Below are 72089 nucleotides of genomic sequence, written 5' to 3'. Positions count from 1 at the left end.
CCCTCAACTTCTTTAGCAAGGCAGGGTTCGTCTTGGAGGTGTGTTTGGGGTCATTATCATGTTGGAATATTGCCCTGCGGCCCAGTCTCCAAAGGGAGGGGCTCATGCTCTGCTTCGGTATGCCACAGTACATGTTGCCATTCATGGTTCCCTCAAGGAACTGTAGCTCCCCAGTGCTGGCAGCACTCATGCACCCCCCGGATCATAACACTCCCATTACCATGCATGAATGTAGGCAAAACACTTTTGTCTTTGTACTCCTCACCTGGTTGCCACCACACACGCTTGACACCATCTGAACCAAATAAGTTTATCTTGGTCTCATCAGACCACAGGACATGGTTCCAGTAATCCATATCCTTAGTCTGCTTGTCTTTAGCAAACTGCGAGCTTTCTTGTGCATCATCTTTAGAAGAGGCTTCCTTCTGGGATGACAGCTGTGCAGGCCAATTTGATGCAGTGTGCGGCGTATGGTCTGAGCACTGACAGGCTGACCCCCCACCCCTTCAACCTCTGCAGCAATGCTGGCAGCACTCATACGTCTATTTCCCAAAGACAACCTCTGGATATGACGCTGAGCACATGCACTCAACTTCTTTGGTCGACCATGGCGAGGCCTGTTCTGAGTGGAACCTGTCCTGTTAAACCGCTGTATGGTCTTGGCCACTGTGCTGCAGCTCATTTTCAGGGTTGTGGCAATCTTCTTATAGCCTAGGCCATCTTTATGTAGAGCAACAATTCTTTTTTTCAGATCCTCAGAGAGTTCTTTGCCATGAGGTGCCATGTTGAACTTCCAGTGACCAGTATGAGAAAGTGAGAACGATAGCACCAAATTTAACACACCTGCACCCCATTCACACCTGAGACCTTGTAACACTAATGAGTCACATGACACCGTGGAGGGAAAATGGCTAATTGGGCCCAATTTGGACATTTTCACTTAGGGGTGTACTCACTTTTGTTGCCAGCAGTTTAGACATTAAAGGCTGTGTGTTGAGTTATTTTGAGGGGACAGCAAAGTTACACTGTTATACAAGCTGTACACTCACTACTTTACATTGTGGCAAAGTGTAATTTCTTCAGTGTTGTCACATGAAAAGATTTAATAAAATATTTACAAAAATGTGAGGGGTGTACTCACTTTTTCAGATACTGTATATGTATATACAGTGCCTTGCAAAAGTATTCACCCCCCTTGGCATTTTTCGTGTTTTGTTGCCTCACAACCTGGAATTAACACAGATTGTTTGAGGATTTGCATCATTTAAGTTACAGAACATGCCCACAACTTTAAAGATTTTTTTTTTTATTGTAAGCAAACAACAAATAGGACAAAATAACAGAAAAAGTCAATGTGCATAACTATTCACCCCCCTAACGTCAATACTTTGTAGAGCCACCTTTTTCAGCTATCACAGCTCCAAGTCACTTTGGATAAGTCTCTATGAGCTTGCCACATCTTACCACTGGGAGTTTTACCCATTCCTCCTTGCAAAACTGCTCCAGCTCCTTCAAGTTGGATGGTTTGTGCTTGAGAACAGTTTTAAGTCTGATCACAGATTTTCTATTGGATTGAGGTCTGGGTTTTTACTAGGCCATTCCAACACATTTACATGTTTCCCCTTAAACCACTCAAGTGTTGCTTTAGCAGTGTGTTTGGGGTCATTGTCCTGCTGCAAGGTGAACCTCCGTCCTAACCTCAAATCACCCACAGAGTGGTACAGGTACAGGTTTTGCTCAAAAATATCCCTGTATTTAGCACCATCCATCTTTCCCTGAACTCAGACCAGTTTCCCAGTCCCAACTGCTGAAAAACATCCCCACAGCATGATGCTGCCACCGCCATGTTTCACTGTGGGGATGGTGTTCTTTGGGTAATGTGATGTGTTGGGTTTATGCCAGACATAGCATTTTCTTTGATGGCTAAAAAGTTACATTTTAGTCTCATCAGAATAGAGCACCTTCCTCCATACATTTTGGGAGTCTCCCACATGCCTTTTTGCAAACTTTAAAACATGCCATTTTGTTTTTTGCTGAAAGTAATGGCTTTCTTCTGCCCACTCTGCCATAAAGCCCAACTCTATAGAGCATACAGCTTATTGTCGTCCTATGTACAGATGCTCCAGTCTCTGCTGTGGAACTCTGCAGCTCCTCCAGGGTTACCTTAGGTCTCTGTGCCGCCTCTCTGATTAATGCCCCCCTAGCCTGATCCGTGAGTTTTGGTGTGCGGCTGTCTCTTGGCAGGTATGCTATTGTGCCATGTTCTTTCCATTTGGTTATGATAGATTTGATGGTGCTCCTAGGGATCATCAAAGATTTGGATATTTTTTTATAACCTGACCCTGACTTGTACTTCTCAACAACATTGTCCCTTACTTGTTTGGAGAGTTCCTTGGTCTTCATGGCAGTGTTTGGTTAGTGGTGCATCTTGCTTAGGTGTTACAGCCTCTGGGGCCTTTCAAAAAGGTGTGTACAGTATATGTAATGACAGATCATGTGATACTTATATTGCACACAAGTGGACATCATTTCACTAATTATGTGACTTCTGAAGGTAATTGGTTGCACCAGAGCTTTTTTATGGGCTTCATAACAAAGGGGGTGAATACATACGCGCATGCCAATTATCAGTTTTTTATTTCTAAAAAAATAGTTTTATGTATATATTTTTCTAATTTTACTTCACCAACTTAGACTATTATGTTTTGATCCATCACATATAATTCAGTTGAAAAAAACATTGAACTAAAGGCTGTAATGTAGCAAAATAGGTAAAAAGCCAAGAGGCGTGAATACTTTTGCAAGACACTGTATATAATCTTTTTACTCTTTGTATATGCACATTGGATATTAATTCTGTTTTTATATTACTACACTTCATTTTTAACCTCTCTCCTCAGTGCCACACCACTCAACCATGAAGCCCAGTTTTCCATCACCCACTCAGCCTTGCACACCTTTCTCAGATAAATTGAATTACCATGTTACCAATGCTCCTATGACCATGTACAATTTCATTTTTCTGCTCTTTTCAGTGTGTTCCTCCTCAGTTTTTCTGTCACACAGATGTGCACTACATTTGATAGCATCTCTTCTTTGTCTCACTCTGCACATCTCTTGCAGTCCTTTTCCTTAGTTTGATTTAACCCACGTGATTCTGCACATCTCTATATCTCTGTATCTCTCCTCAGTATCTTAATCTCTCCTCAGTTCTATTACCATCAAACAGTCACATACATTCTCTGTAGCCCCCTACCACCTCACTCACACACACCACCCATCCATCTCTTAACCCCCCACACACACCTTCCCACTCATCAGTCCCCATCCCCATCATGTCTCCTAGTCTTCATTTTTAACATCTTAATCCCCATGACTAAGCAATGGGGGGGGGTGAAATGTGTTGGAGGCCTGACCTGGTCAGAGTCCACGCTGAGGTTGTCACTCCATTCATTGCAGTAGGACACCATAGATGTGCGACTTGCAGGGGTCACCCTTCCTTTCTTGAACCTTCATTTTTAACACTCAATTTTTATGTTCCATCTACCTACTCCAGCCTTACTATATGCTTTTTAGGGTATTCCTTCCAGATTCTTTTACAAACTGTTCAAAGTCAATTTTCTCCCATTTTGTCAAATTTTCTAATATATTTTTTATTTGATTTGATTATATGGACTATATTTTATATGTATCTTATTGTTTGATGTTGAGTAGACAAATATGTGTAAGATGATTTTTATTACACTAGATGATAACACGTATGGCATCAATTATGTAGTATAAGATTACATACAAACTTATGTACCATGATTTATTTATATTTTCAGACTAGATTTTATATAATGTTAATAATCTTAAAAGAGAAGTCCAGCCTGAGCTGGTTTTGGCTGGGCTTCTCCTTTGGGTCACAGGAGTGCAATTCGTTTTGCACTCCTGTGACCCATTTTCAGCAGAGAGCGGACTGAAGCAGACTATAGTCTGCTCGGGGAGCTCTGAGAACCGAGCCATCGGCGGTGTTCGATCGTTCGGTTCTCAGTGCAGAAGCAGCAGGGGACAGATGCAGCATCTGACCGATGCTGCATCCACCTAGGTAAGTATGAATCTAGGAAAAAAACAAACATACTTCTCTTTTAATTAGTATTTTGTATCCGTACAATCCGTACAAATTAGAAATGTTACTGCTTATGGCAGAGTCCCAACCTTTACATGTCATTTCTGAAGAAGGGCCAGTCCTTCCCCCAGAAACGCAGAGCCCTGTATATGATACTCATTAACAATACATGTTTTAAAAGAGTGTCCAAAAGAAATGGATGTTTGTACTAGACATTTATTACCACACATCCAGGAGTTGGTTTCTGCTGAGAAATTTGGCTACCTTGTTCAGATAGATAGTGCCCTAGGATCAGAACCAGGTCCACCTTATTTTCATCATTGTGGATTTACCTCCTTTTAGGCTAACACACCTTACACTATACTCATTAAACCAATTCCCAGTCCAGTTTGGACTGAACTTTTCTTGTTCAAGCATTTATCCAAATGCTGGACTTTCAGCCTGTTTGGCATGAGTCAAACATCATATACAGTACCTTGAAAAAGTATTCCCACCCTTTGACATTTTCCACATTTTATCATGTTACAACCAAAAATGTGAATGTATTTTATTGGGATTTTTTGTGATTGACCAACACAAAGCGGCACACAACTGTGAAGTGGAAGGAAAATGATTAATGTTTTTTAAATGTATTTACAAATAAATATCTGAAAAGTGTGGCGTGCATTTGTTTTCAGCCCCCTTTACTGTGATACCCCTAAAGTCTAATGGAGCCAATTGCCTTCAGAAGTCACCTGATTAGTAAATAGAGTCCACCTGTCTGTAATTTAATCTTAGTATAAATACAGCTGTTCTGTGAAGCCCTCGGAGGTTTCTTAAAGAACCTTAGTCAACAAGCAGCATCATGAAGGCCAATGAACACACCACACAGGTCTGGGATAAATTGTGGCGAATGAATAAAAATATGGTGCTGCACTAATCCATTCGGAAAATGATAAATACATATGTGAGAATGTAGAAACAGGTGTTCCAGAGTGAGAGTGAGGTGTTCCAGTCACCTCACTCTTTCAGAGAGGATCACTATATATGCACCTTTATCTTTGGACATTTTTTAGTCAGTTGTCACTTATATCTTGCCCATTTGCACCAGTCACTTTATTTTTCTGTCTGTTTGCTGTGTGCTTGGTTTGCACATTATTTATATGAATTTTACTATACTTTAAATTGGGGTCATTTATTGCTATTATATTCATTTTCACTACTCTGCACATGGCATTGGTCACATGTGGATTTATCACGTGTTTTATGCTGTATATAAGCACGTTAGCATAACACAGTCACTCTATAGTCATTTAGGATATCTTGACTAATAGATATTAGCACTGTCACTTTTGTTTCTACATTTTCACATATTTATTTATCATTTTCTGAATGGATTAGCGCAGCACCATATTTTTATTCATTTACTTAACCAATAGGGGCAGGGTGTACCCTATCCGGTGTAGGCAGCTTTTCCCAGTTTTATATTTATATCCTTTTTCTCCCTCTGCACATGGTAGCGCAGGAATTATTTTATTTGTTTAAAGTTGTGGCCAAGTTTTATGTTATAAAAAAATATCCCACGCTTTGAACATCTCATGGAGCACTGTTCAATCCATCATCCGAAAATGGAAAGGGTATGGCACTACTGCAAACCTAACAAGAAAGGGCCCTCCACCTAAACTGACAGGTGGGGCAAGGAGAGCATTAATCAGAGAAGCAGCCAAGAAGCCCATGGTAACTCGGGAGGAGCTGCAGAGATCCACAGCTCAGGTAGGAGTATCTGTCCACAGGACAACTATAAGTCGTGCATTCCATAAATATTTTCTTCATGGAAGAATGGTAAGAAGAAAGCCATTGTAGAAAGAAAGTCATAAGAAGTCCCATTTGCAGTTTGGGAGAAGCCATAAGGGGGACACAGCGAACATGTTGAAGAAGGTGCTCTGGTCAGATGAGACAGAAATTGAACTTTTTGGCCTGAAAGCAAAACACTACGTGTGGCGGAAAACTAACACTGCACATTATCCTGAGCACATCATCCCCTCCGTGAAATGTAGTGGTGGCAGCATCATGTTGTGAGGATGTTTTTTTTTCATCAGGGACAGGGACGCTGGTCAGAGTTGATGGGAAGATGGATGGAGCCAGATACAGGGCAATCTTAGAAGAAAACCTGTTAGAGTCTGCAAAAGACTTGAGACTGGGGCGGGGGTTCATCTTCTAGCAGAACAACGACCCTAAACATACCTCCAGAGCTACAATTAAATGATTTAGATTAAAGCATATTTATGTTTTTGAATGGACCAGTCAAAGTCCAGACCTAAATCCAATTGAGAATCTGTGGCAAGACTTGAAAATTGCTGTTCGGAGACGCTCTTCATCCAATCTGACAGAGCTTAAGCTATTTTGCAAAGAAGAATGAGCAAAAATGTCACTCTCTAGATGTGCAAAGTTGGTAGAGACATACCCAAAAAGACTCACAGCTGCAATTGCAGTGAAAGGTGGTTCTACAAAGTGTTGACTCAGGGGGGCTGAATACAAATGCACACCACACTTTTCACATATTTATTTATAAAATAAAAATTTTTTGAACATCATTTATCATTTTCTTTCCACTTCACACTTATATGCCACTTTGTTGTTCCATCACATAAAATCTCAGTAAAGTACATTTATGATTTTGGTTGTAACATGACAAAATGTGGAACATATCAAGGGGTATGAATACTTTTTCAAGGTACTGTATAGTAGCAGGCTTTTCAATGCAATCATTACTGGAAAACAAATTCAAACTTTCTTTTTTGCGGGTATTACATGAAACCAAATCAGCAAAATGTGAAGTTTTATGTACTGTCTAGTAATGGATCACCTGGAATGTGTATACAATTCAGGTGCACATTATCTTGTATAGCTTGCATGCATACATATTCCAAAAGAAAAAAAAAAAGGATTACCAAGAATGTATCCAATAAGGACAATTCCTAAAGAAGCAAGTGATTTTGCAGGTGATGGTTTTAGACTTTGGCCAAGAACTGTCTAAATAGGCAATCATGGTGCTGCCATCCCTACCCTGAATGCCATTGTAGTAAATGTAATCTTGCTTATAGTCTTAAATATGTCAGAGAAGTTGAATTGGGCTTTAAAGTTTCTCTAGCCAGGTACATAGGATAATTCAGCATTCTGTCATTAGAATAACTTTTTATTGGTTATTAATTATACTTGCACAGTCACCATAAAAGTTAATGTATTGCCTTCTTTGTGTTACATTCAGCCACTAGATTGAACATTACAAGTAGCTGAGAATTCATTATAATTGGAAACAAAAGAGGATTGTATTACTTAAGGCAAAGCTATGAAACATGGCATTGTCAAATTATCAGAAAAGTGGGAAAACAGAAAGAACAATCAATCCGGTTTCCAATGAAGATCCTGAGTGATCAAGGGAACCATGCCTCAGGGGATACATTATACCAGCATGTTTTCAAACCTGAAATGTCATTTATTATCTGTGATGAAAGAAAATAATGATTATTATGTGGGAGGTACCGGAGGGCAATTGCTGCTGGTCTTGTTAAAAAGCTTGAGAATGCAATGCACATATTGCAGGCATACTATAATATACATGGATGCAGCAACAATTTCATAGAAATATTTGCATTGATGCTTTAAATTCTTTTAAAGTCAAATCAGTCTGTGGCAAGCTTTAGTATTGTACATGTATACAGAAGTGTTTGACAGCATAACCGTTAACTATTTCAAGAACATACATGGAGAAAAGGGCTCTAGTTTTGACTTAGAAAAAAAGCTTTCCTGCTTTCAAAACTATATATAAAATATCCTAAACCATAGTAAGCTCTTTTAATTGTGCATTTTGTGTTACATTAAAATGTAGTATGGAATGCAATTTGGTCCTTCATAAAAGTGTGGAGCACAGCATGGATGGTAAGCTCTACTGGATTTCCACCAGACATATTGTTTGGTGTTGAGGCCAAATAATTACATTTTAGTCTCATCTAACCATAACACCTTTTTCCATTTAGTATATAAGTGATAACAGCACTGACGGAATAAAGTGCTAGCATAACACAATATAACACACTGTGAAATATAAAAAAAAATATATAAAGTGCTAGGTGCTACCAACTTATACATATACATATAAACGCTGTCAGGGTACAGTGATAAAATATCACACAATAAACCATATAAAGAAAATGTACTAGAAATGTGCTTCCAATGGTAATCAATGTTACTGGATGGGTGCTTCTGATTAGATGATCTCCCCTCTTGTGACCCTACTCACCAAAGTTTGTAGACCCTCAGATTTGCAGTCCAGGAGTCAAACAGGCTTAGAGGTACAGGGAGGCATAGCATAAATATTCAAAGGTGTTCTTAGAGGAATCCAGGGTATTCATATATATTGAGGCAAAAAGAAAAAAACATACATGTGAAGTACTGCCGTTATAAAAACACACTGTGCTGTTACAAGTGTCACTCATGAGAAAATAAGCAAAAACAGGCATCAGCGTGTTTCCGGGTTCGCACTGGCGGTGTGCGTTCCACGGTGAGTAGGGTCACAAGAGGGGAGATCATCTAATCAGAAGCACCCATCCAGTAACATTGATTAGCATTGGAAGCACTTAGCACATTTCTAGAACATTTTCTTTATATGGTTTATTGTGTGATTTTTTAGCATTGTACTCTGACAGCATTTATGTGTATATGTTGGTAGCACCTAGCACTTTATATATTTTTTATATTTCACAGTGTGTTATATTGTGTAATGCTAGCACTTTATTCCGTCAGCACTGTTATCACTTATATGCTTCATCACTAAGGTTCTAGTACCTTTGCAACAGCAGCTACGGTTTTTATATTTATATATTCTTATATATTTTTCTACCTCATTTTTCTACCAAGCGAGTTATAATTTGCTTTTGACCTTTTTCCATGTGGCCTCAGAATCTTCAAGGTGCGTCAAATGAGACAAAAATGTAATTATTTGGCCTCAACACCAAAGAATATGTCTGGAGGAAATCCAATACAGCTCACTATCCAAATAACACAATTCCTACAGTAAAGCATGAAGGTGGTAATATTCTGTTATGGGGTGTTTCTCTGCTGCAGGGACTGGAGCACTTGTTAGGATAGAAGAAAAATGGATGGGGCAAAATACCATCAAATTCTTGAGGAAAATCTGATACCCTCTGCCAGAAAGTTATCAATGGGAAGAAGGTTTACCTTCCAACATGACAATGAGGTTATTTACTAAAGGCAAATCCACTTTTCACTACAAGTGCACTGCAAGTGCACTTGGAAGTGCAGTTGCTGCAGATCTGAGGGGGACATGCAAGCAAAATAAAAAACAACATTTTAACTTACACATGAATGGATGATAAAATCAGCAGAGCTTCTCCTCATTTCAGATCTTCCGCTCAGATCTACAGTGACTGCACTTTCCGTGCACTTTCAAGTGCACTTGTAGTGCAAAGTGGAGTTGCCTTTAGTAAATCAACCCCATAGACCCAAAGCACACAGCAAAAATGACCACACAGTGGATGAAGGAAAAAATAGTGACTGTCCTTACATGGCTTAGTCAGAGCCCAGACTTAAACCCCATTGAAAATCTGTGGAATGACTTGAAGACTGCCGTCCACAAACAGTCTCCATCACATTTAACTGACCTTGAGCAGTTCTGCAAAAAAGAGTGGACACATATTGCAAAGTCTAGGTGTGCAAAGTTAATAGAGACATATCCCAACAGACTAAGGACTGTAATTAAAGCAAAATGTGGTTCAACAAAATACTGACATAAGGGAGGGGGGTGATCCTTTTTCCAGATCAGTGATTATGTTTTTGAATTTTTTTTTTTTTTCTGACATGTTGCTGTTATATATTTCACTTGGATGTTATAAGTTGCACTAGTAAATAAAGCCTGTATGTGTTCATTTTAAAGGGGGTGGTTCTTTTTTATACCCGCTGTAGAAGGTGTTATAAGAATGCTGAATTCTAGTACATCCTTATTCATGTTTTACTGCATTTTCTTGTCCAAAACACCCTAAAATACAGAAACGGGTCACCAAGGCACACTGTAGCACAGTCCTTTAAGAGCTTTAATCTACTCCAGCACATCAAAACACACTTTTAAAAAGTGTGACTCCAGTCTTACAGTGCCACAAACTCTAAGCTTGTAGCACCCTAAACTTCTGACTCAACAACAATACCTTCCAGGGCTACTGGATACAAAACAAGCAAAGGGTATGGCCTGGGAGTGGAGATTCAGGGCTGATATGGAAACTAAAGTCTCTGTACCCCACCAGCTAACTGTGTCCTACAGAAATAGTTGTAGGAGAGATATAGTTGGCAACTTCATATTCCTCAAGTATTTAATTTTGCCATACCAGTGAGTACAAAGACAGTGGCAGGCACGTTTCGGCGATAAGCCTTGTTCACATGAACAAGGCTTATCGCCGAAATGCATCTACCACTGTCTGTGTACTCACTGGTATGGCAACATTAAATACTTGAGGACTATGGAGTTGCCAGCTGTCTTTTCTCGATGACTCTCTTGTCTTTTGGTGGATGGGAGGACACCACAGCTTAGGCACCCAGATTGTGACTTCCAGTTTTTACCTAAACTCCACTGCTCTGAGCGATGCATCATTTTGTTTGAATCATAGGAGAGATATAGTATTTTACCTATAGTATTAGCATTGCGTGACAGCTCATTGCGTGAAACCTGCTATTCCACCTAGATGTTCCCATCCCATAGTTGACAGTTGTTCCTTTTTTTCCAAGGACAGTGCTCTGTTTTAGTCCCTGGAAATTTCATCCCCAGACACTGATTATTGTCACACTAAAATTTCTGTTTAAAGGATAATGTGTCATCTATTACACACCACTCCACACTGTATAATAACTTGCATGTTCAACACTCCACACACCTCTATTCTGTACGCTGTGCTAAATGTTCAGTACTGCACATGGCTGCACTCCACACTGTGCTGTGCATTATATGCACCACATCACTCTACTCTGTACACTGTGCTGTATGTTCTGTACTCGACATCCCTCTCCTCTTCACACCGTATGTAAACCATTATAGTCTTTTCACAATTCTTTACATTCTATACTGCAAACTGTTCCACTGCATAAATCGTGTTGTATATTCATACACATCTTCTCTTTGCATGCTGTGTTGTACATTATATAAGCCACACCCCTCAGCTCTGTACACTGTGCTGTGCATTTCATACGGCACATGGCTCCACATTATACACTTTTTTGTATCTTAAATTGTCCAAAATTCTTTACCTGTATAGTACAGAACCTTGCACTACTTGTTGTTTCTCCTCAGACACACCAAATTGCATTAATGATCATGGACCCTTCAATGCCCCAAATTACATTTCTGTTAGTAAATATAGTATATACCAATCTGAAACATGCACAAAAAACTTCATTTCATATAGAAGGTTTCATGCAATCATACTAAAAACATTCACTTTATCTGTAGAGCTGTAATAACTGTTTACAATATCCTTTATTATTATTAGCAGAAATTCATAGTAATTCAAACAAATCCATTTTGCGTTCATAAAAAGAGGGAAATTTGGCAGTAAAATCTCATTTCTTTTCTAGACAGCTTATGCAATGCGTCTGCCATGTTAATGACTTCCACCTATTTGTTTGCAGAAGAAAAAATTGTACTGTTTGTTTTGTGTTAGTTTACATTGCAGCTTCAGTTAGCCTGGTACATACATGAATATCAATGAGATGCAGCTAGGTTTGCAAATTTTGTCTGCCATTGTTTAGTGAAATGTCATTAATTGTGTCTGTTTAGTCATCTTTATTCCCAAGGAATCACTTCTACAAACCAAATTATGTTTTCAATGCATAGACAATCATGCTAATGCTGAAAAAAGAGGAACTAATCTATTTATAATCCATTCCTACTAGACTTATAGTCATGGTATTTATTTGAAACTCTCAGTGAGAGCTTATGTATGAATAAGCTGTGTGTATTAGTAGTAAAGTAGAAGTTTGCCCTAAAACTAAAATCTGCTAATCTACAGGCATCCACAATCTAACACTAACCTAGCTAGCCCTGTCAAGAAAAAATCGCTATACATACCTTTATTTGAAGCCACTCCGGTCTGTCCCCCAGTGGTGGAAGCTCTGCAGAGGACACAGCTGACAATGGTTGTGAAATGCCAGGGAAGTGACATCACCCATAGAGTTACTATGGGGCTTCTGTTGTTGCTGCCTCTCCTGTACCCGCCTCCACAGAGAAGCTGCAGCTGACAGATCAGCGTGGGACAGGACCGGAGCAGTTTAGAAAAGGTATGTATAGCAATTTTTTCTTTACAGGGCTAGATAAGGTAGTCTTAGATTGTGGATGCCTGTAGATTTACAGATTTTAGTGTTATGGTGAACTTCTACTTTAAGGTCTAGCATCCAATGTACAGAGAGTTCTTTAAGGTTAGGTTTGTGTAAGAGAACTGTTAGAATGCGCCCAGCGTGCACATGTGCACATGCATGCATTCATGGCATGCAACGGCAATGCGCGCACGCGCAGGAGCGCACCCCTAGCCACAATTGGCACCAGACGGCCTATTTAAAGGATGCCCTGGCTTCTGGAAAGTGCTGACTGGTCTTCAGCTGTGTCCTGATATTCTGAACCTGTTAAACCTGGCTTGATTCCTGTTGCTGAACCTTGGCTTTCCTCAACCCTGCTTTTGGACTCTGATTACTTTGATTACCGGTTCCTGATCCTGGCTTCTCATCTGACCTTGCTTCTGCTTATGCCTTGTTACCTCACTTGCCCGCCTGTTGCTGAACCCGGCTATCCACATGACCTTGCTCCTTTCTCCTGCTTGGCTCAACGCTGTTTCCGAGTGCCAGTGCTGGCTGTCTGTCCTCTCAGCCTCCCTGGGACCAGTTCTGTACCGGATGCTCTGCCTGCACCTCCATGCCTGCAACTCCACTTACAAGTTCTGCACGCAACACCTACAGGCACTCGTGTTCCTCCTGACCCTAGCCACCATCTGTTCCACCTCCAGTGGGGCTTGGGTTGGAGATACAAGAGAGGCCGACCTCATCATTTCAGACTCCTACCAGGTAAGTAACAGCTTGTTATTTAAAAAAAAACATTAATGATTAGAAGCCTTTATTCTTTGCAATAAATCTCTCCAGTAGGTTATCACACTTGTAAAAAGACCCACTCTGGCAGATGGGTTATGGAGCTCTTGATGTTTTGGTGTATGGACAGTGGGGATGAAATGCAAGCTTAGGGTGATGCAGGGTTCAGTCAAAACTCTCACTGTTGTGGCCACGGCAAACTAAACTGCCAGATTTGCCCATGTTTACCTACCCAAACCCACTGCTGCACTACCACCACTAAATAACAATTTCCCATGTGCAAGCATCATTGGTTACTAAGATGTCAGTGGCTGTACAGTATTATTAGTTTCTAAGCACAGACAGCTGCTAGGGTCCTAGCAATCTAGGATTCCACTGCCTGCTGGTTTGTTTCTAGCTGTAAACCAGCCAATGGGCATCCTGTATGACAGGATCTACTAAATATAGTCAATACGATATTTTTTGTTTTGTTTTGTTTTTTGTCACCTATTTGTTGTAATTTTTCATGTGGCTCTTATGAGCATCCTGCTATAAATGCCTTACTAAAGCAATGTTAATACTAAGGTACATTACTTTAGTACATTATTCTTCCATGCTTCAAGATTAAACATAGTAATATCTCCGAGATCGGATAATATTTTGGTACCCAAACCTTTTGAAATGTTTAAAAGGAACATATATTGGTGCTTGTGCCATCAGGTTGCTTATTATAGCTTCTTCTTTGTAATTTTATTATATTTCGTTCTATTTTCTGTTTGCTTATATTACTTTGTTATTGCTAGGAAAATAATAAAAATTACAATATAAAAAAATACAATATTTTGTTAATGAGGCAGCTTCACCTGCCAGATTGTTTACATTCAGCGTTCAGTTGTCGAGCTATTAGTTGTGGTGAGAGCCTTTTGAGAAAGGAGCATCATTTGGATCAAAGTTTATTCACTTTTGTTGCCGAAAAGTCCGCTCGTGTGTACGCTGCCTTACACCCAACAGGCCAGGGTTGTAGGGAAGAGGCTCTTGTCTCCAATAACATGGAGGCATGCTGCCTTGCCAAGGGGTGCCCCTAGCAGTGTATCTTCCCTATGTTTAACTCCTTCATGATGAGGGTAAAAAAATCCTAATGTCTCAACATTTTTTTCGCAACTTTGACATGTGTTAGTAAAACTGTACATATTATCGCTACATCGCTATATTATCTACTTAGTGTATTTAGGTGAATTATACCTTGATTTTTTTTGGACACATTGGCCTTTCATTTGGTGGTAAATGGTAATAGATCCTGATTTTTATTTAATTTTTTTTTTTGTTTGTTTTTAGCATCAAAGGAAAACTGGCCCAAAATAGTGAAAAGTATTTTGTAACTTAGCTGTATATGTATTGCTATTACCATAACCTACCATAAAAGAACATCCTAAAATAAATTCTTCTGCGATACCACATATATGTATATTATTTGATGTTTGTACCTGTAATATGGGCCAAAAACACTAATAGTCATTTTTTTTTTTTTATCTTACCCAAAACACTGACACAGACACTAATTGACAATGCTAATGTAAAATATGCTTTTTTTTTCAAACTCTACCTAAAATAATCTGACCCTGACCTTTGACTCCAACCTTGAACCTTGACCCTGACCCTAACCATGACACTGACCCTGATCTCTGATCCTAGGACAAACCTGTTCTCTGTGCTGGGAGCACGCTTTGCAGTGCACTTCCAGCACAAACACATATACCTATATATGTGGCCTTACGGAAGAAGATCCACTTCAGTGAGGCTGCAAATATTTGTACAGGCGGCGGGAAGGGGTTAAGGCATGTTGGCTGTTATAATTCAAAAGGGGGGTACATGCTCGGATAAGGAATTGATATAATTTTGGGGGGACCCCACACCGTTTTTCAGTGTAAAGAAATTGGCTATGGAAAAGTCCTGGTATTCCTGGAGCCATTAGCTGAAAACCAGTGTACGATCGATCTGACCCATTTGTGGATTATTATTAAAAGTGCCAATAGACCCAAGGGGGTCTTTTATTGAGGTGAGCAGGCATTGCACACGGAAGTGTTGGTGATTACTTGTCAGCACGTATTCTTTGCAGTGACTAACACAGAGCATGGATTGAATATATTCACATTTCCTCAGCAATCAAGAGTTTTTTTTATATTATTGTGCATGTGGACTTTCATATATTTTTTAAGATCAGTTAGTCACATATTCACTGGAGTTTAATATGAACTTTATAATTGAATTTTAGCGCACTATTAATTTTTGTTATTCTATTTTTATATGTGGTACCAGAACACATTTTAAATGGTTGCAGCTGTTTTTCATTAACATAATTAGTCACATTATTTTAGTTTTAGGTTGTTTGTTACTCATATTAGCGCTTTAGTAATATATTTCACAATTTTATTCACATCTGTTTAGCACTTGAGCAGCAGATATGGAGATATTTAAATTTATTGAAAATCATATGATTGATTTAAAAGATGTTTTCTCCACGGGTGTTAATGTGGACACAGGGGATCTAGACATGAATTTTAGAAAACTTGGTCATTTAATGGAGAAAAAGGTTAGCTTATGGTGGGATTTAACCATTCATGAACAATATATTAAGGAAAATATTGTACCAAGGAGACTTAGGTGGGATGTTCCCATCAATGATGGTTTATTAGATCAAGAATCAGTGGATGAATGGTTCAAATTTTTTTATGAAAAAGGCACAGAAGTATTATTATTTTTAATCAAAAGGAAGCAAAGAAAGATCGTGATTATATTAACAAACAGATTGCCGTTTGTAAAATTATATTGGAAGGCTACAAAGATTCTGCATCATTTGTCATGCTAGCGAATCAGTTAAACAAAGTATTGGAACAAAAGTATATTGAAATTAAACAAAGAAAAAAGTACTTAAGAGATGATTACAAATTGGATCAAGCCTTCAAATGGCAATTGAATCTGAACAAAGGTAATTTAGGCTCAACAACTACAACCCCTGAGAGAAGAGAAGTTTGGATCATGACCCCAATCAGGGATCAAAGATACCTTTTCACTGTTTTTTTTAAACTTGGATAAAGATCCAAGGTTTTTTTTTCCATGTAAAAGGTGTTATGTGTGTAGAAACACCAATTTAAATGGTCAAAAATGCAATAAATTTACCTCTAATACCACAAATAAAGAATACCAAATACGAGAGTTCATATTGTGCAGAACAGAAGGGGTAGTGTACATATTGCAATGTCCCTGTTCATTGCAACAGGAAGAACTAAGCGACCAATGTGGAAGAGAATACAAGAACATATACAGAATTATGGAACGGTTTTCCGAAACACAGTGTCTCCAAACATTTTGCACAGTGTCATAATAAAAATCCTATGGGCCTCAAGTTTTGGGCAATTGACAAATACAAACCCCACTGGAGGCGAAGTAATAAAGTCAGAGAGTTGAGTAAAAGCGAATCAAGATGGATTTTTGAGCTCAATACTTTCCCGCCACTGGGGTTAAATATTGATTTTGTTCTGAACTGCTTCATTTCTGATTTTTGATAGGTGTTTTTGATATATACCACTAGATGTAGCCAAATAATCCTTTTAGATATAAGTGGGTTTTTTTTTTTAAAAAAGGGGGTCATAATAAAAAGGGTCATAATTATTTTAATTATCCTAAAACACATATATACGTTTTAAGTTAGTTAGTTTTATGGAGTGTGTAATACAGTATTAAGTTCATGGATTGTGCAATACTATGTATAAATGCTCAAACAATGAAGAGGACTATGAGTGTGAGTGACGGCAAGATGATCCAATGACTCATGAGTCACCATGGTAAATGACACATAGATCGTAGCTCTTATACCATAAAGTTCGTTACATGGCTTAATTTCCCTTAAGAAAGTCACGTGACCTGTGATGCAACGCGTCGGGAGGAGCTAGTGATAACACTTCCGGTGTCTCGTTACCCTGGATGTGTAGTGAGGAGGAGAGCTGTCCCAGTACTAAACTGATCGTTCAATGCGATTTTATTTCTGCCTAAATGTGAGTGTATACGATGTTATGTATTAAAAGCAAGTACTTTTTAAGCAATCTTGCAGGATGATTATGTTTTATTTGCTTTGAGAAATTGTAATCTGGAGAAAGAAATTGTCTACGGAAAAGTCCTTGTATTTCTGGATCCATTAGCTGAAAACCAGTGTACGATCGATCAAACCTGTTTGTGGATTATTGTTAAAAGTGCCAATAGACCCAAGGGGGTCTTTAATTGAAGGGAGCAGGCATTGCACACGGAGGTGTTGGTGATTACTTGTCAGCACATATTCTTTGCAGAGACTAACACAGAGCATGGATTGTGTTTATTCACGTTTCTTCCACAATCAAGAGTTTTTATTATATTATTGTGCTTGTTACTCATATCAGCTCTTTAGTAATATATTTCACAATTTTATTCACATCTGTTTAGCACTTGAGCAGCAGATATGGAGATATTTAAATTTATTGAAAATCGTATGATTGATTTAAAAGATGTTTTCTCCACGGATTTCACAATTTTCCTCATTAGTGCCCTGCAGGTGAAACAGTTGGTTGATAATTAAGAAACCACTCCCATACAGATTCCCTTACCACATGGACACAGACAAACACACAGAGATTTCTTCAGAATAACAAAAGGTAGGAACCTGCAACAAAGTTTGTTAAAATCCTTGTAATGTACATAGATCACCCAAAGGGGAATGTTTTTTTCCTAACAAAAGTGGTGTTACTCTTTAGGCCTTATAAAAAAAAACTTGGTCCCCACTGAACTGTATTTTTTTTCATTGGTACATGCCTTCTTACCCCGGCAGTGTCCAGCTCCCCACACCTTTTTTTTTTTTATAAATCCTTGCCTATTAGTTACCCTATTCACCTTTTCTGCGATGTAATGTCTACAAACTCCCTATCTCTTGACATCTTGACCTGTCTTTTTCCTGCTCAGCATCTTTGGTCATCTTGAACATTCTAAAGAATATAGTAAGCAGGTAGGTAAGAACTTTTTTATCACAGAAGAGATATAGTATGTTTATACTACAAAATACTACTGGCATTTTTTTAATAGGTCAAGTTGCACTTAAAAGTAGTAGGCTAGGCTTATGTCTTGGTCCAGAATACCCAAAATAGGTATGATCTTTGTTTTGAATAGGGATGAGCCAATGTTCAAGTCGAATGTAAGTTCGACTCGAACATCGGGTGTTCACCTGTTCACTGAATAGCTAACAATTTGGGGTGTTTGCGGAAATTCGAAATCCGAGGAACACCCTTTAAAAGTCTATGGAAGAAATCAAAAGTGCTAATTCTAAAGGCTTATACGCATGGTATTGTCATAAAAAGTGTTTGAGGACCTGGGTCCTGCCCCAGGGAACATGTATCAATGCAAAAAAAAGTTTTAAAAATGGACATTTTTTTCGGGAGCAGTGATTTTAATAATGCTTAAAGTGAAACAATAAAAGTGAAATATTCCTTTAAATTTCGTACCTGGGGGGTGTCTATAGCATGCCTGTAAAGTGGCACATGTTTCCCGTGTTTATAACAGTCCGAGAGGAAAATGATATTTCTAAAGGAAAAAAAGTCATTTAAAAGTACTCACGGCTATAATGAATTGTCGTTCCCGGCAATGCACATAAAAGTTATTGCAAAAAACGGAAATTAAAGGGATATTTCACTTTTATTGTTTCACTTTAAGCATTATTAAAATCACTGCTCCCAAAAAAACGGCCGTTTTCAAAACTTTTTTTTGCATTGATACATGTTCCCTGGGGCAGGACCCAGGTCCCCAAACACTTTTTATGACAATAATAAGCCTTTAAAATTAGCACTTTTCATTTCTTCCATAGACTTTTAAAGGGTGTTCCGCGGATTTGCAATTTGCCACGAACACCCCAAATTGTTCGCTATTCAGCGAACAGGTGAACACCCGATGTTCGAGTCGAACTTACATTCGACTTGAACATCGGGCTCCCCTGGGGCAGGACCTAGTTCCCCAAACACTTTTTAAGACAATAACTTGCATATAAGCCTTTAAAATTAGCACTTTTGATTTTTCATGTTCGTGTCCCATAGACTTTAATGGTGTTCGCGTGTTCGAACAAATTTTTTGCCTGTTCGCATGCTCTGCTGCGAACCAAAACAGGGGGTGTTCGGCTCATTCCCAGTTTTGAATATAAGTGCATACAAGTTTAAGGACTATCACAGGCAGTGTTTGAGGGTTGCTGGACAACAAGCCCTTTTAAAGCAGTTAAATAGTGACTGATGAAAAAACTGATGAAAACGACAAACGTCCTTCGAGTTTAAACTCTCATAAACTCCAGTATTTTTTTGTCTAGAGGAAAGGAAAGCAATATATTCTGAGCAACCACAGCCATTTATATCTAAAACATAAATCCTTCCAGACCATTCAAGGTAGTTGAATCATTTCCCTCAATTTATCATTGTAGTATCCATAGTATAACGGGAAGAAATCATCTATTGCTCTTTTCAAATCCCATTATTGATGTTGCAATTACTACCTCATATGGTTGGGGCATTCCCCAGCTTAACAACTCTCACTGTGGAAAAAAAAAATGCATCCCTGACTAAAACTACTTCTTTGACAATGCCTGCACACTGCAATTGATAACCTCTTAGAGCGTAAGCTGCTCCTCCAATTCCTCCTGTATTGAATGGTATGGTAACTGTACTGTTACATGTTGTAAAGCATTGTGCAAACTGTTCTATATATATATAAATCCTGTATAATAATAATAATAACAAGTAATTTGTCCCCAGGTACCCAAATACTTATGTCAATTAGCATGTAATAGCAATAAACTATAATCTGGGAACTGTAAACAATTCTGTTTGGTGTTCTGCAAATTATTGAACCTGATATTTGTTTTCATGTCACATGCATTTATTACTGGGATAATCAGATACATTCATTATAACAGCTAAATGATACCAAGAAACAACAATATTCTGTAATGTATATAATACATACATACAGTACATAATTTTATCAAAAAAGATTATGGCATCAAATTTAGATGGTAAGGGTTAGGAAACCTTTGTTCTCTACTAGGGATGAGCCGAACACTACCCCCCCCCCGGTTCGGTTCGCATGCGACCAGGCAAAAAAATTGTGCGAACATGTGAACACAGTTAAAGTCTATGGAACACAAACATGAAAAATCAGAAGTGCTAATTTTAAAGGCTTATATGCAAGTTATTGCCATAAAAAGTGTATAGGGACCCCTGTACTGCCCCAGAGTATATGTTTCAATGCAAATAAACGTTTTAAAAACAACCATTTCTTCAGGAGCAGTGATTTTAAGAATGCTTAAAGTGAAACAATAAAAATGAAATATTCCTTTAAATATCGTGCCTGGGGGGTCTCCTTAGTCTGCCTGTAAAGTAGCGCATCTGTGTAATGTGATTTACAGTCCCACAGCAAAATTACATTTCTAAAGGAAAAAAATTTTATTCAAACCTGCTTGCGGCTGTAATGCATTGCTGGCTCCCGGTAATATAGATAAAAATCAAAAGGAAAAAAACGATATTAAGGGAAGCTACACACCAAAATTAAAAAAAAACAGTGTGGGGTCCCCCCCAAAGTCCATACCAGGCCCTTCAGGTCTGGTATGGATTTTAAGGGGAACTCCATGGCAAGATAAAAAAAATTGGTGTAGGTGCCGGTCAAAACCTCCTGCTATTGCGAATTGAACCCACATCCAATTCACAATAGTGTGAACACAGCGTGAATGTTTATAGACTGGACCCAGTATGATATACATCTTAAATTAAAGTATATTATGAACCCTTACGTTGTAAAACAACCCATTCAGTATAAAATAGAAATGAAAGGAAAAACATTTATGTGTGTATATATATATATATATATATATATATATATATATATATATATATATACCGTATATACTCGAGTATAAGTCGATCCGAGTATAAGTCGAGGCCCTAATTTACCACAAAAAAATGGGAAAAACTTATTGACCCGAGTATAAGACGAGGGTGAGAAATGCACAGCTACTGTAAGTGGAAAAGAGGGTCAACAATGCCCATTTGCAGCCTCACTGTGCCCATTTGCATGCCTCACTGTGCCCATTTGCAGCCATAGGTCCCCCGAACTTCAAATTCGGTAGTTAAGGGTTCCTAGATGCCCCCTCTCTGAACCCAAAGGGTCACGAAATGACATTGCTGCAGATGGACACAGTTGACCAAATGTGGGGCCCCGTATCTCTGGGCCACTTAGTACTAAGAACCCAAAATTTAGTGTGCAAACCCAGTGGAAATAGCACCATAAAATATCCAAAGCTGGGGTTTCTAGCACCAAGTGGCCCCAAGATACAGGGCCCCAAAAATCGGTTCAGAAAATGTCATGCACTTTTCTGCAGCAGAGAATTTTCTGAACCGGATTTGGGGCCCCATATCTCGGGTCCACTTGGAGCTAGGAACTCCAGCTTTGGATATGTTATGGTAGCAGTTCCACTGGGTTTGTACACCAAATTTGGGGTTCCTAGCACCAAGTGGCCCTGAGATACAGGGCCCCAAATTCGGTTTGAAAAATGAAATTTTTTGTTGCAGAAAAGTGCTTGACTCGAGCATAAGTCGAGGGGGGCACTTTCAGCACAAAAAAATGTGCTGAAAAACTCGACTTATACTTGAGTATATACGGTATATCTCATTAGAAATACCTTTTTTTCCTTTTGTAATCATATATCTCTGTTCTCAAATGCATATGGAGTTTAAAGAGCTAGGGGTGGAGAAACAACATTACACTGGGGTAACCAGTAAATGGCTGAGTGGGGGCAGTGTCAGCAGAAGTCTTGGCCATTGGAGGACAGGCAGGCTGTTCTCCCATGCTGGGAAGGATGTACTTCTATGCACAAAGGAAGCATACAAAGAGAACAGGCTGCTTTTTACCACAAGTACATGGCATATACTGTACAACAGGCACATATCAGAAATATGAAATGTTGGGATAACATATTTTTTACCTCTCTGCACACATGTATGTCCCTAAATACATGTCTAGAATATAGAATCTACTTACTACAAAGTAAGTTCTATTGTTCTCCAGCTATAAAATCCATTAACTGTGTTTTGTTCATTGACCAAGACAAATCTGTCTAAAACTGCTTTTTAACTACTTCAATACAAGGCACATTTACACTCTTGCTGCCCAGGCCAATTTTCAGCTTCCAGCTCTGTCGCACTTTAAATGACATGTGCGTGGTCATGCAACACTGTACCCATATGAAGTTTTTATCATTTTTTTCACACAACTGGAGCTTTCTTTTGTCTTTTGGTGGTTTTCATCACCACTTGTTTTTTTTTTTTTTTGCTAAATAAACGAAAATGGGGCAAAAAAAATAATGTGTTTTTCTTCGTTTATATTATCAAATGTATTCTGCTACATTTCTTTGGTGAAAATAACTCAAATCAGTGTATATTATTAAGTCTGTAGGAATGTTATAGAGTCCACAAACTATGGTATACACGTATACTGTATATCTTAAAATTGATCGATTGAGTCTATCTCGTTTCTTGAGACCCAAAAACGACAGTACAAATACCCCCCAGATTACCTTTTTGGAAAGTAAACAGTCTGAGGTTTTTAGTAAATGGCATGGCACACTTTTTTAAGTTGTAATGTTATGTCACAATTTTTTGGAAATTAACAAATTTTTTTTTTTTTTCGTTTTTTACAAATATTTGCTATAAGCAAATATTTGTACTGAATGACATTATGTAGACACAGTCTATTGTTGTGATTAGCTGTGATTGGCCACAGCTAATCACATGGTACAATTGAGCTGTAATTGGTCCTGTCTGTGCCATGTTATCACTGTGACCAATCACAGCTAGCAACCCAATTGTATACAATGAATAGCATGAAAGTAAGCAATCCATTGTTTACAACTGTCATGTGATCTGCTATAAATGGTCACAGCGATTACATGTTACCAGCAGTGGACCGGTACACTGATCAGTCATCTGGTGTGTCTGGTGGACACAGCAGGTGACAGAGCGTGTTCTCCAGTGGATGTCCTCACAGAACAATAGGGTTCCCATCCGAACATTATTTTAAACTGGCATGGAAAACAGTTAAATAGGCTGATGAGAAGGCCCAGCAGCATGTCAGTCAGCATGGATAAGGCATCAATTGGCTTTCTGATTGACTGAAATGGGGGATGACCAGGGATCAAAGAGGCTAAGAAAGAGCAAAAGGGGTAAGGTCAAGCAGGTAGAGTCAAAATGGTGAGATATGAAATGTGAGATAGAAACTCACTTATTCAGGGAAGCCTATCCCACACCTACCTAACAACCCCATCAAATCATTCTTCGCATCTATTACCTTTTGTACCACCACCCCTCCCTTTAGAATGTAAGCTCTATGAGCAGGGCCCTCCTTTCCCTTCTGTATTGTACTGTAATTGTGCTGTCCCCCCTCTACATTGTAAAGAGCTACGTAAACTGTTGGCGCTATATAAATCGTGAACAATAATAATAATAATAATGAGGATTAGGATAGAGGAGACTTGGCTTTGTGGAGGAAGCAGTAGGAAGCATCACCATACTCTATGTAAAAGTAAAAAGAAAAAACATTTGCTGGAGTTTAGCTCTAAAACAGAGGTTCCAAAATGTATTATGCAACAGGCCAGTTCACTGCCGGTCAGACAGTTTCGGGCCAGATTGCCACAGCACTGGAGGTCAGGAAGATTAAAAATTCCCTTACTTATGTGGTCAGTGAGAAAAAAAAATGCCTCTGTATTGGTAGTCAGTGGGATAAATAAATGCACTTGCATCGGTAGTCACTGATTAATGGGAGTCAAAAATGTCCCTTTGTCACTAGTCAGTGAGATTAAAAAATGCCAATGCATTTGGGGTCAGTGGGAGAAAAAAATGCACTTGGATCACTAGTTAGTGGGAGTAAAAAAATTCCCCTGGTTGATGGAAATAAAAATGTACCTGTGTCTGTGGTCAGTGGGAGTAAAAAATGTCCCTGCCTCATTGGTTAATGGGAGTAAAAAATGCCTCTGTGTTAGTGGCTATCGGGATTAAAAGATGTTCATGTGTTGGTGGTCACTGGGAGTAAAAAATGTCCCAATTTTACTGGTTAGTGGGAGTAAAAATTACCCTGCGTCACTGGTTATTGGGTCTAAAGAAATGCCCCTACCTAACTTGTTATTGGAAATAAAAAATGTGTCTGCGGTCAGTGGGAGTAAAAAATGCCCCTGTGTCACTGATATAGTGGCAGTAATATACACTTACATTAGTGCTCGGTAGGAATTAAAAAATTCCCATGTGCCCGTGGTCAATGGGAGTAAAAAATGCTTCTGCATCTGTAGTCACTGTAAGTAAACAAAATGCCTCTGTATTGGTGATCAGCAGCAGGAGTAAAAACAATGCCTCTGCATCACTGGTTAGTCGGAGCAAAAAATACCATTTGGTCAGTAATAAAATCAATCTTACCTGCGCTGGCCTTCTCATTGCAAGGACCAGTTTACAACATCCAGCAGGCTGTAAAATAGCAGGTGATTCTACTAGGGTCGTAGTGTTAGGGTAACCTCTCATATAACCTCACTTTAAAAAAAAATGCCCTGGAATGGGGTATCCCAATATCTGCAGAGCACAGACAAGTAAGAAACTGCAGTGAAGTTGCCTAAAATGCTTGGAATTTTTTTTTTAAAGTGGAAGTAAACCTCCCTCCAATGTTTGTACCTATAGGTAAGCCTATAATAAGGCTTACCTATAGGTACTGTAAATATATCCTTAACTTGCACCGTTTAGGAGATATTTACTGTATACGGCGCATGTGCTCTGAAAGAACGGCTGGTGCTGTTTCTTCAGAGCCCTGTGCCTTGACTGGTGGCTTCCGTGTGCATGTGCAGGAGAGACGTCACATGGCTCTGGCCAGTCACAGAGCCAGAGACTACGGACATGGAAGAAAGAGTGGCAAAGATGGATGCAGCCTGCAGCGGGGACAACGAAGGCTTCGTTTTCATGTAAGTGTCACATAATATGCTAGTATGCAATGCATACTAGCACATTATGCCTTTACTTTGCAGGTAAAAAAAAGAAATAGCAGAGTTTAATTCCTCTTTAAGATTAGTGAAAGGAAAAATAATAAAAAAGGAATAGAGTTCATCTTGTTATCTGACATGGAATAATTTGTATGCCATATCAGAGCATTTTCTGTCCACAGCATAGTACTGTAACCTTTTCACAATTTGATATTTTGAGTTGATTGTTGTGCTGACTCCTCCTGAAAGGTTAATAAGATTGCAAAGGGTAGTGCTGAATGGCACGGAATAAAATTAGTGGTCAATGAAAAGGTCACAGACAGTGTTCTCATTCAAAATGAGCAACATCCAAATCATGTACATCATTATCTTTCAATTCCAGTAGATGGTTCTATACTAATATAGATTAAATAATGGCTTTACCATTCACAAAAATGATTTTGATATGGCCAGCATCATCCTGCTTAGCAGGCATAATTTTGTGAAAAAGTGGTTAACATCGGTGCCTTGAAGCACTGAAGTCCTACATTTATACTGAGTTTGCACCATATCTGCATGGAGTTTGTATATTAACTTCTGCTAACGCGGGTTTACTTTAGATAAATTTGTGGGGTCTGTTGCCTCTCTCCAGCACAAGCTGCTGCGTGACCTCAGGTGAATGATCTGAGGGCCCGAATGCTGAAACCCAGGGTTCTCTTGAGAGCTGACTGAGGGAGGATGTCCATGGACCCTGGCTGTTATCACGAATTAAGGTGACCTGGGCCTTGTGTGTGCAAGGGGATCTTATGGACTTGTGCTGCTGAATCCCCCTCTGGGTGCTAGAAGTCAGCTGCTGAGTGTAGTTGAAGGGAGCATCGGCTCGTGTCCTGAAGAGCAGGGTACATTCAATTTCTTCTCTGTGGCAAGGGACTTTGCTCAGTCTTGTTAATACTGCTACACAGTCCTCAACTGTGAATAGTTTAATTTTGAGTATCCTACTATATCCCTTCTCCTATCCCAATTTAACATGAACCACATTGAAGTCAATGAAAGGCGAATCTTGAAAACCAAGTCTCTTCATTTTCATGGCCAATAGGCAAGAGATTGTCAAACAAAGGGCTTGCAGAGTCGGGCACTGCCTGAGGGAACAGGTTAAAAAAAAAAAAAAACATTCAGCTAGGAGCAGCTCTTTTAAAAAGGTTAAATGGTCAACAATAAGAATACACAATTAATTTAAAGTTAATGATCACTTTGCAAAACAAGCATTTCTGTTTAAAATAAAAATGAAGGGCAAAACATTTTTGCATAGATATAAAAAAATTATAAATACCCTTTTTCCATTTTTTATAAGTGATCACATTCCCTCTGTTCTCATCTGCATAAGACCTGGGGGGGTGGAGAAGCAGCAGTACACTGAGCTTCCCAGTGAATAGCTGTGCAAGGGGGAGGTGTGTCAGAAAAAAATCTGATCATTGGAGAAGAGCACATGGAGTTCCCAGCATAACTAGTGTTTTTAATAGTAAAGCATAGGGACTGGCAGGAACACCGGGGAATTCACACAAAGGAAGCAATAAAGAGAGCAGGATACTTTCTTATTCAAGTACATGGTACAGCAAGCTCCCAACAGGAATATGAAATGTTGGGATAACAAATGCTTTAAAATGCTTGGGGAATGCCTTTAACCACTTTGAGACCGGCTCCCATACATGTACGGTGGCAGGTTGGCTCTCCTGCGCGAATCGCCGTATATGTACAGCGGTTCCTTTAAGAGCTATAGCAGGCACGGGGGACCTGATGCGCGTGGCCAACCCGCGATCGCGGGCACGAGAGCCTGAATGGGGATTTGTGTGCGTAAACACACAAATCCCTCTTCTTACAGGCGGAGAGACAGATCGTCTGTTCCTACTAAGTAGGAACAGCAATCTGGCTCCGCCTCTAGTCAATCCCATCCCCTCACAGTTAGAAACACACCTAGGGAACACACTTAACCCCTTGATCGCCCCCTAGTGTTAACCCCTTCCCTGCCAGTGACATTTACACAGTAATCAGTGCATTTTTATAGCACTGATTATTGTATAAATATCAATGGTCCCAAAAAAGTATCAAAAGTGTCTGATCTGCCGCCGCAATGTCGCAGATCGCTGCCATTACTAGTAAAAAAAAATAATAATAATAATAAAAATGTCATTGTGGGTCCCCCACCTTAAAATTTATTCCTAACCTCTATTTAGGATAAGGAGCAGGGGAGTGGGGCCCATAGTGGCACAAGGTGTGAAATGTATATAAAGTTTATAATACGTGCTGAAATGGTACCAATCGTTGTGCTACACTGCAGCAAACTGAGGAGTTTAAAATCTGTGGACAAATATGAGGCTAACAGCAGCAAATGAAAAAAATGTCCCTGTGTCGGTTCTGTTACTGGAGGAAAAACATATCCCAGAATTGGTGGTGTCTCTGAAAGGAAGAAATGCCCCTGCATTGGTGGTGTCACTGAAAGGAAAAACTGACCCTACCTCGTTTGTGTCACTGAAAGGAAAAACTGACCCTACCTCGTTTGTGTCACTGAAAGGAAAAACTGACCCTACCTCATTTGTGTCACTGAAAGGAAAAACTGACCCTACCTCAGTTGTGTCACTGAAAGGAAAAACTGACCCTACCTCGTTTGTGTCACTGAAAGGAAAAACTGACCCTACCTCGGTTGTGTCACTGAAAGGAAAAACTGACCCTACCTTGGTTGTATCATTGAAAGCAAAAACTGACCCTACCTCCTTTGTGTTACTGAAAGGAAAATCTGACCCTATCTCCTTTGTGTCACTGAAAGGAAAATCTGACCCTACCTTGGTTGTATCACTGAAAGGAAAAACTGACCCTACCTCGTTTGTGTCACTGAAAGGAAAAACTGACCCTACCTCGTTTGTGTCACTGAAAGGAAAAACTGACCCTACCTCGTTTGTGTCACTGAAAGGAAAAACTGAGCCTACCTCGGTTTTGTCACTGAAAGGAAAAACTGACCCTACCTTGGTTGTATCATTGAAAGCAAAAACTGACCCTACCTCCTTTGTGTCACTGAAAGGAAAATCTGACCCTACCTCCTTTGTGTCACTGAAAGGAAAATCTGACCCTACCTCCTTTGTGTCACTGAAAGGAAAATCTGACCCTACCTTGGTTGTATCACTGAAAGGAAAAACTGACCCTACCTCGTTTGTGTCACTGAAAGGAAAAACTGACCCTACCTCGTTTGTGTCACTGAAAGGAAAAACTGACCCTACCCCGGTTTTGTCACTGAAAGGAAAAACTGACCCTACCCCGGTTGTGTCACTGAAAGGAAAAACTGACCCTACCTCGGTTGTGTCACTGAAAGGAAAAACTGACCCTACCCCGGTTGTGTCACTGAAAGGAAAAACTGACCTTACCTCGGTTGTGTCACTGAAAGGAATAACTGACCCTACCCCGGTTGTGTCACTGAAAGGAAAAACTGACCCTACCTCGGTTGTGTCACTGAAAGGAAAAACTGACCCTACCCCGGTTGTGTCACTGAAAGGAAAAACTGACCCTACCTCGGTTGTGTCACTGAAAGGAAAAACTGACCCTACCTCGGTTGTGTCACTGAAAGGAAAAACTGACCCTACCTCGGTTGTGTCACTGAAAGGAAAAACTGACCCTACCTCCTTTGTGTCACTGAAAGGAAAATCTGACCCTACCTCCTTTGTGTCACTGAAAGGAAAATCTGACCCTACCTTGGTTGTATCACTGAAAGGAAAAACTGACCCTACCTCGTTTGTGTCACTGAAAGGAAAAACTGACCCTACCTCATTTGTGTACTGAAAGGAAAAACTGACCCTACCCCGGTTTTGTCACTGAAAGGAAAAACTGACCCTACCCCGGTTGTGTCACTGAAAGGAAAAACTGACCCTACCTCGGTTGTGTCACTGAAAGGAAAAACTGACCCTACCCCGGTTGTGTCACTGAAAGGAAAAACTGACCCTATCTCGGTTGTGTCACTGAAAGGAAAAACTGACCCTACCCCGGTTGTGTCACTGAAAGGAAAAACTGACCCTACCTCGGTTGTGTCACTGAAAGGAAAAACTGACCCTACCCCGGTTGTGTCACTGAAAGGAAAAACTGACCCTACCTCATTTGTGTCACTGAAAGGAAAAACTGACCCTACCTCGTTTGTGTCACTGAAAGGAAAAACTGAGCCTACCTCGGTTGTGTCACTGAAAGGAAAAACTGACCCTACCTTGGTTGTATCATTGAAAGCAAAAACTGACCCTACCTCCTTTGTGTCACTGAAAGGAAAATCTGACCCTACCTCCTTTGTGTCACTGAAAGGAAAATCTGACCCTACCTTGGTTGTATCACTGAAAGGAAAAACTGACCCTACCTCGTTTGTGTCACTGAAAGGAAAAACTGACCCTACCTCATTTGTGTCACTGAAAGGAAAAACTGACCCTACCTCGTTTGTGTCACTGAAAGGAAAAACTGACCCTACCCCGGTTTTGTCACTGAAAGGAAAAACTGACCCTACCCCGGTTGTGTCACTGAAAGGAAAAACTGACCCTACCTCGGTTGTGTCACTGAAAGGAAAAACTGACCCTACCCCGGTTGTGTCACTGAAAGGAAAAGCTGACCCTACCTCGGTTGTGTTACTGAAAGGAAAAACTGACCCTACCCCGGTTGTGTCACTGAAAGGAAAAACTGACCCTACCTCGGTTGTGTCACTGAAAGGAAAAACTGACCCTACCTCGGTTGTGTCACTGAAAGAAAAAACTGACCCTACCTCGGTTGTGTCACTGAAAGGAAAAACTAACCCTACCTCCTTTGTGTCACTGAAAGGAAAATCTGACCCTACCTCCTTTGTGTCACTGAAAGGAAAATCTGACCCTACCTTGGTTGTATCACTGAAAGGAAAAACTGACCCTACCTTGTTTGTGTCACTGAAAGGAAAAACTGACCCTCCCTCATTTGTGTCACTGAAAGGAAAAACTGACCCTACCTCGTTTGTGTCACTGAAAGGAAAAACTGACCCTACCCCGGTTTTGTCACTGAAAGGAAAAACTGACCCTACCCCGGTTGTGTCACTGAAAGGAAAAACTGACCCTACCTCGGTTGTGTCACTGAAAGGAAAAACTGACCCTACCCCGGTTGTGTCACTGAAAGGAAAAACTGACCCTACCTCGGTTGTGTCACTGAAAGGAAAAACTGACCCTACCTCGGTTGTGTCACTGAAAGGAAAAACTGACCCTACCTCGGTTGTGTCACTGAAAGGAAAAACTGACCCTACCTCGGTTGTGTCACTGAAAGGAAAAACTGACCCTACCTCGGTTGTGTCACTGAAAGGAAAAACTGACCCTACCTCGGTTGTATCACTGAAATGAAACATGCCCCTGCATCTGTAATGTTTATAAGAGAAAAATGGCACTCCATCAGTATCAGTGGGGAAAAAATGTCCCTGTATCACTGGTGTAGCCTGAGGAAGACCGATTATCTATGTCAGTAGGATGAAGGAAGGAAAGGAAGGGGGACCCGGAGGTGCGCATGAAACTAAAGGCTCTTAGGGAGAAAAGGGGGCTCAAAGGCTAGGTTCACACTGTGACAGTTCTGTGCAGTCATGTTTGTGTGGGCACAGCAGCCCATTCATTTGGATGGGCTGCTGTGCCTGCAGGAAACATGGGGAAAAAGGTCCTGGCTCCTTTTTTTAAAAATGCGGCCGCATGGAACCACATGGCACCATGCAGTTTCATGCACCCAAAAATGTGCTGTGTTTTCCGATGCATGGGGGAGTCGATAATGCATGTGATTCACACATGTTTCCAGACCCACTACAGTGTAAACCTAGCCTAGGAGCCCACCGAATGAAACATGCTATTTAATTATTGCCGTGGCTGCAAATCATCACAGCCAAGGAATGTGCATAGCCCTGAGCAGCAGCATCTCTTGTTCAGGTGGGTGGGCGGTAAAAACATGGCTCAGCTGCCTATTTTTATGACACTCTCCGACCACCCATGTTAATGACCTCTGGTAAGATTTAAACTAACAATATTCGCCTTGTAAATGCACATGTATTAAGGGTTTGGAACAGGGGCATATCACGAAATCAGTTGGGACCGTGTGCAAGCTAAAAAGTGGGCCCTAGGCATCGATTGAAAAAAAGGCAGCACACACAGCCCAAAGCTGTGCATTGTGGGTGTGGCTTAATTTGTGCTTAATATTGGGCGTGGCTTAAATGGGGTGTGTTTTAATAGAGTCTGAGATGACATACATAGTGCAGAATGTGGTAATGTTAAATTTGAAATGTACAGTGCGGAGTGTACGGTGGTGAGTAGCATGTGCAAGAAAGGAGTGTGGAGTGTATGGCGGTAGGTAATATGTGCAGGAGAGGAGTGTGGAGTGTATAGAGGTGGGTGGTATGTGCAGGAGAGGGGTGTGAAGTGTTAGGGCGGTAGGTAGTATGTGCAGGAGAGGAGTGTGGAGTGCATGTAGGTGGGTAGTATGTGCAAGAGATGGGTGTGGAGTTTATGGCGGCAGGTAGTATGTGCAGGAGAGGAGTGTGGAGTGTATAGAGGTGGGTGGTATGTGCAGGAGAGGGGTGTGGAGTGTATGGCGGTGGGTAATATGGGCAGGAGAGGAGTGCGGAGTGTATAGCAGTGGGTAGTATGTGCAGGAGAGGGGTGCGGAGTGTATGGTGGTGGGTAGTGTATGCAGGAGAGGAGTGCAGAGCGTATGGAAGTGGGTAGTATGTGCAGAAGAGGAGTATGGAGCGTATGGTGGTGGATAGTGTATGCAGGAGAGGAGTGCAGAGTATATGGAAGTGGGTAGTATGTGCAGAAGAGGAGTATGGAGTGTATGGTGGTGGGTAGTATGTGCTGGAGAGGAGTGTGGAGTGTATGTAGGTGGGTAGTATGTGCAAGAGATGGGTGTGGAGTATATGGCGGCAGGTAGTATGTGCAGGAGAGGAGTGTGGAGTGTATAGAGGTGGGTGATATGTGCAGGAGAGGGGTATGGAGTGTATGGTGGCAGGTAGTATGTGCAGGAGAGGAGTATGGAGTGTATGGTGGTGGGTAGTATGTGCTGGAGAGGAGTGCTGAGTGTATGGGGGTGGGTATTATGTGCAGGAGAGGAGTGTGTAGTGTATAGAGGTGGATAGTATGTGCAGAAGACGAGTATGGAGTGTATGGGGATAGGTATTATGTGTAGTAGAGGAGTGCAGAGTGTATGAAGGTGGGTAGTATGTGCAGGAGAGGAGTGCGGAGTGTATGGAGGTGGTTAGAATGTGCAGGTGAGAAGTGTGGATAGTGTCAGTAGGGCAGTGGACGGTGTCAACAGTTTTTTATTTTTATTTTTTTACAATTAAATTTTTATTATTTTTTTTGCTCCAAATGCTTTTTGGGGGCCAGTGAATGGTGGCAGTAGGGCAGTGGATGGTGTCAGTAGAGCAATGGACAGTACCAGAATTTTGTTTTTATTATTTTTTACAATTTTATTTTTTACAATTTATTTTTGTATTTTTTTCACAATGATTGGGGGGTAGTGGACAGTCCCAGTAGGGCAGTGGGTGGATGGTGTTAGCTATTTTTTTGTTTTTAATATGTTATTATCTATTATTTCTTAAAATTGTTATAATTCAATTATCAATTATATATAATTGAATATTTTTTTCACAGTGCTTCTGACGAAGTGTGTGTGTGTGTGTGTGTGTGTGTGGGGGGGGGGGGTGTTATGGAGCAGTGGATGGTGTCAGTAGAGATGCGGATGATGTCAATAATTTTTATGTATTTTTTTCTTTTCTTTTTTTTTTCTTTTTTTTACAATTTAGTTTGTTTTTCTTTTTTTTCACAATGCTTTTTTGAGGGGAGGGGGTTGGGGCAGTGGACAGCATCAGTAGGGGAATGGTGCCAGTAGTTTTTTATTTTATGTTATTTTTTACAATTCCATTTTTTATTGTAAATTGATTTTGTAATATTTATTGAATTTTTTTTTCTATCAGCCCTGTTGGTGGGCTTTGGTGAGATGTCAGGGGTCTAAACAGACCCCTGACATCTCCCCTTTGAGACAGAGAAAGGGACTGAGGACAGAGATTCCCCAGTCCCTTTCTCAGCAGTCTCAGCATTGAAGATGAATGAACAGAGACACAGCGACTCCTGTTCTTTCATAAACTGAAGCAGAGCAACACAATTTACTCTGCTCAGTTATCAGAGGACACTAGAGTGATTGGTAGCAATCACTCTGTGTCCAATTCAGAACAGGAAGGGGCCGGTAAATTACATATTCACCAGCCCCTTCCTCCGCTCTCCATCCTGACATATCCCTTACAACCGGCAGGAGAGGAGAAGGAAGCCGGATGCAGGGTGGCGAGCGAGAGGCAGAGGAGGAACACACAGCGGGGCAGAGGAGAACACTGGGGCAGAGGAGGACACTGGTGCAGAGGGGGACACTGGGGCAGAGGCGGACACTGGGGCAAAGGAGGACATTGGGGCAAAGGAGGACACCGGTGCAGAGGAAGACATGGGCCGTGGAGGACACAGGGAACAGTCGGGATGATCGGTGTGGCGAGAGGAACAGCTGTGAGCACCAATCTCCCTGTAAAACATTTCAGCTGACAGCCGTGGGAGGGAGAGGAGGAGAAGCGGTTGTCAGCTCAGCTGAAAAGCTATACAGGGAAATGGGTGCTTACAGTTGTTCCCCCACCACACCAATCCTCCCCAGCTGTCAAGGAACAATCATCCATGTGTGCAGTGTGGGTCACAGTGGGCCCCCCTCAGGGACCTGTGTGCAGTGAACACCCTGCACACATGCCTGATATGCCACTGGGTTGGGGATAGGCTAGCGTTCTGCACTCCAGTAGGAAGGCCTGACAATGCTGCTTGGTATTTCTTTGCAGCAGAGGCACTGTGACGTCAGCCCAAACACAAAGTTAGGTTACACTGTATTTCTGGCAGACCAGCAGGTATTTGTTTGTACTTTCAGCATTTTTAGTTGTATAAAATATAGTGAAATGCACAATTGTTGCAGAAAATCTTTTAATTTTTTCCCAGAAATACACTGTAAAGTGAAAGTCCAGCAAAAACTTTCTTTTCCTTTGTTAAGATGTTAAGGATAATTAAAGAGTTGTCACCAGTATAAGGATAACCCTTGTGAAAAAGATAAGAGGGGATATTAAAGGTTAAATGCATAGTGGGGGTGAAGTTCCTGTTTAAGGTTATAGTAATAGCAATTAAAACATCCAGTAAATGGATGTTAATGACTGAAAACAAAGATTTGGGAGGAGAGGCCACTAGGGAGATCCCTCTGCTGAATGGACATAGTGCTTGTCCAGTACCGCATCCTGAATTATATCATGCACAAAAAACCCTAACCACTAATAGAAGGATGTAAACCCAAAAAAACTTTTTTATTAAATTAAGACTCATATCTGCTACCGCAGAGGATGACATTTCATCTGTGCCCAGTCTTACCACGAAGAGTTAATCCAGCTCTGTGAAATCCTCTTATCTTTCTTCAATAAGATAAAAACAGACACACAGAGCAATAGGTGCCTGTTTCTTCCTCCTTGCTGTGACAGACAGGTGATTCCCTTATCTCATGCACCAGTGTGAGAGAGGCATTCTGTGTACTTCACATCCCCCCTCCTTCCTTCTCCAGCTCTCCCAGGATTGGCTGCTTGGGCATGCTGAAGTCATGTGGTGACTTTCCTGGGTTTTGACTGGACGTTAGTGCTTATGGGGCATAATCCCTGAGACCAGCAGAATTTCAGTGTAAGAAATATCGATGCCTGGCCAAGGGTAGTGTAGAGGTGGACGGGGAGTCTACTGACATCACGACTCCACCCACCGAGCTCCAGACAACAGACCTGCCCACAGAATCACTTCACTTCAATGCAGGTGCGTTTCATGGGTACAAAAAGTCCACTTCTTCATGAAAATAGGGCTACAATGCAAGCTCTAAAATGCAAAGTGTATACATATCAGTTATTGTGATCATTTAACGTTGCATGATAACCCTTAATAGGGAATAAATACATACCTGAAAAATTGTAAATAGAACTAACAATGGTCAGTTTACAATCAGCTGTCACCGAATGCCCCAGTCTATGGAATAGTCCACATTGGTTTACTTTAAGTCTGCCATAGCCAAATATAGTCACAAAAAGCATTCAAATGAGCAATAATCTATAAAAAGAGAAATTGTAGTGATAGTCCTAGGTTACTAGGATTTGTCAAAGAGTATGTTCATGGCTATGAATTCATAGTGCACCATAAGCACAATAAAAAGAAAAAAATAATAATCTTATACACCCGTTTATGGTTTATTGATTTGGGGCCCTAAGTATTCCCAACTTCATCCCTACTCCCCACACAGAGAACTGTAAATATGGGCCATGTAAAAATAATAAAAATACGCATGATTCTGAAGGCAGTACACAGTGCCAGCCAGATCAGCACTTAAACTACTATCACATAATAAATGCAGGAAAAATCCCTATAAGAATCCCCATGAAGATTAATTACCTCATGTCTCTTGAATGCTGGTGTAGTAAAAATGCTTCACTGAGTAAATGGAATGGTTGAGCAGTGAGGAGCGGTGGAATGAGGAGATTCAAGCCCTCCCACACCAAGAGGGCTCTGAATATAATTTGACCCGTGCTCAAATACAAGCACTAATTGATCTCCAAAGTAAGCATGAATTAATAGTGAGAGCAGACAATAAAGAGGGGAACGTATACATGGGTCATATGGGTCAGTGTATCCTTGGTACAAAAAAAGTTTCCCAACGTGAACTACTTAAGGCCCAACAAGAGTTTTACCAACTTATCAACAGTGCCTATAATCAAGTAATCATTCCCAAAACCACTTGGGAATTTCTTAAGGGACCCCGACATTTTACTCATTACAAAAGGTCCACAAAAATCTAGACAAGCCCCTGGGTAGACCCATCATCTCTGGAAAAGGTAGTCTAACTGAAAATGCTAGTATCCTGGTTGATACTCATTTACAACCACATGTACTATCTTTACCTTCTTATACCAAAGATACTATTCACCTTCTCCAGATGATTGAGAGTATTCACATTTTCCCGGGGGCTTGGTTAGTAGCTATGGATGTGGAAGCACTATGCAGTAGCATACCACACAATAAGGGGATCCCTATTGTTAAAACCTTTCTATCTGAAAGGAGTATCAATCAAAAATAATACAGTGATTTTGTGTTATCATTTCTGGAATTCAATTGTCCAATAACGTTTTCCTCTTTGACGGCTTCCACTACCTCCAGGTGTAGAGCATGGGGGTCCACAGAACTTTTTTCAGAGGGGGGCATAAATTTAGGTCACCCATGCTCCGTCCCTTTTCGACAATGTCATGAAGGTGAGGGGCTTAGTCATTATCACATAAAGCGCAGTCATGTGCCCATCAATTGCAGCATCATTGTGCCCATCAAATTTGGCTTGTACATTACGGGGGTGTACAGTATGTGTATATATAGGGGGTGGATGGTATTAGTATATACAGGAAGGAGGGTGGGTGTATATAGCTGTATACAGGACAGATGATGTATATCTACAGTTGGTGATGATGGAGGAAGGTCTCTATATACAGGAAGGAAGGTAGGTATATACAGCTACCTGTATATAGAGACCTTCTCCATCATCACTGACTGCAGATATATATCATCTGTCCTGCATACAGCTATATGTACAGGACAGATGGAAGAATACAAGAAGGAAGATGGATGTTGGGTAGACAAGGGTCCGAGTGATGTCCATCAGCTGGATATATAAAGTGGTCTGGGGGTGATGCAGGCTGGCGGGATTAGGGGGCTGAAATGATGTCAGATAGTGGTTTATAGTTTAAAAAAAAATATTGTGCTCATCTACTAATATATACAATACATAATACAAAATTGGTATGTAAAAAAAACATCCTCCTGTTATAAGATGTAAATATCTATATAATCCAACCCCTAGCACTCTATGTATGTCCAGATAATGTGAAATTTATTTATGACAATTCATGTAACCCTATGTTATCCAGGGTCTGAGTCTGCACCATCAGAAGTGTAAACTCATCACATAAACACAGGGTTACATGAATGGTCATAAATTACCTTCACTTTATCTGTACAAAGTGATTGGGGGATGTTATATAGATAGGGCTGTGTGCCAGTTTTGGAGATATCTGTCACACACCACTGTCTCTTCTTTCTCCTCCTCTTCTTATCACTGATCACAATACCTACAAGACAAATCCTACAGAAACGTTGGCAGCTTTTCTTCCAAGGAGACTTTACTCAGTAAAATACTGATCTCACCTCTCTCCCTGTAGTGTGAGCAGACATCCTGGCCAGCAGTAGCTACAGATAGCTCCGCCCCCTCAGCACACTGCACTGGTGATCGGAGGAGGGGGGAGGGGGTTCAGTCAGAGATCTCACAGTGCAGGAAACAGAGGAGAGAGCAGGAAACGGAGAGAAGAGCTTTGGAGCTTTGGAGGTTCTAAATAGATACACCGCCAGTACAGTGTATGTATTTAGAAGCTGCTGTCCCCACTAGGGATGAGCTTCGTGTTCGAGTCGAACCCATGTTCGACTCGAACATCGGCTGTTCAATCGTTCGCCGAATTGCGAACGATATGGGCCGTTCGCGCCAAATTCGTGTGGCGCGTCACGGCCCATAATTTACTGCGGCATCGCAGTGCATTGCTTGCTGATGATTGGCCAAGCATGCACTATGACCCGCATGCTTGGCCAATCACAGCGCCGCCTTAACAGAGAGCCATAATTGGCCAAAGCCAAGGAGGCTTTGGCCAATTATGGCTCAGGGGATTTAGTACACGCCCCACACTATATAAGGCCGCCTGCACGGCGGCCCTGTGCAGTGTGTTCCAGTGTGCTTAGAGAGAGAGAGAGACAGTGTCATTTCATTTGAGTTAGCTAGATTAGGCAGGACAGTCAGTCAGTTAGCTGCACTTAAAGTGTATTGTGTATATATATGCATCCCAGGTGTTGCATATATATATATATATATATATATATATATATATATATATATATACACTGTATTCAGTTTAGCTAGATCCGTTCCTGTTATCTTCTAGACTATTTACATTTAGTGCAGTGCGTCCTGCTCACAGTGTTCAGCTAGATCCGTTCCTGTTATATTCCTACTGACAGGCAGGCTTGTCTTGTTACAGTATTTTGAAGAAAATTACTGGTGTTCTTTTGATCCTATTAGTACCACAGTCAGGCAGCTAGACTATTTACATTTAGTGCAGTGCGTCCTGCTCACAGTGTTCAGCTAGATCCGTTCCTGTTATCTTCTTACTGACAGGCAGGCTTGTCTTGTTACAGTATTTTAAAGAAAATTACTGGTGTTCTTTTGATCCTATTAGTACCACAGTCAGGCAGCTAGACTATTTACAGTTAGTACAGTGCGTCCTGCCCACAGTGTTCTGCTAAACCTACAAGTAAGTGGGGTGCGTCCTGCTCACAGTGTTCAGCTAAACCTACAAGTTAGTGGGGTGCGTCCACCTCACAGTGTTCAGCTAAACCTACAAGCTAGTAGGGTGCGTCCTGCTCACAGTGTTCAGCTAGATCCATTTCTGTTATCTTCTTACTGACAGGCAGGCTTGTCTTGTTACAGTAAATACAGCTACCTGAAGAAAATTGCTGGTGTTCTTTTGATCCTATTAGTACCACAGTCAGGCAGCTAGACTATTTAAAGTTAGTGCAGTGCGTCCTGCTCACAGTGTTCTGCTAAACCTACAAGTTAGTGGGGTGCGTCCTGCTCACAGTGTTCAGCTAAACCTACAAGTTAGTGGGGTGCGTCCACCTCACAGTGTTCAGCTAAACCTACAAGCTAGTGGGGTGCGTCCTGCTAACAGTGTTCAGCTAGATCCGTTTCTGTTATCTTCTTACTGACAGGCAGGCTTGTCTTGTTACAGTAAATACAGCTACCTGAAGAAAATTGCTGGTGTTCTTTTGATCCTATTAGTACCACAGTCAGGCAGCTAGACTATTTACAGTTAGTGCAGTGCGTCCTGCTCACAGTGTTCTGCTAAACCTACAAGTTAGTGGGGTGCGTCCTGCTCACAGTGTTCAGCTAAACCAAAAGTTAGTGGGGTGCGTCCACCTCACAGTGTTCAGCTAAACCTACAAGCTAGTGGGGTGCGTCCTGCTCACAGTGTTCAGCTAGATCCGTTCCTGTTATCTTCTTACTGACAGGCAGGCTTGTCTTGTTACAGTAAATACAGCTACCTGAAGAAAATTGCTGGTGTTCTTTTGATCCTATTAGTACCACAGTCAGGCAGCTAGACTATTTACAGTTAGTGCAGTGCGTCCTGCTCACAGTGTTCTGCTAAACCTACAAGTTAGTGGGGTGCGTCCTGCTCACAGTGTTCAGCTAAACCTACAAGTTAGTGGGGTGCGTCCACCTCACAGTGTTCAGCTAAACCTACAAGCTAGTGGGGTGCGTCCTGCTCACAGTGTTCAGCTAGATCCGTTCCTGTTATCTTCTTACTGACAGGCAGGCTTGTCTTGTTACAGTATTTTAAAGAAAATTGCTGGTGTTCTTTTGATCCTATTAGTACCACAGTCAGGCAGCTAGACTATTTACAGTTAGTGCAGTGCGTCCTGCTCACAGTGTTCTGCTAAACCTACAAGTTAGTGGGGTGCGTCCTGCTCACAGTGTTCAGCTAAACCTACAAGTTAGTGGGGTGCGTCCACCTCACAGTGTTCAGCTAAACCTACAAGCTAGTGGGGTGCGTCCTGCTCACAGTGTTCAGCTAGATCCGTTCCTGTTATCTTCTTACTGACAGGCAGGCTTGTCTTGTTACAGTATTTTAAAGAAAATTACTGATGTTCTTTTGATCCTATTAGTACCACAGTCAGACAGCTAGACTATTTACAGTTAGTGCAGTGCGTCCTGCTCACAGTGTTCTGCTAAACCTACAAGTTAGTGGGGTGCGTCCTGCTCACAGTGTTCAGCTAAACCTACAAGTTAGTGGGGTGCGTCCACCTCACAGTGTTCAGCTAAACCTACAAGCTAGTGGGGTGCGTCCTGCTCACAGTGTTCAGCTAGATCCGTTTCTGTTATCTTCTTACTGACAGGCAGGCTTGTCTTGTTACAGTAAATACAGCTACCTGAAGAAAATTGCTGGTGTTCTTTTGATCCTATTAGTACCACAGTCAGGCAGCTAGACTATTTACAGTTAGTGCAGTGCGTCCTGCTCACAGTGTTCTGCTAAACCTACAAGTTAGTGGGGTGCGTCCACCTCACAGTGTTCAGCTAAAGCTACCTGTAGAAGGTTGGTGGTGTTCTCATACTACAGGCAGGCAGTTGATTTTGCTAGCTGCAGTATCAGTACATATATATATATATATATATATATATATATATATATATATCCCAGCTTAGTGCAGCTACAGGCCATTAGTATGTCTGGAAGGCCAAGAAGGAGAGGCAGACAGTCACAAGCCAATAAGAGAGGGCAAGCAGGCTCTGTGTCTAGTGCTGGTCGTGGAGACGGTGCATCCTCATCAGCACGTGGCCATGGGACACGCTTGGCCTTTTTTTCGACAGCTGGCCATGTTGAGCCGCAACATGCGGAAGACTTGGTCGAGTGGATGACCAAGCCGTCCTCATCCTCCTCATCCTCTTTCACCCATGCCCAGGGTACTTTGTCTGGCAAAGCAGCGGCCTCTTCCCTCGGCTCAATGTCATCAGTGACTCCTTCCCTAGCCCCACCATGTCCTCCTGAGGAGTCCCTCGAACTGTTTGACCACAGTGTTGGGTACATGCTCCAGGAGGATGCCCAGCGTTTGGAAGGCTCTGATGATGATACTGAGCTCGATGAAGGCAGTAACACGAGCACGGACAGAGGGGGTGCCCAAGAAGGACAGCAATCTGGCAGTCATGCTCCCCCTGCTGCAGCATACTGCCAGGTTTGCTCCAGTGATGAGGAGGGAGGGGATGATGAGGTCACTGACTCAACGTGGGTGCCTGATAGGAGAGAGGAGGAGGAGGAGGAGGAGGAGGCGGCACATCACCAACGAGGCAGGATGCCCTCCAGGGGCCAGCCTAAGGGCAGCACATTGACTGCATCACACCCCAAAGCTCCACATGTGCAGGGCGCTGCAGTCTCTGCGCGTTATTCAAAAAGTTCTTTGGTGTGGGCCTTTTTTGAGACGAGTGCATCAGATCGCACCGCTGCTATTTGCAACATATGTCTCAAGCGTATCTCGCGTGGCCAAAACATCTCCCGCTTGGGTACCACATGCTTGACCAGACATATGTTGACCTGCCATGCAGTTCGTTGGCAAGCGTATCTAAAAGACCCACACCAAAGAACAAAGAGGACCTCTGCTTGCTCCTCATCAGCTGAGATTTCCAACCCCACTAGACCTTCAGTCCTCTCTGAGACCTGCACTGAGAGGAATGAAGGTGTAGAATTAGGTGTGTCACAGCCACGTACTTGTGGGCAATCTGATTTTGGTACACCGACGTCAGATTGTACCAGGCAAATTTCCCTGCCCCAGCTGCTGCACCGCCGAAAGAAGTTTGCTCCCAGCCATCCACATGCCCAACGGTTGAATGCTAGCTTGGCAAAATTGCTAGCACTTCAACTGCTGCCTTTTCAGTTGGTAGACTCTGCCCCCTTCCGTGAGTTTGTGGAATGTGCGGTTCCTCAGTGGCAGGTACCCAAACGCCACTTTTTCTCACGGAAGGCGATTCCGGCTCTCTACCAGCATGTGGAAGGCAATGTCCATGCCTCGCTGGACAGGGCGGTCAGCGGTAAGGTGCATATTACCGCTGACTCATGGTCCAGCAGGCTAAGTTTCACGGCGCATTGGGTGACTCTGCTGGCAGCTGGGAAGGATGCAGGACAAGGTGCAGTAGTGTTGGAGGTTTTTCCGCCACCACGCCTCCAAAATGCTAATGATTGTGACACACCTCTCTCCTCCACCCCCTCCTCTTCTTCTTCCTCCATGGCCTCTTCCTCGGAACCAGCGGTGCTCCGTAGTCGTTCAAGGGGCTACGCAAGTACGCAGGCCAAAAGATGCCATGCGGTGCTTGAGCTGGTGTGCTTGGGGGACAGGAGCCACACTGGGGCAGAGGTTCTGTCAGCTCTGCAGGGGCAGGTTCAGAGCTGGTTGAAGCCACGCCAACTTAAGGCAGGAATGGTGGTTTGCGACAATGGCACCAACCTCCTCTCTGCCCTCCGACAGGGACAAATGACCCATGTGCCCTGTTTGGCTCACGTCCTTAACTTGGTGGTGCAGCGGTTCTTGGGCAGGTACCCGGGCTTACAGGATGTCCTGAGGCAGGCCAGGAAAGTCTGTGTGCATTTCCGCTGGTCATATAATGCCAGTGCTCGGCTGACGGACCTCCAAAAGGAGTTTAACCTGCCCAAGAACCGCCTAATCTGTGACATGCCCACCAGGTGGAACTCAACGTTGGCCATGCTGCAGCGGCTGCACACGCAGCAGAGGGCCATCAATGAGTACCTGTGCGACTATGGCACCAGGACAGGGTCAGGGGAGCTTGGTTTTTTTCCCCACGCCAGTGGGCCATGATCAGGGATGCATGCACTGTCCTGTCACCATTTGAGGAGGCCACGAGGATGGTGAGCAGTGACAGTGCATGCATCAATGACACTGTCCCCCTTGTCCACCTGTTGGAGCACACGCTGCGTGGAATAATGGACAGGGCACTTGAGGCAGAACAGAGGCAGGAAGAGGAGGACTTCCTTAGCTCTCAAGGCCCCCTTTATCCAGACAATGTTCCTGCGTGCCCGCCGATCACACAGGAAGAGGACGAGGAGGAAGAGGAGGAGGAGGAGGAGGAAGATTGTGTCAGTATGGAGGTGGAGCCTGGCACTCAGCATCAGCAGCAGTCTTTAAGGGATCAGTCCCAAGAAACACATGGACTTGTACGTGGCTGGGAGGAGGTGGCTGCAGACCATGTCGTCCTTAGTGACCCAGAGGACTCCGGACCGAATGCCTCAGCAAACCTACGCTGCATGGCCTCCCTGATCCTGCAAAGCCTGCGTAAGGATCCTCGTATTCGTGGTATCAAGGAGAAGGACCAATACTGGCTGGCAACCCTCCTTGATCCACGTTACAAGGGTAAGGTTGCGGACCTTATCTTGCCATCGCAGAGGGAGCAGAGGATGAAACATCTTCAGGAGGCCTTGCAGAAAGGTCTGTGCAACGCGTTCCCAGAGACTGGGAGGTTACAAACTCCTGTTTCTGGACAACGTGTTGCTGAGGCTTCGGTCAGTCAAAGAAGGAGCGGTGGAGAAGGTGGCCGTCTGACCGATGCATTCAGACAATTTTTTGGTCCGCAGCCCCAAGGTATGATCGGTTCCAGCAACCATCGCCAGCGTCTGTTTTACATGGTGCAGGAATACCTAGGGGCAAGATCAGACTTGGACACCTTTCCCACCGAAAATCCTCTGGGTTACTGGGTCTTGAGGATGGATCACTGGCCAGAGCTTGCACAGTATGCAATTGAGCTACTGGCCTGTCCTGCATCCAGCGTTCTTTCGGAACGCACATTCAGTGCTGCTGGAGGCGTGGTAACCGATCACAGGGTGCGTCTGTCCACTGACTCGGTCGATCGACTGACCTTCATAAAAATGAATGAGTCTTGGATCACCACCAGCTACCAAGCACCTGATGCTGATGTAACCGAATAATTTTTTTTGAAATCTCAGATCCCTTCAAAGACTGCCTATGCTGATGCTGAGTGACTATCCCTGAGTAATTATCCTCTTCCTCCTCAATCATCACGCTGATAGCTTGTAAGAACATTTTTGGTTCTGGGTGCCACCACCAGTGCCTAAGGCACAATTTTTCAGCCCCTGTTTAACAGGGGCGTGTAATTACGATTTTTGATGTAATACTTTGCAGCAGGGCTCGTTCCTGCATTCCAACTAGAGTGTCTGTGAGGGGTTGCAGTGTTGTGGCATCAGCACCAGTGCCTAAGGCCCAATTTTTCAGCCCTTGTTTAACAGGGGCGTGTAATTACAATTTTTGATGCAATACTTTGCAGCAGGGCTCATTCCTGCATTCCAACTAGAGTGTCTGTGAGGGGTTGCAGTGTTGTGGCACCAGCACCAGTGCCTAAGGCCTAATTTTTCAGCTCCTGTTCAACAGGGGCATGTAATTACAATTCTTGATCTAATATTTCACAGCAGAGCCCTGTGAGGGCTTACAGTGTTGTGGCCACAGCAACACCTAAGGCCCAAATTTCTGCTGAGTATATAGGGCAGGACCCTACTTTCAAACAACTAACTTACAAACGACTCCTACTTGCAAACGGGAGGAGACAACAGGAAGTGAGAATAAATCTACCCCTAGGAAGGGAAATTCTCTCCTGTAAGAGTTAATATGGGAAAAACATTTCTCCTTTCCACTGATGCTTTCCAATCCATTGGGACAAAAAGTGAGGTGAAATCTTCTGAAGAGGAGGAAAGACAGCAAAACAAATGTCACAGGGGTGATAACCCTTCCCTATGTTTTCCAAAAAGCTTAAAAAAGATTTTTTGGCTGGAGCTAAACACGTTAAAAATGTACCCGTTCAAAATTACAAAGAGATTCTACTTAACAACAAACCTACAGCCTGTATACTGCTGTTCAGAGTATATAGGGCCTGGTGGCCCCACACCTTTCCTTATTTTAATTTGGGTGCGGGGTTCCCCTTAATATCCATACAAGACCCAAAGGGCCTGGTAATGGACTGGGGGGTACCCATGCCGTTTGTCTCACTGATTTTCATCCATATTGCCAGGACCCGACATTACATTAAACCCGCAAGCAGTTTTAAATGAGATTTTTTCCTTTAAAAATGACATTTGGTGCAGGGACTGTTCTAAACACGGGAAACACGCGTCACTTTACAGGCATACTATAGACACCCCTCAGGTACGATATTTAAAGGAATATTTCACTTTTTTTTTTTTTACTTTAAGCATCATTAAAATCACTGCTCCCGAAAAAACGGCCGTTTTTAAAAGTTTTTTTTGCATTGATACATGTCCCCTGGGGTAGGACCCGGGTCCCCAAACCCTTTTTAGGACAATACCCTGCAAATTAGCCTTTAAAATGAGCACTTTTGATTTCGAACGTTCGAGTCCCATAGACGTCAATGGGGTTCTAACGTTCGTGCGAACTTTCGGTCCGTTCGCAGGTTCTGGTGCGAACCGAACCGGGGGGTGTTCGGCTCATCCCTAGTCCCCACAGTGGCAAGTGTACCCCCCATCCACTTACTCTGGGCCCTCAGTCCGCCCCTAGTAAGAATGAAGGAGTCTGGCTCCATCGGCTCGGTGTGCTGCTGTAATAAGCAGCCGACACCTGTCACAGAAGACCTTCATTACCGTGCCGGTCCTCAGAGGATATGCGGGAAAGTACCCAAAGCAATGGTTCCTGCTCGGGCCCCTAGGGACGCCGGGGCCCCTTACAATTGTATGGGCTGTACCCCCCCTGATGGCGCCCCTGCCAGGGGGGGGGTCACTCGCCCCCCCTTGCCCCTCCCTGCTGACGCCCATGCTAGTAACAGAGGACTATCACTACAATTTATTTTTTTATAGATTGCACATATATACGCTTATTGTGACTATATTTGTTTATGGTGGACTTAAAGTGAACCCATGTGGACTATTCCATAGACTGGGGGATTCGTGACAACTGATTGTAAACTGGCCATTGTTATTTCTATTTACAATTTATCAGGTATGTATCTATTCCCTATTAAGGGCTATCATACCACGTCAAATGATCACAAAAACTGTTTTATATACACTTTGCATTTTAGAGCTCGCATTGTAGCTCTATTTTCCTGAAGAAGCAGGCTTTTTGTACCCGTAAAACGCACCTGCGTTGAAGTGACGTTACCATGAGCCAATCACAGCTCAGCTACAGTAGGGTGATGATAAATTCATAACATTATCACAAAATTTTATTTCTACAATTGTGCTATGTATCAACATGTTTTTCTATGTCATTTAAATGATTCTAATCTTTGTACAATAAAATGATTGATATTTTATTTTAATAGTACCGTTAAAGCTCTTTTATTAGAGGTTAGGGTTTTTTGTGCATAAATGGATTTTAATAGTTTGATACTCTATATAAATAAATATAAATGATTAGAGTATTTTTTTCTGTAGCTAGATTAGCTTCTTCACCTAATTTTAGGCGAATGATTGTAACTGATTCCCACTAGAGTCATCTATTTACCTATGCTGAGATTTAGTTTCACATGGGTCAGCTTGAATATCATCTCAAGTATCAGGCTAGTTCTGTTCTTTCTACAATACAACAAAAATAGAGGAGCAAACAAAAAAAAAACAAATAGTGTAGCGCTCTAAAAATACATGACTTGACACATATATATCAAACAACGTGTGATGAACTCAAATATTCACAACTTATACATAAAACAAAGGAACATGTGCAGACGTGATAAACACTGTGACAAATAATAAATGTCCAAGAAAAATCAAGGTGAAGCTATACAAAATATAATTCAAAACTTCATGTGAGTGTCTCAAAAAACCAGGATGTATAGCTTAAAGTGAAGGGTACCACCACCAAAAGTTAGGAGGCTTACCGGAGCGGGCGGCAGTCCGCTGCTGCCATTTGATTTTAAAGCGCTGTTTTTTACCTGCCAAATGTAAGTTTTCTAACTTCATTAAATTTATTTGTATTCAAACGTAATTACGTTATGTGGCCTTTCTGTTCTTGCTTCTTTAATTACCCCTACCACAATTATGGACATCTGATTGTCGTCTCCTATGAGACAAACCAACAAAGATACCTCCATCCTGAGGATAGCCGGGCGTTCCTGTTCCAGCAATCTAAGGGTTTCAGTGTTCATTCCCATTGGTTGTTCAAACAACACAAGCTCGTTTGACCCGCAGAACATACATTCTTGTGGGTTCAAACGCTCTGGTAAGCCTCCTAACTTTTGGTGGGGGTACCCTTCACTTTAAGCTATACATCCTGGTTCACTTTTTTGGACACTCACATGAAGTTTTGAATTATATTTTGTATAACGTCACCTTGATTTTTCTTGGACATTTATTATTTGTCACAGTGTTTATCACGTCTGCACATGTTCCTTTGTCTTATGTATAAGTTGTGAATATTTGGGTTCATCACCCATTGTTTGATATACGTGTCAAGTCATGTATTTTTAGAGCGCTGCACTATTTGTTTTCTTTCATTTTGCTATTTATCCAATTTGCTGTGTTAGCTGCTGTTTACAAAGGGAAGCACAGTATTACTTGTTACACTACAAATAGAGGAGCAGCCTGAAAATATAAGCAGTAAAGTTTAGGCTTCTTGCTTTATGATAAAATATGATACATTTTGTAAGTGGTAGCTTTCTAAAGTGAGCACAGAATACATTTAGATGTGTCGTCCAAATGTAGTTATAAAAACTGAACATTTTACATCAATCAGCAATTGAATAAACACAATAAATAATGTTCAATCGAAAAATGGAAAAAGATTAATCAATATATAAAAATAAAAGGAAACCAAAAAAATTCCTATTGCATACCATAATACATTTGCAGAGCACAAGCTGTCCAGATGCTTTGCTATGCTCATCAAATAATCATTATAACTAGATTTATTTTTGTGAATCGCATATTGTAAAATCTGGAAACAAGACAAAATAAAATGTTTTCCATGCTTTATGCATTTTATTGCTCTGGGAAAATGTTTGCTTTACTGGTACACATTTTCAATTAGCCACAGATGATCCTTAAACCAATTAGAAAAAAAAACAATACTAATAAATCTGCACTTTTACAGTGTGTGCCATCTTGCATCATTCTGTTTCATATATTCACAACAAGAAGCTATATAACTTTTTTACTGGCAGCAAATATTTAATGTTCTCTTGGCCTTCCATGATAATAAGTATCTCCATGCATACAATAACTTGTGAGCCACACCAGGCTTCAATAACATATACAAATTTATTGACAAGGAGTCAAGGTTTAGACTACCTAGGCTCCTCCCTCTGACACATTTTCTTTCTATAATAGAACATAAAGGTATAGTATGATTAAAGTGTTAATAAACCCAGGACCCTGCATTCACTATATCTGGTCTCCCACAGTACACAGAACATGGAAATGCAATCATTTTAGTAAATATAAACTGCTAAATACCTTTTCTCATCAGCAGTACATAGCAGTCTTGTGACTTCTATCAGTGTCCAGTAGAGCACTGGCTAAAGCTTGTTGGTGGAGTTTTCATTCTACTCTGACTGTCCTATGAGGCTACAGGACCCTTGACCCTCTGTCTGGGCAGTGCTGGTTGTGCCTGTGCTGATCACATGTACCCTAGCAAGAAAAAAAAAACTCTCTAGCAATACACACCAAACTGAGCATGTGCAGAGTGCCTCCCAGGGCTCTGTTCTATCAGCAGATGGATTGGGGACTGTGGAAGAAGGGGAGGATCAGAGAAGACAGGATCAAATAGCCTTTTTACACAATGCCCAGAAATAGCCCCTTAGGTTTCACAGTGAGTATAACAAGCATGCTTTACTGCATATACAGACTGATTTTACTGTTGTTGGTTTAGTTATTCTTTAAAGCGATGTTAAAACCTTGTTTTTTTGTTTTGTTTTTATATAACAAACATGTTATACTTACCTGCTCAATGCAATGGTTTTGCATAGAACAGCCCAGATCCCCCTCTTCTCAGGTCCCACGCTGGCACTCCTGGCTCCTCCCTCCTGCCAGGTGCCCACACAGCAAGCAGCTTGCTGTGGGGGCATGCAAGCAGGTGTGTGTGTGTCATTCACACATGAAGCCCCAGCTCGGCCTGTCCCCTCTGCCTCCTGATAGGCTCACTTGCTGTGATTGGCAGCAGCGGGAGCCAATGGCTGCTGCCAAAAGCAATCAGGAGTGCAAGTCCCTGGGGAGGCAAGGCTCTTGTGGACATTGCTGGATCGAGGGGGGGGGGGTTCAGGTAAGTATTAGGGGGGACTGGGGGGCTGCTGCACACAGAAGGATTTTTTTATGTTATTTTTTAGGTTTAAAAATGTTGTGCCTTTACAACCACTTTAAGCTCTATTGCACAATGAATGCATCAAAGGGAGAATTCTAGTTTTCTCCCTCTGATGCAATCAATCCATAAATAAAAGTGTATGCAGGATTGAAGCCTGGTGTGCAGTTTACAAGTTTCTTTGTGCACAGCTATGCTAGGCTTGAATGAGCTAAGTGGTGGAACTGCACCTGGAATAAGGTGGAGTGAGATTTAGAGTTTAAATATAGTTTCCTCCGTGAGCATCTTGTAATTATGAAAAAAAATCTGGTTCTGGTAAAGATGATAACCACACATCATGGTTTTCAGCCTTGATAAAAGAATAGAAGCTAGAAAAGACAAAAACAAAACCAAAACCTTTTAACGATTTTTTAAAAGTGTTACTAAACCCACAACAGTAAAATCAGTCTGGATATGCAGTAAATCATGCTTGTTATACTCACTGTGGAACATGAGGGGTTAATCTTCTGCATTATGTAAACAAGGCTGTTTGATCCTGTTTTTTCTGATCCTCTCCTTCTTCCACTGTCCCCAATATATTTCCTGATAATACAAAGCCAGGGGACAAGCTGCACATGGTCAGTTTGGTGTGTGTTCCTAGAGAGTTTTTTTTCCCTTGGTAGGGTGCATGTGATCAGTACAGGGCCAATCAGCACTGTCCAGATATAGGGCCAGGGGTCCTACGTCCGGATAGGACAGTCAGTGCAGAATGAAAACTCCTCCTACAAGCTTTAACTAGACACTCAAAGAAGCCACACAACTGCTATATACTGCTAATGAGAAAAGGTATTTAGCAATTTATATTTACTAAAATAATTGCATTTCCATGTTCTGTGTACTGTGGGAGACCACACATAGTGAGTGCATGGTCCTGGGTTTAATAACACTAAGGATAGATAAAAAATTGTGGTTTCCTGATGAGACAAAACTGGTTGGTCCACAATAACAGTGATGCTCATTGTTTGTGATTATACAGCCACAAATGTCTCAAACAGGCATTTAATCGTGCAGAAAAAAGAACGAGACGTGACCTTTTATTTCTCAAGAAGGCCAAGCCCCCTGAGACTCAAAACTCCAGGATCATTACTACATATACTAATGATCATTACAGGGTGAAGGGCATCCTTGACAAGAATTGGCATCTTTTAACATCAGACCCCACTGTGGGACCTCTTGTACCCCCTGTCCCCCCGGATTACATACAGACGGGCCACCTCTGTAGGGGATTTGTTAGTCCAGAGTAAATTCCAGGGTTCAACCCGTGGTGATCCCTGCAAACTCACCGGAACATTCCCCTGCGGCTCATGTAACTACTGCAAGTACATGGACCCCAGGAAGAATATACGTTTATTCAATGGCAATCTTTTCACCCCCATCGACATTTCTCTAACTGTCAAACTATGGGAGTGCTACAGTGGGGCAAAAAAGTATTTAGTCAGCCAATTGTGCAAGTTCTCCCACTTAAAAAGATGAGAGAGGCCTGTAATTGTCATCATAGGTATACCTCAACTATGAGAGACAAAATGTGGAAACAAATCCAGATAATCACATTGTCTGATTTTTGAAAGAATTTATTTGCAAATTATGGTGGAAAATTAGTATTTGGTCAATATCAAAAGTTCATCTCAATACATACAAAATTTCAGAGGTCAAACGTTTTCTGTAAGTCTTCACAAGCTTGTCACACACTGTTGCTGGTATGTTGGCCCATTCCTCCATGCAGATCTCCTCTAGAGCAGTGATGTTTTGGGGCTGTCGCTGGGCAACACGGACTTTCAATTCCCTCCAAAGGTTTTCTATGGTGTTGAGATCTGGAGACTGGCTAGGCCACTCCAGGACCTTGAAATGCTTCTTACGAAGCCACTCCTTCGTTGGCCGGGCGGTGTGTTTGGGATCATTGTCATGCTGAAAGACCCAGCCACGTTTCATCTTCAATGCCCTTGCTGATGGGAGGAGGTTTTCACTCAAAATCTCACGATACATGGCCCCATTCATTCTTTCATGTACCCGGATCAGTCATCCTGTTCCCTTTGGAGAGAAACAGCCCCAAAGCATGATGTTGCCACCCCCATGCTTCACAGTAGGTATGGTGTTCTTTGGTTGCAACTCAGCATTCTCTCTCCTCCAAACACAACGAGTTGTGTTTCTACCAAACAGTTCTACTTTGGTTTCATCTGACCATATGACATTCTCCCAGTCCTCTTCTGGTTCATCCAAATGCTCTCTAGCAAACCTCAGACGGGCCCAGACATGTATTGGCTTAAGCAGGGGGACACATCTGGCACTGCAGGATATGAGTCCCTGGCGGCGTAGTGTGTTACTGATGGTAGCCTTTGTTACGTTGGTCCCAGCTCTCTGCAGGTCATTCACTAGGTCCCCTTGTGTGGTTCTGGGATTTTTGCTCACCGTTCTTGTGATCATTTTGACCCCACAGGGTGAGATCTTGCGTGGAGCCCCAGATCGAGGGAGATTATCAGCGGTCTTGTATGTCTTCCATTTTCTAAATATTGCGCCCCCAGTTGATTTCTTCACACCAAACCGCTTGCCTATTGCAGATTCAGTCTTCCCAGCCTGGTGCAGGTCTACAATTCTGTTTCTGGTGTCCTTCAACAGCTCTTTGGTCTTCACCATAGTGGAGTTTGGAGTGTGACTGTTTGAGGTTTTTGACAGGTGTCTTTTATACTGATAACGAGTTCAAACAGGTGCCATTAATACAGGTAATGAGTGGAGGACAGAGGAGCCTCTTAAAGAAGGAGATACAGGTCTGTGAGACCCAGAAATCTTGCTTGTTTGTAGGTGACCAAATACTTATTTTCCACCATAATTTGCAAATAAATTCTTTCAAAAATCAGGCAATGTGATTGTCTGGATTTGTTTCCACATTTTGTCTCTAATAGTTGAGGTATACCTATGATGACAATTACAGGCCTCTCTCATCTTTTTAAGTGGGAGAACTTGCACAATTGGTGGCTGACTAAATACTTTTTTGCCCCACTGTCTATCTTCTGCAGTGCAGCTGTGGCTGCTGCTATATATGATACAGAAATTGTGGCAAAGGATTTACGGTCACATTAGGGCCATGAAAATCAGTGACCGTGGGCAAGAGAAGGGTAGAGAAGGAAGCGCCACCTGAGTGTAGTATTAACAACTGTTATTTAATGACACCAGGTAAAATAACACTTACAGGATAAAAGCATAGGAAAGCTCATCTGCATTAGTGTACGATTCTCAGTATGTCCTCTGGTCCCGTTCTGGTGACACTGCAGGGATGCTGGGCTGCAGAGGATGGATTACCAGTCGGAAGCTCCTTTTATGGCATCAGGAAGAGGCTGGGGCCGGCGTGGAGCGCACATGGAGCGCGCGTGATGTCACAGGTCATCCGATTGCTTCCGGGATCAGTATCCAGGTTAGGGATCATCCAGGGAGAAGGGCTGTGGAGAGGCTAGAAAAGGCTACGCACTCGGAGCCACTGCTCCTTCAATAGGCCTGAAAGGCCTATTGAAGGAGCAGTGGCTCCTCCCTGGATGATCCCGTAGCCTTTTCTAGCCTAAAAGGCCTATTGAAGGAGCAGTGGCTCCGAGCATGTAGCCTTTTCTAGCCTCTTCACAGCCCTCCTCCCTGGATGATCCCTCCCCTGGAAACTGAACCTGGAAGCGATCGGAGGACCTGTGACGTCACGTGTGCTCCACGCCGGCCCCAGCCTCTTCCTGATGGCCATAGAAGAAGCTCCCGACTGGTAATCCATCCTCTGCAGTCCAGCATCCATGCAGCGTCACGAGAACAGGACCAAAGGGCATACTGAGGATTGCACACTAATGCAGATGAGCTTTTTTATGTTTTTATCCTGTAAGTGTTATTTTACCTGGTGTTATTAAATAACAGTTGTTAATACTACACTCAGGTGGCGCTTCCTTCTCTGCCCTTCTCTTGCCCATTACAGAGCCAGCTCTCTGAGGACAGCAGCCGCCTTTTTAACCAGCCTATTTTAACCATTGCACTGCCAGTTACTGCTTAACCCTTGAACTGCCAGCCTGTCCATCATGGACTAAGTTGCTCAGCCATTTATATCTCCTGTACTGTATGGACTTGTGTATTTGCACTTACAGTTATCAATACCTTTTAAAATCAGTGACCGTGACTCACCTCTAGGGAGACATGTAGCACAGGCTCATAGTGGCGTGTTTCCAAAAATATCCATCCTTGTCATTGATCGTGTACATCCCAGCTCAGAGAAGGAGACTTTAATAAGTCTCTCCTACAATGGGAGCTGACATGGATATTGAATCTTAATGCTACCTTCCCACCAGGCCTAAATGAGGCCTTTAATCTCAAACCTGTCTTATCAGGTTTCTCCTCTGGGGGTTTTGACAGGGATCTGTAAATTCACGTTCCGCTCTATCTGCAGGTTGCAGGCCTCATGCCCCAATTTTTTGATTAGTGTAATTACTTTGTGTTGTCTCTCTTGGATAAATATTGGATTGTTTAGTAGTCATCGCATTGTCTGTCTGACAAATTCTAATCTATTTTTAAATTTCTGCATTTTTTTAGATGTAGCTGATGCTTCCGTGCTCCAGGCTTCACCACATTATATATATATGTATATATATATATATATATATATATATATATATATATACCTTTTTTACATTGTACTGTCGCATTGTATTGCTCGCCCCTTGATAGATCTAGGCTCCCCGTCACAGGGGGGCCCCCCTGGTGTTTAATGCGCCACGGGGCCTTCCCTTTGTTTGGATTGCGGCAGTACTGTGCTATCACGGGCTCTCTCCATTGCGAGCCCGTGCCTGCGCACCTGTTTTTTTCCATCTGACCACCTGTCGCCGCACCCACTTGCTGTGTCGGCGGCTCCGCCGATGTTTGATGCCATCGCGTCATCTGACGCGGCTGCGACGGATGCCGCATGAGCCGGAGGATCGTCAGTGGGATGCCCTGGCCCACAGATTGGATGCACAGGTGTGTCACCAGGGTTCATCAATCTGGCTACCCTGCCGATCACCTCTTAAACACTACCCTTACCTATTGGATGGCCGCCTATACTTCCTTTATTAGACAGGTAGATTCAGAGCTATCTTGCTGCACAGCCAGGACTGCACATATGTCTTATATTTCTGCATGACAAGTTATTAAGAACAAGATAGGTGAGCATTGTTGGGACTTTACCTCTGCATGTTTTGAGCATTACCGTTTGGTTGACATCTCCTTACCAATGTGGAGGTTTGCCCCAAAGGGTGTAACAATCTGCTCTACAAATATAGGCTCTTATATTGAGCCAATTCCCGTTATTACGTTGCAAGCATACTGATTGTACTATCTCTCTCTCCTTTTGTGATAGACCCTCGTGTGTCCCAACCTTTTGGTTGATCCTTGTGAGCATTGATGTGTTGTGCGGTGATGCAAGCGCTGCTACTTCCCAATACATAGCCTTTTCACTTTCTTTTCTCTGCTGTATTTGGATTCATGTATCACAAAATTCAGTTAGGCCCCTGTGGCCCCTATATACAAACTCCTTGAGTCCAGAGAACATGTGGTGGTGCGGAATAGGAAGTTTCTAGCCTCGCTTTCTGTCAATCCATTTTGTTGTGTAAAAAGACACGTATTATCCATCTTCTATAATTGTTGATGTTTTGCCATGCTATAAAACAGCCACCGTGCTATATATTGATATCTTCATTTATTATGAATTTTGTATTATTATTCTGTTTTTCTTTTTGTCAATAGTTAAAACAGCTTATTTCAACTCAGCCCTTGAAGAAGGAATTAAATACTATACCTATTTTTCCGTAACATGTCGGGTATATTGTAAACACACTTTGGTCGACTATATGCCTAGACCATGTGTGTATATCAGTAATGTTTTGCTGTTTAGCAATTGTGTCACATATAATTGTTTTTATAGGTATTCTTATTCTTGTATATCAAGTTTATGACTATGTGTATTTCAAATAAATGTTGTATTTTTTTACTGTACTACACTCTCTGTATGTTCTGGTTTACTTCCCATGCCCGTACAATCCTGGGGGCCTCTCCCTTGTGCAAAAATAATTTGTGATTATATGATTAATTTCTATTCTATGCTATTGATGCAATTACGTCATAAAAAACAATGTCATCAGGCTTATGGGTGTCTAACTTTAGCCCTACTTTTCTAAATATAGCCTTGGAATGAATATGCCAATGTTGAAAAGCACTCACAACAATTATGCTCCCCTTTTAATTGAACCTAGGTGTAACTTAATTGATTTTCTGTTAGGACCTCAAAAAAGTACAATATACATTATATAAATAAACCCCTAAAATAATATCTACAGGAAAATACCAACTCAATGAAAGCAATTGTGAGAAAAATACTGCAAACAAAGAAAAAAGTACAAATATACCAGTGGCAAGTGTCAATTAAAATTTGTTATAGGTATATATACATTTTTTTCCTGGATCAAGGATTGGTGCCTGGAATTTATTGTTTGTATGAGAAAAATACTAAATAATGTATTTTGAATTTATTTGTATACATATAAATAACACTCACTGATTAATGAGTCAACATTACAACTTTTATTATAAAGAAGGAGCACTGATACAATTCAAAAATCATTTTTCTCATTGTGGTACTAACAGTAAAGAGAGCTTTATTGACACATGAACATTCACCTTGTTAATCTACTTAAGTAAGATAGTGAGATAGATATAAAACCATTTAAAATGATGAAATAGGATCAGAAAGAAGCATGACTGCGCAATGCTAATTTCTTTTTTTAACTTGACATTAGTGATAGATGAATTCGACCTCTAACAATATAATAGCAAAAAAACAAAAAAAACAAAACCTTCTTTCTGGAGAAAAAAATGGATATACTACAAATGAAGTGAGTCATTTTTGTTGCAGTTCATGAAATACTACAAAATACTACATTATGCAGTAATATGATGGGGAATTATTTTCAAACTAAGATTGCACTCAAGTGAAACAAGTCAACTCTGATTTCATATTTATTTACACAAAGTCATGAAATTGGCCAAAACCAGTTCCTCAATACAGGTATTTAGTGGTCACAGATTTCTCTATGGAAAACAGGTGGTCTGCAAACACTTCATATTACTGCATGCAAAAACCAGAACTATTCTCTGGTTTGCGCTGTGGTCTACCCAATAACCCCAAAGAATGCATTCTATCTACATAAAATAATATGTTTGTGTGAGTTATTAGGTAGATATGAAGAGAGGACAGCTCCTTCCAAACATCTGCATAGATTGCCAACTGGTCTTCATAAACTGCTTTCAGTGGGGAAAACACTGGTGTGTGTGACTGAGGCTGAGCAGATCACAATAAACTGAATGATGATGAAATAAGAAAAAATACTTATCCAGCAGGTACTTGGTAGCAATAGAAGCAAAGTAAGAGACAGATGTCATCTATAGTTATTATTTTTAAAACTGTTTAGGCTTATTAAAGGTACACCCCAGCAAAACAGAAATGAAGTGAAGCCTTGCATACATGAAAAACAGGCTACCTTCTTAAGGGTTTCAGTCTTTCCCCTAGGGGTTGTTTTAGTGTACCAGCCCATACCACTGACCTGAGAACCCCTTATTTCTTTCATATTATTGCAGGGGAGATTTCCAGACATATCTGGTGCTGCTCCAAACTGGCTCTTACACACTGAAACAGAGTAATGCTTTCATGTAAAGTTACAATTAGGACCCAAGGTGTCCTTACCCTCAGTGAAGGAAAAGGAACAAACTGCGGTTTAACCTGATATAACTTTATTAGAGCAATTAGTAGAAAAACATTTTAATCATTGAAAGGAAAAGCTTCACTGAAGGTAAGGACACCTTGGGTCCTATTCCCACTGACCTTTTAATTTGACTACTTCTCCTGTTCTGACAAGGAACACCACCCTATTAGGTGAGCCGGTAACATGTTACCTGAATTGACCAACAATACTGGTCATCAGGACCCCGCCCATTGCATTTTTTACTACGATAAAGTTACAATCAGATCTTAACCTGCCATGGGAATTTAAATATGACTGATAAACATGAAACAGAGGAACATGACAAAGCATCTTCTTGAGAAAGCAGGCCTATTCACCCATACACCTTTGGAATCTAGATGATGTTGGTAAAACTTAGAATGGACTTAAAGTAGAACTATAGGCAAAACTTTTTTATTTAATTTTGGATAAAGTAAGGGAGGGTTAAAACCCAGGTGTGTTTATTATTTTGCCATCCGTACCCCATTGAGGGGAATTACCTTCACTTCCTGTCCCATAGCCAAAACAGGAAGTGAGAGGAAATCCCTGCAAATTAAGGGAATCATGTAGGGACCCCCAGGCCAATAGAACTAGTGTCCCCATTGGAAGATCTCCCCTCTATTACTTTTCTGGGGACAACCTAAAATGTGGGATTTTCTTTTACTTTCCCTTTCAATCCTAATGATAAACAGGACAGATAGAGAAGATGAATCTCCTTATTGGGGGCACAGACAGCAATAACTGACAGGTATACTTATCTCTTTGCATTCTATCCAAAACTAAAGAAAAAGTTGTGCCTTTAGTTATACTTTAACCAATTGCCGACCAGCCATCGTCATTAGACTGCAGCAGGTCGGCACGATTCCGCAAACTGTCATAGCTGTACATCGGTCTCTTTAAGCGGGATAGCAGGCGCTCGCGATGACTGCCGGCCACGAGCGATCGTGGGCACAAGAGGCAGAACAGGGACGTGTGTGTTTAAACACACACATCCCAGTTCTGTGAGGACAGGAGAGAGATTATGAGTTCCTACGAGCTGGGAACCACGATCTGTCATCTCCTATAATCAGTCCCATCCCCCACAGTTAGAACACACACACACATAGGGAACACAGTTAACCCCTTGATCGCCACCTAGTGTTAACCCCTCCCCTGCCAGTGACATTTACACAGTAATCAGTGCATTTTTATAGCACTGATCGCTGTATAGCATAGCACTGATCGCTGTACAGCATAGCACTGATTGCTGTATAAACACCAATGGTCCCAAAAATGTGTCAAAAGTGTCCGATATGTGCGCCATTATGTCGCAGTCCCAATAAAAATCGCAGATCGCCGCCATTACTAGTAAAAAAAATAAAATAATAAAAATGCCATAAATCTATCCCCTATTTTGCAGATACTCTAACTTTTGTGCAAACCAATCAATATACGCTTTTGCAATTTGTATTGCCAAAAATATGTAGAATAATACATATCGGCCTAAACTGAGGAAAAAATTAGCTTTTTTTAAAGAAAAATCAGGGCTATTTATTACAGCAAAAAGTACAAAATATTGTGTTTTTTTCAAAATTGACTCTATTTTTCTATTTATAGCGCAAAAAATAAAAACTGCAGAGATGATAAAATACCACCAAAAGAAAGCTTTATTTGTGGGAAAAAAAGGAAATAAATTTTGTTTGGGTACAGCGTCGCACAACCGTGCAATTGTCAGTTAAAGCGATGCAGTGCCGTATCGCAAAAAATGGCCTGGTCATTGAGCAGCCAATTCTTCCGGGGCTGAAGTGGTTAATGAAAACTAAATGAAAGTCTCACTTAAGCAGTTGCATTGCGGCCAGATAACATATAGAGGAGGTGTGTTGTAGTCTGATCTCTGATGCTGGTGCATTTCTCTTAACCCCAAAATGTATTGGCTGTTTTGTTACATAGCATCTTGCTTATGACTGCTAGCATTACTTTCTTTACCTTATGACACTACCTGGGGTGCCAATAAAGCTCCCAGTTTAAATTCCATTATGTGTTTTTGGATTCCAATCAGTCAGAATGTAGCACCTCATATTTAGTTTTGTTTTAATTGATATATGTATAATTGTCCAGTGTACGCTGAATGTGATTATGCAATATGCGTGCTCATATATAAAACTACTGATATCAATAAGGGATAAGGGAAAGGAAAATGGGATAAGAAAAGGGGATCTAAAGTCACATTTTAGATGGTTTTATTCATAAAATATGATAATGTGTAATTCATTAAATGCATGAATGCATCACATATGTTGGGTTTATGTGTGTGTTTTAGGGATTATACCAAAGCACACCTTCAGTAGTTAGGGATTTAGTTTAAAACACCACCAGGCTTTGATGAGACAGTGCTTCAACCATGTTAGATAGTCCCACTTAACATGTCAAGCTCAATGCCCTGTTTCTCTCTTTCTCCCTTTCCTTTGCTCCCAGCTTGAGTTTTTCCTCCTTTTTTTATACTGTTATACAAGCTGTACTTGTACTCACTACTTTACACTGTAGCAAAGTGTAATTTTTTTCAGTTTTGTCACATGAATATATATAATAAAATATTTATAAATCTGAGAGGTGTACTTACTTTTGTGAGATTATATATATATATATATATATATATATATATATATATATATATATTTACATTATTGTGTTATGCCTCGTTTACCGGGGTTTCAGATCGGCTCCTTGTAATCACGTCACAGGCCGGCTGTCTCCTCTGCACTGCTGACAGATGCAGTGGGCGGGGCCGAGATTCCCCTGCTGATGTCACGCGAGAAGAGCGAGCCGGCCGATCACGTGATTGCAGGGAGCCGCTCTGTAACCTGGTAAGAGAGGCATTTTTTATTAAAACACAGAGACAGGAGCAGCTGGCATTAGAGAACCAGCAGGATTATATAAACTTTAAACAGTTATGAGAGCATGAGGAGTTGCGGGGGTGGGCACTGACACAGGAGCAGGCAGGCAGGGAGGGGAGGTGGGGAGGAGCACACAGGAGCACATAGGAGGACAGGAGAGCTGCGGCTGATGGAGGCACGTGAACTGACCACGGTGTCAGGCTCAGCAGCCATGATGAACCGTGGTCAGTTTACAGGGGGGAGGGCAGAAACTGGCAGGATCAGCCAGGTATTTCAGGTGATACATGGAGCCAATTGACACAGCACAAGCACTGTGCTGTATAACATGCTTTAAGGGAGCAGGATCCAATTTTTTTTTTTTTTGGGTTAACGAACGCTTTAAGGGTGAGCAGTGTATTCCTATCAAGGCTAAAAGAACAGAATGTGCCTAAAGGTATGTCACATGTCAGAAGTTCTCTGCTGCTTCAGGTATTATGAAGTAAAGTACATTTTTAAATATTTAGTTGTGCTAAAATGTGTTAATGATGAAGCCCTGTAAGACAGCAAAGCTTTAGATTTTAAGTATAGTTCTCTTTTAAAATGTAATTCCTTTTTAGTAACTATTAAGAATGAATGATTTGAACATTGAACGGCGATCCTATAAATGAACAACTAAAGGAGTTTTCATATCAATATTTAGCTCTTTTTAAATAACATTATGCAGACCTTGAGAATAACCCATTTTGCACAGTTCCTAAAATTAAATGTCATGTGATCACCGCATATGAAATAATTCTCCATACAAGGAAATGTTGGATTGCTGTATGCATGATGACCATTGTTTTTTTATCACTATACCACCGGCCAGCTCTCTCATCTGCTCTGCTGACAGATGCATCGGGCAGGGCCTAGATTCCCTGCTGACATCAGCCAGAACGCGAGGAGGAGAGGAGAAAGGGAGCCGGCCGATCATGTGATCGCGGAGAGCCGCTCTGAAAATCTGTAAGAGAGCCATTTTTTATTAAAACACAGAGACAGGAGCAGCTGACATTAGGGAACTAGCAGGATTATAAACTTTAAACAGTTGTGAGAGCATGAGAAGTTGCGGGGGTGGGCACTGACACAGAGGCAGGCAGGCAGGGAGGGGAGGAGGAGGAGCATCAGGTATTTCAGGTGATACATGGGGCCAAATGACACAGAAAAAGCACTGTGCTGTATAACATGCCTAAAAGGAGCAGGATACAATTTTTTTGGCCTAACAAACTCTTTAAGGTTGAGCAGGGTATTCCTATCAAACCCCTCAAAGGCTTCTTTAAGGCTAAAAGAACAGAATGTGCCTATAGGCATTGTCACATGTCAGAAGTTCTCTGCTGCTTCAAATCAGGTATTATGAAGTAAAGTACATATTTTAATATTTAGTTGTGCTAAAATGTGTTAATGATGAAGCCCTGTTAGACAGCGAAGCTTTAGGTTTTAAGTATAGGTCTCTTTTAAAATGCAATTCCAAATAAGATCCAGCTGGCAACCCTTTTTAATAACTATTAAGAATGAATGATTTGAACATTGAACGGCTATCCTATACATTAACAAGTAAAGGAGTTTTCATATCAATATTTAGCTCTTTTTAAATAACATTATGCAGACCTTGAGAATAACCCAAATAAACTGTCATGTGATCACCGCGTAAGAAATAATTCTCCATACAAGGAAATGTTGAATTGCTGTATGCATGCTGCTGACCATTGTTCTTTTATCATCATACCACAAAGAAAAAAAAACATTATGTTACAGTCTGTGACTCAGTGAAGCAAGAAATGAAACACACAATAAAAGTAGTGAGAATCTTTTAGTCATTCTTTCCAATAATAGAAATTAGCATGAGAGTTATATAAGGAAACCTCTTGGCTTAGTCATATCATAACATGAAACAATTGAAAGCAATGGTAGTTTTATTTAAAAGTCTCAAAATTGCATGTACCCATGAAATGGCAAAAAACTACCAAACATGTATTACAAACCTTTTCAGCTCAACAATGAAGCGTTAATAAAAAATGATGGCCCTAAAATTTTTCCTCTCACTTTGATGTGTGCAGAAAAACCTGCGCAATCAGCATTCTTTTGAGAGTCTTTGAATTTTTAATTTTTATTCATTATTTTTATTTGAACTCAACATTATTACTATTACAAATCCTGATATGAATATGAATAATGACTTCCTTGCACTAAGTCTAGAGAGTTCCCAACAGGCAGGCGGTATCTGAAAGCTGTGAACCTGGAAGTGCACAAAGTTGAGCATTTACAGCTTTATTATGCCCTGTACACACGGTTGGATTTTCCGACGGAAAAAGTGCAATTGGATTGTGTTGTCAGAAATTCCAATCGTGTGTGGGCTCCATCGGAATTTTTCTGTCGGAATTTCCGACACACAAAGTTTGAGAGCAGGCTATAAAATTTTCTGACAACATAATCGGATTGGTTAAATTCCGATTGTGTGATTACAGTTATTATTCAGCGGTACATAACGTTTACACACGTATAGACTTGGTCTATTTTGACCGCCCGACCTTGGAGCTCCTTCAAAGCTCTTCCATAGGAAACATAACCATTTCAGACCATGCCCCGGTCCAGGCCTCTTCTATCATTCCAACAGGCTCCTGGAAAACCTGGAACTGGCGCCCTAATGAATACTTATTAGATGACCCCGTAGTGGAAGCCCAGGTCTCAGACACGATAAAAAATTACTTCCGAGAGAATAATCAAGGAGATTTGAGCGAGGGCACAATATGGGAATGTCATAAGGCCGTTGTACGAGGCGAACTTATTGCACAGGGGTCAAGACTAAAGAAAGAAAGGCAAGCTGACTATAATAGAGTTCTAAATGCACTTCAGCAGGCGGAACTTAAACACAAGGCGGGAGGTTCCTCAGATGACCTACGAGAACTAACGGAACTCAGAGACATATTCTCACGGTTGTTAGAACGACAGGCGCGTAAACAATTGCGACACTTATCCCACCGATACTACGAGCATGGTAACAAGTGCGGACGCATGCTCGCAAGATCGCTTCGGACAAAACGGGCCCAAATGCAAGTACACAAACTTCGAACCCCTACGGGAGATATGACATTCCATTCCTCCAAGATAGCAGATGGGTTCCGCGACTATTACGCCGAACTCTACAACCTAGATGCGAAAACTACCCATGAAGCTAAGGAAAACAGACTGACCAAACTTCGAGACTACTTATCCACCAACGGACTGCCCTCCTGACTGAAGACCAACTAGCTGACCTAGAATCCCCTATCACTACCACGGAACTTGAGTCCACCATCAAATCTTTACCCAACGGGAAAAGCCCAGGTCCTGACGGATTTACTATAGCATATTATGCCAAATTCTCCCCGCTCCTCACGAACCACATGTGTAAATACTTCAATTCCCTAGTAAAGGAATGCAAAATCCCATCTGAAGCTCTCCTAGCACACATCTCGGTTATACCGAAGGAGGGTAAAGACCCAACTGTCCCACAGAGTTACCGCCCCATTTCCTTACTAAATACGGACGTAAAAATCCTAGCGAAAATCCTTGCAAACCGACTGAAACACCTTATCCCCCTTATAGTTCACTTAGACCAGACGGGTTTTATTGTAGGACGCGAAGCTCGAGACAACTCAATCCGTGCGATTCAACTTATACATTGGGCTAAAACTAAAGAGGTACCCCCCTTACCTAATACTCTCCACCGACGCCGAGAAGGCGTTCGATCGCATAGATTGGTCATATCTCAGAGAGGTCTTAACCTCAATGGGGCTGGGCCCAAATATGCTAGCTTGGATACTGGCCCTTTACTCGGAACCTAGTGCACAGGTTAGGGTTAATGGGATCCTCTCATCCAAGTTCCCGATCGGGAACGGCACGAGACAGTGGTGCCCACTCTCCCCCCTCCTCTTCGCCCTGGCCTTAGAACCACTGCTTCGTAGAGTGAGAGCAAAAGCAGATATCACAGGGCTGACGGTGGGTGCTGTGGAGCACAAACTCTCAGCCTGCGCAGATGACGTACTGTTTCACCTAACCAATCCCCTGGTCTCGTTGCCGGTCCTGATGCGGGAACTCAAAAACTTTGGCACACTTTCTAATTTTAAAATCAACTATAATAAATCGGAAATTCTACCTGTCAATCTGTCTTCCTCCATGACAAACAGCTTAAAAGCAACATTCCCTTTCACGTGGACTAAATCTTCTCTACGCTACCTAGGCATACAACTGACGGACAGCTTTGACACTCTATATACCACAAACTTCCCTAGACTTTTGACAGAAATTAAACGAGACTTAACACATTGGACGAAGACAGCTTTCACATGGATAGGCAGGACAAATATAATAAAAATGAACGTACTCCCCAGAATTCTGTTTTATATGCAGATGCTCCCCATACGCTTGCCCAAAACCTTTTTTAAACAAGTATCCAACTTGATCACCACCTTCATTTGGAATTCAAAGAAGCCACGAATTGCTATGAAGGTGCTGAGACGTTCGAAAAGATACGGAGGGTTGGGAGTCCCGGACTTACAGCGATACTGCCAGGCTATTGCCCTACAGAGAACTCTAAATTGGCACTTCCATGGACATTCCAAACTATGGGTGACCATGGAAAAATATATGGCGGGCAGAAACTTGTCCTACGCCCTGTGGCTCTCACGGGAACACAGGGGATTATCAGATTCTACGTCCCCATTGACGATATCTACGCTTGACACATGGGATAGAGTAAACAGAAGGTTGAACTTAGCCCCCCCCTGTGTCCCCGCTGGCCCCACTGGGCGGATTCCTCTGGTTTGAACCGGGGGAACGCGCAGGTTTCTTTGAGGCCTGGGTAGATGACAAGAACGCCAGCTGTGGCAAACTACTAAGAGGTGGGAAGCTTCTGCCCTTTCAGTCTCTGGGAAATAGACCAGGTAGCCCACACCTAAATTTCTGGAAGTACAGACAATTGCACCACTTTTTTGCAGTACACGGCAACTCTATTAGGGACATCTCAACACTCTCGCCTTTTGAGGGACTGTTTATACTGGAAGAACCGGTCCCACACATGATTTCTGAACTTTATCAATTACTGGGGTCCTCGGCCTCGGCCTCTAAACCTACTTATATAAGAGCATGGGAGAAAGACCTTGGGAAGGGGTTCTCCGAGTCTCAACTAGCATGTATGTACCAATTCACACACTCCAGCTCGCTGGACTCTAAGATGCAAGAGACAAATTACAAATTACTAACACGTTGGTACAGAGTCCCATCTGACCTGGCGCGGATTTATCCTGCTAGCTCAGATCGATGTTGGCGGGGATGCGGAGGCCGAGGCACCCTCCTACATTTGTGGTGGGAGTGCCCACGAATAACGACATATTGGCGGATGATTAAGGACCAGATTAAAGATATCCTCGGAATAGAGATCCCCTTCTCCCCGGAACATTTCCTCCTGCATATCCCCCCTATACCAGTTAGTCGCTACAAAAAAAGCGCACTACCTCATTTGCTCAATGCCGCTAAACGTCTACTGCCTATCTTCTGGAAGAAAGAGCAGATACCGAGCAAAGACGAGTGGATATGCAGGGTTAATGCAATAAGGGAAGCAGAGGAATGGGTGGCAGTGGGCAAAAACACTACAGTTAAGCACACAGCCATATGGTCAATATGGCAAGAACACTTTCAAGATACTTCCTATGTACCCTCTAGCCTGGACATTTCCCTTTTAAAATTGGCGGATCCCACATTGGGCCACAGAGCCCACCCTAAATAGCTCCCACCACGGTTTCTCCTTAAGACTGAAATATAGATCGCACATGGACTCCGATGCCTTTGCCAGAACCAAGGGGCTGCCTGGGGGCGGATAGTCCGAGGTGGATGATCGGAGAAGCACGAGTGAACAAGGTTTGACCCTATCTACCCCTCCTTACCCCGCCCACTCTCCCTGCCACTCCTCCACCCTTTTTTCTACTCTTTTCTCTTCTTACCCCTACTTCCCTTACCCTATCAAGTGATATTATTTATGGCACTGTTGGTTGATTGCGCAGAGTATGGGCACCTAAACATAACTTACCGGTTAAAATTGAGGAAAAGCTGCTTTCCTGGCCGGGGAGGCCGTGTGGGCGGAGACGTACCCGCGGCCCCGGGGGCGCGCCGGGGGAGGACAGATGGAGGCCTTGTGCCCCCCTCCTCCGGTGGGGCACCCGGTGGTGGCGGTTCGGACGGGCCGCGGCTTACCTCTCCCCGGTCCGGAAGATCATTATTGCTCAGGTCGGAGGGTCTACGGGGGGCGAGGGCTACTGCTGGTCACCGCCCCTGGGGACCTGTAAACCTCAATGTAACATATACTGGTACTACCCACGAGATCAGTTCTCACGGTCTCAACAGAAATTTTAACACAGCCCGAGACTATCCCCCCCCTTTTTTTTTCTCCCTTTTCTATGCCGTTTTTTCCCCCCCTTTTTTTTCTTCTCTCTCTTTACTTATTTATTTTTTATTTTTACTTTATTTTATTTTAATTTACTTTTGTTAAATACAAATATGCAGATTACTGCTAATGTTGATATAGAAAAAGTCTGTCACTAACGTATTTGTACTGAACTGTATTTGTCGAGATGTGATGGACAACAATAAAGAAAGTTTAAAGAAAAAAATTCCGATTGTGTGTGCACAAATCCGACGCACAAAGTGGCACGCATGCTCAGAATAAATTAAGAGACGAAAGCTATTGGCTACTGCCCCGACGTACCTGTTTTACGTCACCGCGTTCAGAACGATCAGATTTTCCGACAACTTTGTGCAACTGTGTGTACACAAGACAAGTTTGGCCCAAAATACGTCGGAAAAAAATCCATGGATTTTGTTGTCGGAATGTCCGGTCAATGTCCGATCGTGTGCACAGGGCATTACACACAGGGAAGATTGGAGAATGAATGTTTCCTGACAGCTCCATGTCAGCCTACTACTAGATATGCTCCGCCCATACCCCCACCTGCAGAAACTAACTCATAAATTTGACTCCCGCCCTCAGGCCGGCATTACTCTCTTTTCCTCCTCACCTAGTAGGACCAAGCACCCCTTACCTGACTGCAATAAACTTGTGACCATCCAGCTGTTGCTCCCCAGGTACGGACCCTTTAAATAGGCTTCTTGCGTGGGTGTTATGTCTGGCATTGGGATTGATGCCCCGCTAAATGCATGGCTGTTCCCAGAGGTGACACCATGGCTGCAGCTATCTGGTATGTAACTCTGCCTGATTCTATTGCCTTTTTGTCTCTGTGATGCATGTTGCAGCTTCCTTCATTCAGTGATATTTCTCTAGATTGAATGGATCCCCATATGGCAGCTGGGATGCCTTTTGAGCTCCATAGCAGCCTGAGATTGTATAAGGCACCTGCTTTGGGCTATTGAGGTGTACCTCACTGTTGTTAAAGGTGCAATAATGATATTTACTATTCCCTTGAGTGATCTGTGTACACTGCAGAATGTTATCATTATCTGTTACAGAGTCCTACCTCTTGTTTCTGTCCTTAACAGAACTGTTTTCATTGTCCTGCTTCTGGCATGACTAGGTTTTGATGAACAAATCACTTGGTGATGACTAAGCTCCAGTCTGGGAAGCTGCAGTATTTAGCCTTTCTTAGTAGTAGTTACCCTTGTAGAGGGTTATTCCCAAGCACATTAATTCCTATTGCATTGAAATTGTTTTTTTACAGCTTTTTTAGTTTGCGGGGCTTCACTTTGAAGTAGATGGGTTACTTTTAAACATCTTAGTTATCCTAAGTTACCAGATGACTTTGGTAGCATTGTACATGTTGTATTTTATTCCTAATGTGGAGTTCTTTTTTGGACTTGCTCAGTATTCCTGCTTGTCAGGGATTAATTTTTACTGATACAAGTCCTTGCGCAGCAAGCAGGAAAACTGTGTGCTGTTAGCTCCTTGCTGCCAGTTTGCTACAAAGCCATGAGTGTCACCTCATCCTAGTAGCCAGTCATTGCAAAGAAGGTAATGGGGCACCATCCAGGTAAGAGTTTTTTCTTTCAGGTGTATGAGAAGTGGACTATGGGCTCTTGCCATTGAGTGCCTCCGGAATGGAAGGCATCATGCACCACCTAAATTGGGCCTGTGAAACTCATGCCTAGGCAGGCAAGCCCTGTATGTGGGCCATACACTCTAAAGGGGTGTTTCCACTCGCCCTATGAAAAGGGTTACCAAGTAGTCCTCTTCAGACTTTTCTAAAGAGAAGATACAGATGAACATGACTGCAAGAATGCTGCCTTGTTCAAGCAACCAAGTATAAAGATGACGACACCTAATAAGTTGTCACATTCATTAACCACCTCAATACAGGGCACTTTCACCCCCTTCCTGCCCAAGCCATTTTTCAGTTCTCAGCGCTGTCGCACTTTGAATGACAATTGTGCGGTCATGTTACACTGCACCCTAATGACATTTTTATCATTTTTTCCCCACAAATAGAGCTTTCTTTTGGTGGTATTTGATCACCTCTGTGGTTTTTATTTATTGCGCTATAAACAAAAGAAGAGGGACAATTTTGAAAAAACACAATATTTTTTACTTTTTGCTATAATAAATATCCAATTTTTTTTTTTTTTTAACAAATTTTTTCCTCAGTTTAGGCCGATATGTATTCTTCTACATATTTTTGATTAAAAAAAATCGAGATAAGCGTATATTGATTGGTTTGCGCAAAAGTTATAGCGTCTACAAAATAGGGGATAGCTTTATAGCATTTTTATTTATTTATTTATTTTTTACTAGTAATGGCGGCGATCTGCGATTTTTATTGTGACTGCGATATTGCAGCGGACATATCGGACACTTTTCAAGTACATATTTGGGGGGCACACCATACAATGCATTTAAATTCAAGATGGTGCTGCTGTAAGACCTATAAACAGTACAAAATATTTTACAGCGCACACATACAAGAATGACATTTCCTGCAGGGCTAGTTAAAAACACCTGAACACCTGAACATATTCAAAAAATACAGGGGTTTGGTCACACTATATGGTCATATAGTGCTAAGCCCACTTACTGCGACAAAGTACCCCGAATTAGTGGGTCCTACACTAGTAATAGAATGGAAGATCCTCTGTCTCTACCATGGGAGCTGAACTCCTCTATGTGGGAGAACTGAAAGGGATACATCCTAATCACTGGTGGCCACTAAATAGGAGGTAATGAGGAGGGGGAGGGGTGCTCCAGCCCAAAAACCTGGTCAGGGCCTATTACAACATACAAGTACATATTTGGGGGGCACACCATACAATGCATTTAAATTCAAGATGGTGCTGCTGTAAGACCTATAAACAGTACAAAATATTTTACAGCGCACACATACAAGAATGACATTTCCTGCAGGGCTAGTTAAAAACACCTGAACACCTGAACATATTCAAAAAATACAGGGGTTTGGTCACACTATATGGTCATATAGTGCTAAGCCCACTTACTGCGACAAAGTACCCCGAATTAGTGGGTAAGTGCACTAATTCGGGGTACTTTGTCGCAGTAAGTGGGCTTAGCACTATATGACCATATAGTGTGACCAAACCCCCCGTATTTTTTGAATATGTTCAGGTGTTCAGGTGTTTTTAACTAGCCCTGCAGGAAATGTCATTCTTGTATGTGTGCGCTGTAAAATATTTTGTACTGTTTATAGGTCTTACAGCAGCACCATCTTGAATTTAAATGCATTGTATGGTGTGCCCCCCAAATATGTACTTGTATGTTGTAATAGGCCCTGACCAGGTTTTTGGGCTGGAGCACCCCCCCCCTCCTCATTACCTCCTATTTAGTGGCCACCAGTGATTAGGATGTATCCCTTTCAGTTCTCCCACATAGAGGAGTTCAGCTCCCATGGTTGAGACAGAGGATCTTCCATTCTATTACTAGTGTAGGACCCACTAATTCGGGGTACTTTGTCGCAGTAAGTGGGCTTAGCACTATATGACCATATAGTGTGACCAAACCCCCGTATTTTTTGAATATGTTCAGGTGTTCAGGTGTTTTTAACTAGCCCTGCAGGAAATGTCATTCTTGTATGTGTGCGCTGTAAAATATTTTATATCGGACACTTTTGACACATTTTTGGGACCATTCACATTTATACAGCGATCCGTGCTATAAAAATGCATTGATTACTGTGTAAATGTGACTGGCAGTGAAGGGGTTAACACTAGGGGGCGATCAAGGTGTTAATGTATGACCTAGGGAGGTGATTCTAACTGTGGGGGGAGGGGACTGACTGGGGGAGGTGACCAATCGGTGTCCCTATGTACAAGGGACACACCATCGTTCTCCTCTCCTCTCTGACAGGACGTGGATCTGTGTTTACATGCACAGATCCACGGTCCTGCTCTGTTACCCGGCAATCGCGGGTGCCCAGCGGACATCGCGGCCGCCGGGCATGTGCACCAGGTCCCGAGCGACGCAGCGGGCACACGCGTGCCGCCCCCTAGTGGCTCAGGAGGGCGATCACGTCATATGACGTCCGCCCAGAACAAGAGAAGCCTCGTCCCGCCGTCATATGACGGTGGGTGGTGGCTTAGTGGTTAAGTCTGTGGTCAATACACTCTAAAGCAGTGTTTCCATCCACCCTGTGAAGGGGTTTACCGAGCAGTCTCCAAGCTTTCCAAACAAGAAAACTCGCTGCTCCTGGTGAGGCTTTAAAAACCTGATGATCTGGACAGGTGCCTGCCTCGGCTCGCCTTCGCATATAGTCAAAAGAAGAAATGGCCGCACTTTGTACTCGATCAAAAATCTTTTATTCAGAACATCCCAAAGTGTTGACAGAAAGCTGGTAGATGCATTTCACTAGGGATGAGCTTCGAGTTCGAGTTGAACTCATGTTCGACTCAAACATTAGCTGTTCGCAAGTTCGCTGAACAGCGAACAATTTGGGGTGTTCGCGGCAAATTCGAATACCACGGAACACCCTTTAAAAGTCTATGGGAGAAATCAAAAGTGCTGATTTTAAAGGCTTATATTCATGGTATTGTCATAAAAAGTGTTTGGGGACCTGGGTCCTGCCCCAGGGGACATGGATCAATGCAAAAAAAGTTTTAAAAATGTCAATTTTTTCGGAAGCAGTGATTTTAATAATGCTTAAAGTGAAACAATAAAAGTGTAATATCCCTTTAAATTTCGTACCTGGGGGGTGTCTATAGTATGCCTGTAAAGGGGCGCATGTTTCCTGTGTTTAGAACAGTCTGACAGCAAAATGACATTTCAAAGGAAAAGAAGTCATTTAAACTACTCGCGGCTATTAATGAATTGCTGGTCCGACAATGCACATAAAAGTTCATTGATAAAAACGGCATTGGAATTCCCCACAGGGGAACCCTGAACCAAAATAAAAAAAAAAAAACATGACGTGGGGGGTCCCCCCGAAATTCCATACCAGGCCCTTCAGATCTGGTATGGATATTAAGGGGAACCCCGGCCAAAATTTTTAAAAAAATGGCGTGGGGTCCCCCTCAAAATCTATACCAGACCCTTCAGGTCTGGTATGGATTTTAAGGGGAACCCCGCGCCAAAATTAAAAAAAAAAAGGCGTGGTTCCCCCAAAAATTCATACCAGACCCTTATTCGAGCACACAACCTGGCAGGCCGCAGGAAAAGAGGGGGGGATGAGAGAGCGCCCCCCCTCCTGAACCGTACCAGGCCACATGCCCTCAACATTGGGAGGGTGCTTTGGGGTAGCCTCCCAAAACACCTTGTCCCCATGTTGATGAGGACAAGGGCCTCATCCCCACAACCCTGGCCGGTGGTTGTGGGAGTCTGCGGGCGGGGGGGCTTATAGGAATCTGGAAGCCCCCTTTAACAAGGGGACCCCCATGTCCCGGCCCTCTCCCCTGTGTGAAATGGTAAGGGGGTACAAAAGTACCCCTACCATTTCACAAAAAAACTGTCAAAAATGTTAAAAATGACAAGAGACAGTTTTTGACAATTTCTTTATTTAAATGCTTCTTCTTTCTTCTTTCTTCTTTCTTCTATCTTCCTTCGGTTTCTTCCTCCATCTTCTTCTTCTTCTGGTTCTTCTGGTTCTTCCTCCGGTGTTCTCGTCCGGCATCTCCTCCGCAGCGTCTTCTTCCCTTCTTCTCCGG

Source organism: Aquarana catesbeiana, linkage group LG03 (genome assembly GCF_042186555.1).
Source record: "Aquarana catesbeiana isolate 2022-GZ linkage group LG03, ASM4218655v1, whole genome shotgun sequence".
Lineage (NCBI taxonomy): Eukaryota > Metazoa > Chordata > Amphibia > Anura > Ranidae > Aquarana > Aquarana catesbeiana.
This window is presented reverse-complemented; position numbering follows the sequence as displayed.